This window comes from Camellia sinensis, chromosome 12 (genome assembly GCF_055761805.1).
Source record: "Camellia sinensis isolate YWXY chromosome 12, ASM5576180v1, whole genome shotgun sequence".
NCBI classification, from domain to species: Eukaryota; Viridiplantae; Streptophyta; class Magnoliopsida; order Ericales; family Theaceae; genus Camellia; species Camellia sinensis.
Window position 1 is genome coordinate 125,599,374 of NC_138972.1, and position 72,089 is coordinate 125,671,462.

Here is a 72,089-nt window from a genome sequence, read left to right on the forward strand (position 1 = left end):
GGATTCCACGCTCGAGCGACCATCGTTTGCTCAGAGCCCCGCTCGAGTGAAGGAATGATGGCTCGAGCGTAAATTGCAAGCTCTCAGGTTTTTGGTGCACGCAGACACACGCTTGAGCGAGAGAACCTATGCTCGGGCGAGGACTGTGTCTTACGCTCGAGCAAGCGTCGAGCGGAGATTTTCAACATCCAACACTTTTTACATTTTTACAGACCGCTCGAGCGAGGAAGTCCACGCTCGAGCGACCCCACTGTTTTGACAAGCTCGCTCGAGCGAAGAAAGCTACGCTCGAGCGAGACCCCTGTTTTCTGAAAATTTTGAAAAGTGTTTTAAAGTACGTCTTTGCATCGTCATTTCATCCTAGGCCTAGTTTAAGGCATCTTAATGAGGCTATTGATGTAGAACCACACCGAGTCAAGATAGGGACTAAGTTGTTGATTCCCAAGTGTGTAACTTAGTGTGTGTTCGTTCTGTAATTGTGTAGGGTTGGCATCCGAGGACGCTCTTTAGCTGCTATTAGCCCAGTGCTCTGTGAGTAACAATGTTGTAAAGATATGTTCAATCATGAATATTTTCTGAATGATCTACTGTACTGCTCTCTGAAATGATATTTCTTACTGAATGAATGTTTGTCCTATTTGTAAACTGAATTCGTGGCATCCATAGCAATCTACTATTACTGTACTATTACTGCTACTGTTACAGAGATCTCTGTCGGTTCCCATGTTTGGAACCACTACTGTTTACTGTTATGATGGCCATCAACTGACTGTTCAGTCTGTTAAGACCTACTGTACTGTTTTACTATTGGATGTACCACATATAACTGCTATGGTTTCTAAATGACTGATATGACTGTTTATTTACTGAAAGGACATTCATTCTTAACCTCTTTACACAACTGTTATTCATTGGGCTTTAGCTCACTGTTTATATTTATATGTAGGTGTTCAGGCACCGGATCGATGCTAGGAGCGTCGGGCTAACTCCCTTTTTGTCAAGCCAACCATTGTGCCTCACCTTGAGGTTCCAAGTCTGACCGAGCTAAGGCAGTTTTAGGGTGTCTCAGTTTCGCCCTTCCGTCTCTGTTTCGTAATATTGTTTAAGACTTGTACTGTACTCTGAATGTTTGTACATATGGTGTATATATGTTTTTCTTATGAATGTGAATATGTTCGAAAGTCTTTTTGCATACAGACTGTCACAGCTCATTAGATATCTTCTATTTACTATTTTGGCTTCCGCCAGCCCCTTTACTCTGTATTACTGTCATTACTGTTAAGCAAGCCTTGGGTAATCACAGATTACTGGCCGGCTACGGTGCTAAACCCATAGGGGTGGGTTTGAGTCGTGACAGGCAACCACTTAAAGTGATCTTCAAGAAGACCAAGTGGTCGGCAGGGAGGGAGAGGTGGTCTGCACCAAGAAAGCAAGGTGGTGGCATTGCTGTCGACCACCTTTGGCTTTAGACCACCAAGACTAGTTGGTCGACCAAAAAACTGGCTGGCGGGGAAGAAAAATGGTTTTCAGGGAGAGAAACTAGTCTCCAACCCTCATTCCACCCTCCAAGGAAGGAAAACAAGGTTTGTGCCAAAAACAAACCAAAAAGGATGCAAGACGAGTGTCCGGGGGTCGAGGCGCGCAGTTGGAAGCTTCAAAAACTAGTCTACAGGCACCAAAAGTGGTCAACGAGGGAAAAGTGGTCTATCAACACAAAAAGTGGTCTCCAAGACCTCTGTGTCCCTCTAGACCAAGGCAACAAGGCATGGTTTGAAAACCAAGCCAAGAGGAGAACGGTAAGCGGTCCCGAGACAAGGCGCGCGGCCGAAGGCTCCGGAAACCGGAAACTAGCCTACAAGAGAGAAAAGTGGTCTACAGACCTCTCTCTCCCTCCTGGGAATGGAAAACAAGGTTTAGTTCAAAACCAAGCCAAAAAGGAAGCAAGACAAGGCGCTCGGCCGAAGGCTCTGGAAACCGGAAACTAGCCTACAAAAGGGAAAAGTGGTTTACGACCACAAAAAGGGGTCTACGGACCTCTCTCTCCCTCCAAGCAAGGGAAAACAAGGTTTGGTCCACATACCGAGCCAAAACACAAGGAGTTCAGAGGCTCGAAGGCAAAGTACTCAGCCGAAAACTCCGGAAACCTGAAACGAGCACAAACATGCGCGATCACTGCGTACTCAAACGATGACGTCTGAGTCTTAAGGTCGGTCAAAAATGGGGTGTCTACAGTTAGCAGAGAGTTTCATGGCATGAAATGCAAATTGAAAAAAGATTACTGGGATCCTGTAGAGGCTGAGCAGATCCAGGCTCGTCTATACCATCTCTGTCAAGGAAGCCACTAGCTCAAGGGCCTACCCTGTGTACTCTATGGGTGCCTGCAAGTGCATTGAAGGGATCAGTACTCTATACAGCATAATTAAAATGAAGCAAATATGCAGAATTGAAATGTAAAGTTTGATACATACTAGAGTCGGGCCTCGAACCCCGACAAGTGCACGCCCAGCTAATGCGGGCTCGATGGGGATCGGGCAAGTCTTCCCAGAACGTCTTCGGTAAGTCAATGTAGTAGGTAGCTCTGGCCATCCAGTCTCTTACCTCGTTTCAGGATCTTTCCAGCCACGGGCTCTGGTCGCCCTAGCCCCTCTGCCCCTTTCTCTCGCAGCTGGAGCTCTAACTCCCTCACCTCCGCGAATGCCGGTCAGAGGCGGCATCAGATACGTCTGAATGAAGGTCGCGTAGTCGCCCTCCATGTGAAAAAAGTCTACATCCAGTCCTACCATGAACTAGATCACCTTCTCCTCAGAAAGTTTGTGTGTCTCTCTCATAGATACCGGAGGTGCCATCGGTATAAACTGGGCAGGCAAGCTCAAGGTCTGGCACACGAAGCACTCACCTAGGAACCAAGCGCGGCAGATCGGACCCTCAAGAAGGATGTGGTGGTGAGCAACGACCTTAGCAGTCTCATACTGGGATCTAGCTCCTGACGGTATCACGTCCCACAGCTGCCATGTGATCTGAAAATAAGAAAATGAACAGAAGATCAGTCGTTGCCAATTCACCAATATGTGTATCAAGTTGATTGAAGAGCAGATTGTTTTGTTCTACATTACCTTGCGCGCCGTGACCGTGTCGAAGTACTGACGAAAGAACATGAAGTACTCCTGGGTCCTACGGCGAAGCTGGCCATCGTATACCCGAGAGAATGAGACTGTTGCTGGGGTCTCCTCTATGGGCTCTGGAGCAAGAGTTGAGAAGTACGCGTACACCCACAGCTGTGAAGAAAATGTGATCAATACTGTGTATGAACAAGGTATAGAAAATGCAGAAAGCAGAGCACAGTACAATGCGTAGAAAGTGCAATCTAGAGCAGAGATTAGACTTTATGTGTGCGGTATGTAGTATGTAGTGTGTGGTATGTGCAGTGTGCAGAAAATACAAAGCAGAAAGCATACAATACAATAGCAGATACAGAGAATGCAGAGCATGGTACGTGTGTGAACAAATGCAAAGCAAGAAATGCTAAGCAGGAAATGTGAAGTAAAAAGGAAGAACTAACCTGTGTACCTCCCAGGCTCGCCAGTAGCCGCTGATCAAGGTCCCGCACATCCGAGAGGTCGAGCTCATGTATCCATATAGAGTGGTGAGGCCGGCTCCGCCCCAATCGTAGAACGGGACTCGCTGCAGCACTACCAATGCGCTCAGCAGATACAAACCTACGGTATTCCACCTGTTTGAGAACAAGGTGGTACCAAAGAGGAACATGAGAAAGCCCCTGGCGTACTGCTCAGTCTCCTCAACGGTCTCAGGCTCAACTCCTCTAAACTGCTCCTCAAACCAGCTGTATCGAACCATACCTGACTGAAGTGTCGGTGGCTGTGCCCCAAGTAGTGTGGCCCATGCAGCCTTCCACTCTCCCATGTCAGGATCGAGAGGGATCGGATCACCTCCTACGCCTAAGCCGGTGATCATGGCGAAGTCGTAGGGAGTCATCGTCATCTCCCCTATAGAGGAGAAGTGGAAGGAGTTGGTGGTATCCCACCACCTCTCCACAAGGGCCCCTAAGAGAGGGTGGCTCGCTGTGACCCGTGTCAAACTGGAGCAAAATAGACCGAAGACGGTCCCGTTGATGATGTCATGGACCCCGACTGGAAGCTCGTCGTACCAATCCCGAGCTGTCGTGGTACCGTAGCCTCGGAAGGAGCGGGATCCATCCTGTATTAATGCATGTGATGCAATCAGATCAAGTGATGTATAAAGTACAATTGAAAGTACAGTTGAATGCAGAGCAGTGATGTATGAAGTACAATTGTATGTGAAGCAGCAGTGTATGAAATACAGTCAGATCAAGGCATGTGATGCAATCAGATCAAAACAGTGCAAGAAATGCAATATTTAAAGGTGGTATTGTAAAAAAGTGAAGTTTGTACCTCCACGGAGATGGCTGATAAGTGAGATATGGGCTCTCTCAGTAAGAGGTTGTCTGGCGCGTCCTCAGCAAAATTAGTGAAGGGCTTGATGCCTCCCGCAACAGGTACTACGTGAGTCTTAGGGTGGTACCTCGTCGGATCAAATGGGCGTATGCTCAGAGGTAACGGCTCTGGCTCGACCTCCGGCTCAGTCGCAAAGTCTGCTGCAAACTCCACCAAAGGAAGCACGGGGAAGCCCCCGTCATGTGGGACATCGTCTACCATTTGAAATGGATGCAAAATAAGCAAAAATAGGAAAAACGGTGAACTTTGAATAAAGCAAACCCTAGGAGAGAGGGAAAAGTCAAAGGGAACCAAAACCTGGGAAAAGTGTACTAACCTTGGGTGAAACTTGAGGGGAATCAACCTAGAATGGTGGAAATGATGGAAGAGGCGTCGAAATCAAATTCTGATCAGTTCAAATCAAAGAGAACGAAAGAGTTTTCGCGAAGAAAATGTTCTTAGGGTGTTGGGAAATGCGTAGAATGCGCGGATCTAGAGAGAAGGAATACCTAGATAGCAAAAGAAAGGTATTTCGTACAATGGGTTGTGAGGAAATGAAGTGGCTTTGTGTGTATTTAAAGAGCCACGGCTGAAAAGACAAGTTTGCCCAAATCTATCATCAATGGCCGGCAGTGTGTAATTGTTGGCCGGCAGTGGCCACTGATGGTCGGCAGGGGGGGCCAGCAACCTCCCCTCATGGCTGGCATGCTTCCATAAGCTCCCTATGACCCTTTTTCCTTGATTTATGTCCTTAGGTTCCAATAGATGCAAGTTCTGCTCAAAGTTTGATTCAAAATGCCTCCGCGGAAGCCCAGAATCACATTCGCAGTACGCGAAGATCATCACCCATCAACACAAACAAGGTGTATCCTTTTTAGCATATCGCGACTCTCCGAGAGGTAAATCGGGAGTTGCCTTTGAGTCGTCTTTGTCAACGTGCTTTTGTTGTTGCATAGAATGTACTTTGCTTACATCGTTGCATAGAAACATGTATCGCCATCATTGCATAGAATGTTTGTGCACGTTGTGGTGAACATGCATTCTAAATTGTTGCATTGAGCATGCATTACCATGTTTGTATAAGGCATGCATGCTGCATTGAACATGCATCATTGATCATCTTGCATAGAATATGCTTCGGTTTCATTTCTTGCATGCTGTGCATTGAGCATGCCTTAACATCATGTTATGATCATTCGTCTCGCGTGAGACATGCATTGTATAGCATTGTACCTATCAATTTTTTTTCTTATACATGCACGATATTGTATGTACAGTTCATTCAGAGGAATTCTGGGTAAAATCATTCCTCTCCTTCTCCTCGTTGGTTAGAGACATTCGGGTACGCCCGATGTCTACACCGGTACCTCATTGGTTAGGGACATTCGGGTACACCCGATGTCTACACCGGCACCTCGTTGGTTAGAGACATTCAGGTACGCTCGATGTTTACACCGGCACCTCGTTGGTTAGAGACATTCGGGTACACCCGCTGCCTACACGGACATTCCGTTGGTTAGAAACACCCGGGGATGCCCGGTGTTTACATTAACACCGTGTTGAAAGCATTTGGGTCGTATGCCCGATGTTTGCTGTTTCTCTCTCTCGCGTGTGATACGCTGAAAGGTGTTTCCTTTCCCTCTCTCGCATGTGATACGCTGAGAGGTGTTTCCTTTCCCTCTCTCTCATATGATACGTTGAGAGGTGTTTTCTTCCCTCTCTCGTGTGTGATACATTGAGAGGTGTTTCCTTTCCCTCTCTCGTGTGTGATACACTGAGAGGTGTTGTTTTCCCTCTCTCGCATGTGATACGCTGAGAGGTGTTTCCCTCTCTTGCATGTGATACGTTGAGAGGTGTTGTTTCCCTCTCTTGCGTGTGATATGCTGAGAGGCATTGCCTTTCCTTCTCTTGCGTGTGATACACTGAGAGGTGTTGTCTTTCCCTCTCTCACGTGTGATACGCTGAGAGGTGTTTCCCTTCCCTCTCTCGCATGTGATATGCTAAGAGGTGTTTCCTTTCCCTCTCTCACGTGTGATACGCCGAGAGGTGTTGTCTTTCCCTCTCTCATGTGTGATACACTGAGAGGTGTTGCCTTTCCCTCTCTCGCGTGTAATACGCTGAGAGATGCTGCTTTCCCTCTCTCGCGTGTAATACGCTGAGAGATGCTGCTTTCCCTCTCTCGCGTGTGATACGCTGAGAGGTGTTGCTTGTTTCCCTCTCTCGCGTGTGATACGCTGAGAGGTGCTTCCTTTTCCTCCCTCGCATGTGATACGCTAAGAGGTGTTCTATTTAAGACTTCGGATATTCCCGATAGTCGCTTTTAGCCTTTCCTGCGTGAGGCGCAGTGAAGATTGCATAACTTTCTTACATCCTTTCTACTGGAATGTGTGAGACTATTGTATCTTATTCGTTTGCTTAAAATGTTGCATTTACCATGCCTAGTACTTGCATTCAAATGCTTCATTACAGTTCTCTTTGCATAATCATAAGTTATGCTCTTGCATCATGCATGTCATTTGCATTTTGCCCCAGCCTGTGGGTGCATCTATATTGTTATCTTGTTTGTTTGTCTAAGTCTTCGGCCTTGTCAAAAATGGGTCGTTACTAGGCTTTGACATTCACTCCCGTCATTTCATGACTTCCGACTTCTGTTAAAGAGGGGCAACTGTAGACACCCCATTTTTTACTATCCTCAAGTTTGGATGTGTTTGCAGGTACATCCGGTGACAAATTTGATTGCTCGTTGAGCGCTCGACTTTCGCGACAGAATGCTCCAGTTTTGATCCTTCCAGACCCTATTTCCATTCTGTCTCATATTTGGACCATGTGTTGGTCTTTTCATGGTGATGTTCATCATGGCCTACCGGCCATGTTTAAGGGTAGTCGGCCATAGGCTTTGCCCTGCTGGCCACCAATAGGCCCTGCCGACCATCAATGAGGCACTGCCGACCATCACTAATGGCCGGTCGGCCACCAACGCACTAACATATATTTTTGCAGCTATTTTGATAGCTTTTTGCACAGATGAGCTCATCTGCACCCACGTGGATGGCTGGATTTGTTTGAAGGCTCCTTGTATCTCCTATATATAGAGACCTTCCTCTTGCATGCAAAAGGGTACAAGAATGGAGCTGAGCTATTTCTCTCTCTCTATCTCTCTCTCTCTCTAGAATCCTCTCTCTCTACATTTTAGCCTTGAAAGTGAGCTTTTCTTGCATATTTGCACTAGCATCCTTAGCCAAACACCTTAGCCTTAGACTTGAGGTTCTTGGAGGCCTTGTTTGAGCTCCTTGGAGTGGTTTTGGTTCGGAAGTTTGATTGTTTGCTTGCTGTTTTACTGCTGTCTTCAAGGGAGAGACTTTATTCCCTTTTAAGCTTTGTTTTGTACATTGGTTTGGCCATCCTTGCATGCTATTTTTGGCCTAGCTTTCAACTACAAAAAGCTCTATTTTTAAGTGTTGAAAATGGTAGTTTGAGGCCCTTTTGGGGTTAGGGGTGTTTCACCCTCTTTTGTAGCTTATTTGCTAAGCTTTGAGCTATCTTTTAAAGCCTTTAAAACAATCTTTTCTTGGCGTTTAAACCACTGAATTCCAGAGGAATTTCAATGGTGGAAACTTGGTTCTAAGGTCCCAAATAGGAGGGGATAGTCTCCTCTCCTCTTGTCTTGTCTACATGTGTTGATGGCCTACCAAATGGGCATGTATTTCTCCCTTTTTGAAGCTTAGTCCAAGCATGTTTTTGTGACTTTTTGGACCTACTATAACTCTTTTTTAGGCTAGTTTAGTCATTGCTTGCTTGTTTCTTACACTTGTAGTATAATCATGCTTAATAGCCTTGAATGCCTAATGAGTTAGTCCATCATTCTAGCATGTATTAGCTCTGTCTCAGCAAGTTTTTACTAATGTTTTAGCATACTTTAACTCTGTTTTGAGTGGCCTTAGTCCTTTGAGGCTTGCCTTGTATGGTTGTAGTGTAAAGGGCCTTGACTAGCTTTGTGTTTTGAGGCCCTTAGCATGCTTTGCTTGTGACGTTTGCATGTTATAGCATTATTTAACATGTGATTTCAGAGCATATTTCTCTGTCACACACTCACATATATCACTCTTTAAGTGTTTTTGAGAGTTGAGTTTTGTGCCTTGTTTATGAGCCAATACATGAGCATGATTTTCTTGCTTTTCATGCTACCATCTCAGCTCATTTTGGCCACTATTTTGGCATGTTTGAGGTCTGTCTAGGGCTGGTTTGGTCCTTTGTGATTGATATTGCATGGTTCTAGTGTAAAGCTCTTCACTAGTTTTAATGCTTAAATCTCTTAACATGTTGTACATGAGTTGTTTGTATGTTAGAGCCTTGTGTTGCATATCATTTCAGCACTAAAATTCTGCCACCTCCCTCATTTCTTCAATTTCAATTTGTTTTGAGGGTGGGCTAGTTTTAAAGTTGTGTTTAAGCTTGGGATTGAGGCTTGTGCTTAAATGGCTTTAACTCCTTTTGAGGGTTTCTACTAGTCAAAGGCATGGTTTCTCTCATGTTTTAAGCCATCTTTTGATTGGCCTTCCTCTCATTAGAGGACTTTCACATTGGACAAACCAACTAAAGAATGGCTTGGTAATGTAAATATGTAAATAAGAATTGAATCAAGTAAAACATGCCAAGATAAGCATGTTATGTATGCATTGCATTGTGTTCAATCAGACGTCATATTGAACACAAGGTGAATTGGTCCATTTCATACTCAAAGTGATGAAAATGAGTCAATTCCCTTTGTCTCCATTGCCTTTGATCTTCCATGATAAGGTAGTGGTCCTAGAGTCTTGTTTGTTGTGCATTTATTGAATTTGTGCAAGTTGGATCTTTGGCCATCATGCATTGTGAAAGCTTGATTGATGGTTTTGGATCCAATGGTGCCTCTTCTTTGATGTTTTGAAATGATAAGGAGTGGCACAGTACACACATACCCTTGGGAGACACTCCATTTCTTCTTTTTTGTGCTTTGTTGCAGTTTGGTGTCACAACACACCAGTGGCCGGCACCCTTGCATTGTTGGCCGACACCCTTGCATTGTTGGCTGGCAGAGGCATGCTCTTGGCCTGCAGGTGGCCGGCAGCCACCACTCATGGCCGGTAGGCCACTGGTGCACTCCAGAGCACTGTTTTGGTAAGGTTCAACATAAAATTCTTGAGGACACCTTGCAAATAGAGCCTCTAAAGAGCAAACCAGAGAGCTTTTCAGGGGACAGAAACCGAGCATGCATCTTCTACTTCTTCGAGTAGAGCTGAGGCAGTATAGTTTGGTGCTTGATTTGTTAGTTAGAATCTTAATGTGTATTTAGTTAATTTGTTAATTAATTAAGTGTTGTAATAATTAAGTAGCTTAATTTAACTATTTCTTTATTGGTTTGTAATAATTAGTCTAATTAGTTTAATTAGATTAGTTAGCTTAACTTAGCTTATTTCATTCGGACCCTCCTTCAAGAGGGCGCAATGTTGTAATAAGGGTGCGTGTATGTGTGCATGTCTTCCAACCCCACGTCTTTCTCCCTTTTATTTATCCGCTTTCGATGGTTAGATTAGGGATCATGTTTTGATTAGCATACCTTATGCTTGCATGCATGCATCATTCATTTGTCTTGCATGCACTGAGCTCGGCGCATCATTCAAACTGCATTGTATTTCAATACCTATTTGAATACGCGTTTCAAAGCATGTTATCAAATTGTTGCATTCATATGCCATCTTAGGTAGCCGAGCCTATCTCATTGCATTTTGCATGTGTTGCATTAGGCATTTAACATAGCTAGGATCATGCATTGATTTCTAACTAGTTTCCTGTTTTGGCTCGGAGTACACTGTAAGCGTTTACGCTTTAGCATATTGCATGAGTGTGAGTGTTGCCATGCTAGCATGCTTGCCATGAGGCTATTTGCTTAGATGCTAAATTGCATGAATGCCTGTGGATGAAGGCTTTATTGCTTGAATTGGGACAATTCATCAAATGTGAGCTTTAAGCCCACTTTGCGGAGTGGCAAATCATCATGTTTTAAAGCCCACTTGAGGGTGGCAAATCCGCGCTTTAGCCCACTTGCGAGTGGCACTTTCAAACCATTTTCAAACAAACAAACAAAAATGAATTGTTTTGTTCCAATTCTCGCAATTTAGTCTATACTTGTATGCTGCACGCATCCCATAGTAATGTTAGACTAATAATCAGAATAAGAACACATGTGTTTATAAAAATAACAAATCATGTTTAATAGAGGCCGATCTTTGATCGGGCGAGCGGGGGTGCTCAGCCATCTCACAAGATGGGATTTAAAACATGATTTGCCACTTCGCAAAGTGGGCTTAAAACTCACATTTGACGAATTGTCCCAATTCAAGCAACAAAGCCTTCATCCACAAGCATTCATGCAGTTATAGCAAGTAAGCACATAGCCTCATGGCAAGCATGCTATCGTGGCAATCCTCACACTCGTGCAAGTATGCTAAAGCGTAAACACTTACAGTGTATTTTGAGCCAAAAACAGAAAACTAGTTAGAAAGATGTATGATCCTAACTATGTTAAATGCCTAATGCAACACATGTAATAATACAACTAAATAGGCTCGGCTATCTAAGATGGCATATGAATGCAACAATTTGATATCATGCTTTGAAACACGTATTCAAATAGGTATTGAAATACGATACAGTTTGAATGATGTGCCGAGCCCGGTGCATGCATGACAAATGAATGATGCATGCATGCAAGCATAAGATATGCTAATCAAAATATGAACTAACCATCGAAAGCGGTATAAAAGAGAGAAAAAAGTGAGGTTGGAAGACATGCACACACACGCACCCTTATTACAACATTGTGCCCTCGCGATGGAGGGTCCGAATGAATAAGCTAAGCTAATCTAAGCTAAGCTAATCAAACTAATTTAATTAATCTAATTAGACTAATTATTACAAACTAATCGAATAACTAGTAAACTACTTACTAATTAATCAAATTATAAATTCATGCTAACAAGTAAAGCTTTAAACTATGCAACCTCAGCTCTATTCGAAGAAGTGGAGGATGCATGTACGGTTTTCGTCCCAAAAAACTCTCCGATTTTCTTTTCAGAGGCTTTGTTTGCAGGGTTTCTCCAAGAACTTCTGCTGAACCTTACCAAAACAATACTGGGGAGTGCACCAGTGGCCTGCCGGCCATGAATGGTGGCTGCCGGCCACCTGTCGGCCAAAGATGGGCCTCTGCCAGCCAACAATGAAGGGGTGCCAGCCAGCAATGCAACACTGCCGGCCACTGGTGTGCTAAGACACCAAACTGCAACAGAGCACAAAACAGAGGAAAATTAGGGTTTTTCCAGGGACATGTTCGTACTATGCCACTCCTTATCATCTCAAAACATCAAAGGAGTGGCACCATTGGGTCTCAAGCCACCAATCAAACATTTCCATGCATGATGGCCAAGGATCCAATTTGCACAAATTCAATAAATGCACAAAATGAAGGCACAAGGCCACCCCCTATCATGCATGATCAAGGGTGATGAAGACAAAGGGGGTTGGCTCATTTCATCACTATTGAGTATGAAATGGACCAATCCACCTTGTGTTCAATATAATGTCCGATTGAACACAATGCAATGCAAACAACATGCTTATCTTGGCATATTTTACTTGATTGATTCTTGTTTACACATTTTAGTATTACCAAACCATTCTTTAATTGATTTGGTCCAATGTGAAAGTCCTCTAATGAGAGAAAGGTCAACCAAAAGGGTGGTTTAAGGCATGAGACGGATTATGCCTTTGACTAGAAAGAACCCTCAAAAGAGGGTTAAAGCCATTTAAGTACAAACCCTATCTCATGTTTAAACACAACCTTAAGGCCAAACAACCCTCAATGCAAATTGAAAAATGAAGAAATGAGGGAGATGGCAGATATGGTATGTGCTGAAATCACATGCAAAAATGACCCTAAAACATGCAAGAAACGCATGCACAACATGTTCAAAAGCCAAAACACCAACGCTAGTGAAGAACACTACACTAGAATCATGCAATAACAAGCTCAAATGGCCAAACCAGCCATGGACAGACCTCAAATATGCCAAAATAGTGGCCAAAATATGCTGAGATTGTAGCATGAAAAGCAAGAAAATCATGCTAATGTATTTGCTCGCAAAAAAGACGTAAAGCTCAACTCTCAAACACCATGAAGGAGTGGAATATATGAGAGTGTGACAATGACATATGCTCTGAAATTACATGCAAAATGATGCTATGTCATGCAAACATCACAAGCAAAGCATGCTAGAGGCCCTAAAACTCAAAGCTAGTTAAGGCACTTGCACTATAGCTATACAAAGCATGGCTCATATGACCAAGACCACTCAACATAGAGTTTAAGCATGCTAAATTAGTAGCAAAAACATGCTGGAGTCAAGCTAACACATGCTAGAATGATGGGCTAACTCATTAGGCATGTTAGGCTAGTAAGTAAGATTACACTACAAGTGCAAGAATCAAGCAACAAATGGCCAAACTAGCCAAAAACAAAGTTAAAACATGTTAAATTAGAGCCTAAAACATGCTTGAACTAAGCTACAAAAAGGTAGAAATACATACTCACAAGTTAGGCCATCAACACATACAAACAAAGCACAAGGAGGGGAGGCCAACCCCTCCTATTTTGGATCTCAAAACATGGTTTTTCTCACTGAAAAACCTCAAAGTTTCAGTGGTAAGAAGGCCAAAAAAAGTTGTTTTAGCAAACTTTGAAAGATGGCACAAAAGCTTAACATGCAAAGAGGCAAGAAGGGTGGACCACCCCCAAACTCAAAAGGGGGTTAAACCACCATTTTTAGGACTGAAAAACAGATTTTTTTTCAGTTCAAAGCCAAGCCAAAAACAGTTTGCAAAGGTGGCAAAACAAGTGTGCAAGACAAGCTTAAAGGGTGATAGTTATACCTCTTGAAGCACAACACACTTTTAGGCAACAAAACCAAGCAAAATGACCTTCAAGAGCTCCAATGAGGCTCCAAGAGAGCTTCAAGCAACCTCAGCCCAAAGATGAACCACTCTTGTTTAGGGTTGATAGGTTAAAGATTGAGGTATGTAAGCTTCTAGCACAAAAGCTTTAGAGAGAGAGAAATCTAGAGAGAGGATTGTAGAGAGAGAGGCTCCCAAACTTCTTCCTAAATTGTTCTAACCTTCAAAACCATAGAGAAGCCTCTCTATATATAGAAGAATGCAAGCCTTGGTCTAAAATATCCCAAGAGGGACAGCTGGAACAGTTGGAACAAAAATATCTGTCAAAAACTGTTTTTTTCCATTGATGGCCGGCATTGGATCATTGATGGCCAGCACTTTATCATTGTTGGCCGGCATGGGACACCTTGGACGGTAGGGGGCCGGCATTGGCCATTCATGGCCGGCACATGGCCAGAAAAGCCCATTTATGGCCAGTATCCTCCACCTTTGGTTGGACAGAAAAATCTGCTTTTTGGGCCCAACTTCAAATGGGAATATCTCCTTTGTCTGGACTCCTTTGCAGGTCATTCTTGGTCCTAAATTGAAGCCCTTGAAGTCTTCTTTCCAATGGTGGCAACCTCACTTAAGTGTACAAAAAGTTATGCCTCTTTTAGTGAAGACTGCTTAGTTTCGATCCTACCTGGATTCATGCCAAACTTATTCTCTGACTTGTTTTCTTCTCTTCTCTCCTCTTTTTTTTAACTACAAACCCCTAAATAAGGTGTTTTGAACGATTTTTCAAAGAGTTCACCTCTCTTTCATTTATTTTCACTTTGTCCTTGCTCGGTTTGCCGAAAAGCGTAACATTTAACGATATGCGAGCCTCGGAACATCATAGAAACTTCTTTAAAAAATGTTTTGAAAAAGAGAGTTTTAAGGTCTAAAATCTTTTGCTCAAAATCGTTTTAGTCCAAAAATGGGGTGTAAGGTTGGGATTTGACTCTCTCCTTACCGAAGAAATTGATCGTTTGCACTGCACAACTTTCATCACCAAATAAACAATCAGTAGCACCTAAGTCTTAAGGGCAGTCAAAAATGGGGTGTCTACAGTCATCAATGTACATTTCTACTGTCTTGCCAATCAGATGTCTAAACATCTTGGTTACTAGCCTCTGGTAGGTTGCTCCTACATTTTTCAACCTAAAAGGCATCACTCTGTAGCAGTATAGCCCTTTTGGGGTGATAAATGCAGTCTTCTCCTTATCAGGGGAATACATTGCTATCTAGTGGTATCCCCTGTAAATATCCAGGAGGCTCATCCTTCCATGCCCTGAAGTGGCATCTATTAACTGATCAATCTTGGGGAGTGGAAAACTGTTCTTAGGGAAAGCTTTATTCAGGCTGGTAAAATCGACACAAACCTTCCACTTGTCGTTCTTCTTTTTCACTACCACAGTGGTGGACAGCCAAGTAGGGTAGTTCACCTCACGAATAGCTTTGCTTCCAGCAGTTTGTCCATTTCCTCCTCAACTGCCTCAACATGCATCAACGCAGGCCTTCTCGCTCGCTGGATGACAGGTTTAGCTGACCTATTTACATTGAGCATATGGCATGTGACCTCGGGGTCAATGCATCTTGTATGGCATCTAGGAAAATACTTCTATGTTGGCCTGTAAGAAAGCTTCCAACTCCTTTCCTCATCCTCGACCAAGCTTGAACCAAGAAGGAAGAAGCGCTCTTCATCCCTTTCTTGGACCAGAATTTTCTTCATGGCTTCACCACTCTTCTCGGCTTGTTCTTTGCCGATGTCATCAATAACTTCCATGTCCTCGTCTTTAATTTCTGCTATTTCTGTCTTTCACACATTGCAGGTCGATTTCATTGCTGCCATGGAATAATTTTTTGTCTGCACCTGATTCCCTTTGAGCTCATCGATTCCATGCTCCATTGAGAACCGCAACAGTTGGTGCAATGTTGAGGGAACAACCCTCATTGCGTGCAACCATGGTCTTCCCAAGATAATATTGTAAGGGAAGGGGGTATCAATTACTGTAAACTCTGTGCTTACTTTCCTGGTACCCACCTGCACCTCCAGATTCATTGCCCCCAAAGACCATGTCGGCGTTCCATTGAACCCAACCATTGGACTGTTGGACTACTCCAAATCATCGCAATGAAGGCCAAACTCCTTGTAACACCTGGCATACATGATGTCATAAGAGCTGTCTTGGTCGATCAGAATGCGCCTTACTTGGTATTCTCTAACCTTGAGGGTCACCACCAGACCATGTCCAGGTCTGCCTCAGTAAAGGACACCATCGGTCCCTGGTACTCGTTTGTCCTTGGCTTCTTTTGCTGGACCTAACACACATGTTGTAAGTGTTTTTCCTTATGGGTCTCTCTTTATATATCATTCTCATTAACCCTTGAGTGGATCACATTGATCACTCAAGGTTCTGCATGTTGTGGTTGTGGCGAAGGTGGTGCTGTTGGTGTTTAAGACAGTCTCGCATGTTCTTTCCCCGTTCTAGCCTTATCTACGAGGTCCCTCAAGTGACCCTGTTTGACCAGATATTCCAAATGCACCTTTAGGACTCTGCAACCCTGAGTCAGGTGCCCATCTTCATTGTGGTAAGCACAATGCTTCCTTAGACTTCTCTTCATAAATTCGCCAGGAATCCTCTCTGGCGCTCTATAATACGGCTGGTTCCTGATCCTTTCTAGAACTTTGTAAACTGGGATCTGGAACACAGTGGTGACTGCCTGTGCAACCCTCAGCCCTGTTTCTTGCCTATTAAATCCAGTATTACCTCGGCCTTCTTTCGGCGAGCCGTTTCTCTTTTCTTGCTTTGGTGCCTTTGTTCCCAGCGTATCCTCTCTTGCTCTGGCATATTTCTCGATCCTTGCCATGAGCTCCTCCATTCTTTTTGGCAAGGTATTTGCTAGTGACTTCTGAAGCATGCAATTATCCTCCAGGCCGTTCTTAAAAGACACAACTGCCAACTCTTGGTTGCATCCCGGTATTTGATTGAACACCTCATAATATCTTTTGGAATATGCCCTGAGGCTTTCACCCTCGCCAATTTTTAGACCATCAGGGAGTCTACCCTTAGTGGCTGTAACTTGTTTGTAACAAACCTAGCCACAAACATCTCGGCCAGGCCTTTCCAACTCTTCACAGTCCCTTTCGGTAACTTGTGAAACCAATCTGAAGCGATTTCCCCAAAGGATGAGGAGAACACCTTGCACAGCAACGGTTCGTTCCCGGTATACAAGACCATTGAATTCAAATATAAGCTGACGTGAAAGTTCGGATCGGATTTACCATCATAAATCTGGAACCTCGGCATATGGAACCTTTTTGGGGCCTCAAACCTATCCAACTCCACTGAGAACGGCGTTCTCAACCTCACGGGGGATGTAACCTCGGCATTCTGGCACTCCTCTGGAGGTAGTCCCTCAAATCCTCCTTAGTCCGACTAGGAGCTCGGCTATCAACGGATTTCAGCCTTTTTGGTGCGCTGCTCCCGATGTCGTTATGTGTCCTCTTGGACTTCTCTTCATTTACAGTGTCAAAACAAAGTTCCCTCCCTTGAACATGTCGATATTCCTTGACATAAGTTTCCTTGGTACGAGGCGTCCTCTAAGACTCTCCTCTCATCGACTCTGCTCAACCGACATCCCGTGAAAGCCGATGTGAGCGTTCCTTTACCTTGTCATGCTGAGGGACTGTTGGGATTGCTTTCTGCCCCCCCTTTCTCGGCGTCATTCTTGGCCACTAGAATCGACATGTCCTTTAATGGAAACGGTGGCTGTATGACATTGTTCTGCATCATGAAGTTGACAACCGATTCCAGGTCTGTCAATTTGTTTGCCATTCCCTTCATCTTGCCATCCCTCCTCATGTATCTATCTTTCCATACCTAAAGGTTGCTTTCGATGTAATACTTATCTCGGCCTGATTTCTTCGGTGCATCTCCCTCTTGGCCAACGTCTTTCTCCTCAGGATTCTGATCCCGTGTTCCTTCGTTATGGTTTTCTTCCTCTATGTTTGGATTGGCATGCTTACTACTCCCACTATGGATGTCGTCCCCGATCTTTTCTTTCTGCCCGTCGTGGGCCATCTATTCTCCTTACGTTCCCACAGACAGTGCCAAATTGTGGGTGTTGATTTTTGACCACACAACCAAAGGGAGAACTCAGTTGGAGAACACCGGCAGAATAGATTAAGCCCAAACAACCTGTCACAGAAAGATAAGAATCCGGCGGTAGTTCGTCTACCCGAGGGCACTCTGATGATCAAGTTAGTAATTTATATCTCTCAAAGATAGCAAATTGTGCTTAAACTCACAAGAAAGAACCTACTTCTCACAGTGTATCATACATACCTAAGACCCACGGGGGTGCTCTACTTGTATAGCTAGCACTGACCTGATCCCTGTAGAAGTCTCATTTCAGTGCGCTCAGACTCAATGCTCATCCTGGACTCTCAGCTAGATAGGGATAAACTCCCTAAGAGTTTCATCTTTATCCAAATTAAGATCCTTCCCTGTTCCAGGACTCTTGTCCCTTATCCGCTCATCTCGGATTCTGGTATCTCCGCAGATAACCTCCGCATCAAGACCAGGCCACGTGGCACCTCGGCTGACACTTCGGCGTCACCTTGGCCACGTGCTGTCGTTCACAAAATATGTCCCCACAAGAACAATATACAATCTTTATGAATTCATAAAAATTATTTTAAAATAAAATATGTTGATCAAATGCATTTTCAAATGTGACTCAATTCTCACTAAATTTGAATTCATATCACTTATTCTTTTCTTTTTTTTTCTTTTTTTTATGGGTCTAAAAAGTGAATTCATATCATTTATTTCATTTTCTAACAACTTTTTCAATAGTTTTTTTTTTTTTCAAGTCTAATGGGTTTAGGTTGTTATTGTCATCCCTAATGAGGATGATTATTATTTTAACCTAAGGTCATTTTCAAAATTAAAAAAATCAGTTAGATATGTGGATGATGTATCATAGACTTTTTATTTTTATTTTTTTTCAAATGTTAAAAACACGATCAAGAGCCACCCATTAAAAAACGACGTGTAAGAAGAACAAGATGTTTATTGAAGGGATTGTTTCCATGACTTAAATCCATGTCACTAATAACAAATTGTATCAATAGACAAAGCAACCTTTCCTTTTCTTCTCACTTAATTTTTAACAAATTTCTCCACAATATTAAAATATATACAATGTTTAATTTTGATATAGCTATTGTTCAAAAGTGAATGGCTGTTTGGAATTGGATTTTTTATGGAGTAATAGTAATAAAAACATTTTAAAAATTGATGCATTTAAAAAATTGTTAAAAGAGTTTTTTTCTTAGTGAAATAGCTGAGTGACTTTTTTTACTTTTTAACTTATGGCAAATAAATTTTTAATTTTTTAATTTATGTAACCAAATAAGTATAAAGAAAACTTACTTATTTGACTCAGTCTAAACCCGCCTAATCAACTTGATCATATGCACTATCAAATATACATGGTTAAACTAATTCAAGGTAGTTAAGTTGTTCAAAATTACCGCACCTTATTAAAAGGGTAAATATTTAAGTTTTATACCATATAAATTTTCACAAATGAGAGGGTAATTTGTGTAGCCAAATTGGGCCGAGCTAGGTTGGAGTGGCGGTCAAAGATGTTTTTAGGACCTAGCTACGAGACCTAGCTATGGGAACTAGCTATAGGACCTAGCTACGGGACCTAGCTATGGGACCTAGCTATAGGACCTAGCTACAGAACCAAGTTATTGGACCTAGCTACAAGACCGAGCTACAAGACCTAGCTACGGGACCAAGTTATTGGACCTAGCTACGCGGCCTAGCTATGAGAACTAGCCACGGGACCTAGTTACGGGGCTTAGCTACTTCCTAGTGGCGGTCAACACTATAGCCGAGCTACCAAGCAAGGTAGTCAAACGGAGAGAAGAGCCGAAGTAACTTGGTTGACCGCAATGTTAGCCAAGATAAAGATATCAGCCGAGGTAAAGGTGTCAGCCGAGGTAAAAAGAGCTTAGCAAGTGGATCACAAGTGTTAGCTCGGTCCAAGTGTAATAACGGTCACCGCGGTCGTAGCGCGCCATAGTTAGCTTGGTCGTAGTATTTGGAGCCAAGGTATGATGGCTTCTCATGGTGGACCTCGCTTTGGTTAGTGCGGTCTTAACGCGCCATAGTTAGTTCGGTCCAAGAATGAAAAGGGATTGGCAAGTGTTACCACGGTCCAAGTGCGATTAAAGTCACCAGACGGAGTAAAGGTAGTTATCTCGGTCATGGTATTCAGAACCAAGGTATTTGGGCTTCTTGCGGTGGACCTAGCTATTGTTAGCTTGGTCGGGGGTTTACTACGGTTAGCACGATAGTAGGTAAACACCACAGTTGGAGTATGTCAAACCGAAGTACACGCAGTGAAAGAAAGAACAGAGCTAGCTGGAGCTCGGTCTAGTCTGCGGCTTTAGCATGGTCATGTTAGCTCGGTCGTATTGGAATCCAACCATGGTAAAACCATCTCACATGGTTTAAGCAGTGAGGGGGGTGTTGAAGGATAAGCATTATCTTTCAGGAATGTGATTCCTATGAGGACTCTACATGGAGGAGTAAGAGTCCTACTAAGAATGTGCCACGCGAAACCTATAAAAGCTTATAACATCACCTATGGAGAGGTAACACAACTTTGATTCCCGAACACACAGAGCTTTTTGTCTATTTGTCTATTTTGCTGACTTAGGCATCGGAGAGGTATCCGGCACACACCCGCCGGCTAGCTCACGTTTGTGTTTTCAGGGAGTAAAGCCACAACGTACGGAGGAACGTAGACTTGATCAATAGGATTATACAAGAAGGTTTATTTCTTTCCTGTACAATTGGCACCGTCTGTGGGAAATATCAGACAAGAACAAAACCTCTTGATCCAGCTAAACTTGCTAATCAAAAGCAATGGCGCACAATGAAGATTTGCCATAGTCCGCCATCGACGGACAAACCCCAGAGGGGGGTGGAAGGCACGAAGGTTTGCCCACCATCCCTCCCATGGCAGATTTGGACCCACAGCGACAGAACCCCCGGGGGAATGCAAGGGGGAGGAGGCGGACTAACAGCCCCCGCCGCTCTCGCTCACCAAGTCCTGACAGACAAAGGCAGAGGATCGACCCTCAAGCTCTAGAGGATCGCGTCAAGGAGCAGGACGAGTTGATACGAAGGATGGCGGCGGACATGGAATCAATGAAGCGCCAGATGAAAGGAAAAGGGGTGGCAACAAGAGAGGGGTGCAAAAGCAAGACGCCGCCTCGCCACTCGGAAGATCGTGGTAGGCATACCACGCCATCGCAAGCAGTGAGTAGGAGCCTTAGAACAGACGATACCCAAACAAGGACTTCCAGGACTCGTTACTCCAGGTCTGAGAGAACGAGAACTGAGAGGTCATATACTGAGGGAAGCCCCTATCAACCCTCGCGCACGCACCAGACGGCATCCAAGCAGACGGAGTTGCCCAGGTCATCTGACTTGCAGACTGTGCTTGAGGAAAGGGCGCGATAGAAAGAGGATACCAGGGCGCGCAGAGTCTCAGCCCTTCAACGGTTGGCTCCTCGGACGCATGGAAGCGTCGAGGTAGGAATGCCAATACCGCGTCCTGCTTACGAACCAACGGACAAAGCATTAGCGAAGCTGCAGACCTCGCCGTTCATTCCAGCAATTGAGAATGCGCCCCTACCTTCTGGCTTCCTTCAGCCCAAATTCACTACTTATGAAGGGAAGACGGACCCCTACTCACACTTGAGCCACTTGAGCCAGGTTATGGCGGTATACCGGCGAAACAAAGCTTTAATGTGCATCCTATTCCCATCTAACCTTGGCGACCTAGGTTTAACCTGGTTCGAAAGGCTACCAGAAAGCATCATCGCCTCTTGGGCATAATTGGCAGAGGCGTTCGTAATAAGGTTTAGAACAAACACCAAAACGCCATTGGAGATCGACCAGATTCTCTCAATTGACATGGGCGACAAGGAGACGTTAAGATCCTACAATAGTCGTTACTGGGAGACCTTCAACCAGATTGGGGATTGCCCCACCAATCTCACCATCGCACAATACAAAAGAGGTCTTCCAGTCGGAAACAGGTTGAGGGACTCAATCACCATGACGCCACCCCATACGATGGAAGCCTTGATGGAGAGAGTACACCAACATATTCGTGTGGAGGAAGATGGCAACCACGCTAAAGCAAAATCTGGCACAACTGCAATACCAGATAAAAAAACTACGGCAAAAGTCAACGCGGTAGAACGTCCAAGCAAAAACGGGCGAGGTAGGCGGGACAACGGAGAGGACCAAGACAAAAAGAGGTTGAGAGTCCGCACTGCCATTACCACGGTGTTCAAAAAACCGATCTATCGAATTCTTAGCGAGATTTGCAATGAACCTTTCATTCAATGGCCTGCTAAACTGGGAGAAGCGCAAAGAGACTATGACGAGAGGTCGTGGTGCACCTTCCATGATGAAAAGGGGCACCACGCTAAAAATTGCACACCATTAAGGCAGCATTTGGAGGAGTTAGTGGTAGCTGGGCACCTGGACCAATACATAGAAGGAAGGACATAGCCAGCCCCCCAGAACCACAACAACCCAAACGGGATGCCGGTCGACGCTCCACCTCAAGGCATAATAAACGTAATACATGGAGTATTCGAACCTGAGTGAGTATGTGAGCTCAAGGGGATGATCAAAAAGGCTGAGCACTTAAGGGAGGTACTAAGTGCATAACCTACCATCAAAAATGGGAGAACAGAACCCACAAATATCATATCTTTTTCAGAAAAAGACTTAGCAAGGATATACTGCCCTCACAATGATGCACTGGTCGTCACTCTACGCATCAAGAATTTTGACATCAAACGGATTTTGATTGACCAAGGAAGCTCATGTGAGATAATGTATTACGAAACCTTCAACCAATTGAAACTAGAGGGCAAAGACTTGGCACCTGCAGCATCTCCCCTGATCGGATTCAACTCAATGCCAGAGTGGCCAGTGGGCAAGATAATCCTCCCAGTCAAGGCAGGAACCATGACAAAACAAGTGGAATTCTGGGTATTGAAAGTCTCTTCCTCTTACAACATAATACTGGGAAGGATATGGTTGCACACCATGCGATCGGTAGCTTCAACCTACCATCAAGTATTGCGGTTCCCCAACGAAGCCGGGGTAATTGAAGAGCTCTTTGGAGGCCAAATTATGTCCAAACAATGCTTCGTCACAGCAAATGGCAGCTGCGCTGCCAAAGGATATGTACAGTTGGTGGAAGAACTCGAGAGCAAAGAGCTGTTCACAGATGTTGGCAATTTAAGATTGGAGATTGGGTGCTACGCAAAGTAATGGGAAACACTTTGGCACCCGGAGATGGCAAGACTAGGGCCCAAATGGGAAGGACCATACGAAGTGGTTGATTAGCAGGAAAAGGGGCATACCACTTGGAAGATGAAGATAGCAAGGTTATCCCCAGGCCGTGGAACACTACCAATCTCAAGTTATTTTATTTTTAGCTTTCCTATAAAGTACTTGTAATTTTTCTTTTCCTCAATAAAACAAGTAGTTTCCTTTTCAGCATAGATTATTTTCTTTTGTAAAAGTTGTTTTAGCGAGCTAGGGGCATTAAAAGCAGAGTTGGCTGGAAAAACTAACACTTACCTCTCCTAAGCCGAGATAAGGATATCTAGGCTGCAGGAAGTTGGCAGGTTTGACCAACAAGTCTTTGCCCGACTTAGGGGGCAACCAAGAAGTTTGGCAGGAATAACCAAATGCTTAGCTCTATGTTGGCCGGAATAACCAACATTTAGCTTTACTAAGCCGAGATAAGGATATCTAGGCTGCAGGAAGTTGGCAGGTTTGACCAACAAGTCTTTTCCCGACTTAGGGGGCAACCAAGAAGTTTGGCAGGAATAACCAAACGCTTAGCTCTATGTTGGCCGGAATAACCAACATTTAGCTCTCCTAAGCCGAGATAAGGATCTAGGCTGAAGAGTAGTTGGCTAGAATAACCAACTTTTGGTACTCTTCAGCCGAGATAAGGATCTAAGCTAAAGAGTGGTTGGCAGATATAAGTAGATTGCAAGGTTGAGATCGCGATTGGTATCTCGGAAAGAAATTGTTATACTTCATACAAGTTATAGTTGAATAATGGATGCAGGTATAAACTGAACAGAAAGATGAGAAAATTGAAGATTTCATTCCAAAAGTGCATTACAAAAGGAGGGGCCATAGCCCGGTTACAAAAGCTTCCAAAGTTAGCATCCAAAGAAAAGAAAGTACATGGTCATGCAAAAAGGTCATCTAAATCAACGTCCAATTCAACCCTGGCTTCACCTAAAGGTAGCTCGGTTATGGCAAGCACACTTTGGTTGAGCTCGGTCGAAGGCACCGCATCAGACACAACAGGCAATGGTGGGATGGAGACCACTGGAGTTGGAGAGATGGACTGGCGATCGAGCTGGGTGTTGTTATCAGGCTCTTGGGATGTATCATCTTCCTCCTCAGCTTGAAATTTTTTTTTGCTGAATGGCATTTGCATAATCCACCATGGAGCTCGGTATCAAATATGAAGGAGGGTTTAGGAAGACCTCGGTCTCTTGGCTATGACCGAGTTGCGCCACAGTTGCTTTCCACCCACACTTGAAGAAGAGGTCTTTGGCAGCCTCACATTGCAAGATATAGTATCACGGTTGAGCGTACAAGGGTGTGCCTGGCCAACCTAGTCAGTCTGCAAAGTGAAAAGGAAAAATATTAAGCACGGATCGTTGGACCGTGCTAAAAAAAATAGAGGTGAAATAAATGAAGTCCTCGCTCGGCTAAGTGGAACGAGGGATTCGTAGCCCGGTTGATGCTTATGGTGCGGCATTCTTAGTTCGGTTTTGACTAAGTTAGGGAGTTGGTTTCGCCCCAAGTTATTGCTCGGTTGAAAGGCTGAAGTTTTTAGCTCGGTTGTTAACAGGTAATCCCCAATCATGCTACGCAGATGGAATTAAGGGGCAATTAAGAGGGTAATTTGTGTAGCCAAATTGGGCCGAGCTAGGTTGGAGTGTTGGTCAAAGATGTTTTTAGGACCTAGCTGTGAGACCTAGCTATGGGACCTAGCTATAGGACCTAGCTACGGGACCTAGCTATGGGACCTAGCTATAGGACCTAGCTACAGAACCAAGTTATTGGACCTAGCTACAGGACCTAGCTACAAGACCGAGCTACAAGACCTAGCTACGGGACCAAGTTATTGGACCTAGCTACGCGGCCTAGCTATGAAAACTAGCCACGGGACCTAGCTACAGGACTTAGCTACTTCCTAGTGGCGGTCAACACTGTGGCCGAGCTACCAAGCAAGGTAGTCAAATGGAGAGAAGAGCCGAAGTAACTTGGTTGACCGCAATGTTAGCCGAGATAAAGATATCAGCCGAGGTAAAGGGGTCAGCCGAGGTAAAGGTGTCAGTCGCGGTAAAAAGAGCTTAGCAAGTGGATCACAAGTGTTAGCTCGGTCCAAGTGTAATAACGGTCACCACGATCGTAGCGCACCATAGTTAGCTTGGTCGTAGTATTTAGAGCCAAGGTATGATGGCTTTTCATGGTGGACCTCGCTTTGGTTAGTGCGGTCTTAACGCGCCATAGTTAGTTCGGTCCAAGTATGAAAAGGGATTGGCAAGTGTTACCACAGTCCAAGTGTGATTAAAGTCACCAGACGGAGTAAAGGTAGTTATCTCGGTCATGGTATTCAGAACCAAGGTATTTGGACTTCTTGCGGTGGACCTAGCTATCGTTAGCTTGGTCGGGGGTTTACTACGGTTAGCATGGTAGTAAGTAAACACCACAGTTGGAGTATGTCAAACCGAGGTACACGCAGTGAAAGGAAGAACCGAGCTAGCTGGAGCTCGGTCTAGTCTGCGGCTTTAGCATGGTCATGTTAGCTCGGTCGTATTGGAATCCAATCATGGTAAAGCCATCTCACTTGGTTTAAGCAGTGAGGGGGGTGTTGAAGGATAAGCATTATCTTTCAGGAATGTGATTCCTATGAGGACTCTACATGGAGGAGTAAGAGTCCTACTAAGATTGTGCCACGCGGAACCTATAAAAGCTCATAACATCACCTATGGAGAGGTAACACAACTTTGATTCCCGAACACACAGAGCTTTTTGTCTATTTGTCTATTTTGCTGACTTAGGCATTGGAGAGGTATTCGGCACACACCCGCCGGCTAGCTCACGTTTGTGTTTTCAGGGAGTAAAGTAACGACGTACGGAGGAGCGCAGACTTGATCAACTGGATTATACGAGAAGGTTTATTTCTTTCCCGTACAACAGACATCGAGAAACTACTTTATATAATAGGTACATCATGTAATCGAATTGATGTAATATAACTTTTGACTCCTTATCTATTATGTGATAAAATGTAGTGTTAGAGTTTGATGTGACCAAACTTTCACTACAAGAATCTGTACTTTTAGCGATCATTTTTGGCGACGAATATAAAAGTTGGTAGTTAAATGTTATCTTTTGCCGATCAAATATTAATTAGTCGCGAATGATCAGTATTTTTGACGACCAAATATGAGCTGGTCGCAGAAGGTCATATTTTGGTGACCAAAAAATGAGTTGGTCGCAGAAAGTGGTATGCTTTTTGCGACCAACTACAAATTTGGTCGCAGAAGGTCACATTTTGGCGACCATAAAATAAGTTGGTCGCGGAAGATCAAAAATAAGTTGGTTGTGGAATTGGCGACCAAAATTTTAGTCGCCAAAAACTTATTTTCCCCAACCAAAAATATTTTAGTTGTCGTATATTGAGTTTTGGCTACTAAACCTATTTAGACACCAAATGAAAAATTAAAAAAAAATAAAAAATTCTTTGGCGACCAAAAATTTGGTCGCCAAAAACTTATTTTAAGCAACTAAAAAAAATTAGTCGCCAAATTAGTACTTTTAGCGACTAATATTTTAGTCACCGTTGATTGAGATTTGGCAATTAAAAAGATTGTCGGCGAAGGTACCTTTTCTGCGACTAATCTGGTCTTTTGATCGCCAAAAGTTTGTGAGGGAAATTTGAAACGTGGAGGTGGGAATTAAAATATCTTTTAGTCGTTGTACAATTATTTTTTGCTACTAAAATTACTTAGTCACTAAATGAAAAATAAAAATTTACTTTTCAATCTTTGGCGACCAAAAGTTTGGTAGCCCCAAAATTTATTTTCAGCAACAAATAAATATTTTAGTAGCTGTATAGTTAATTTTGGTTACTAAAATTATTTTGTCGCCAAATGAAACATAAATTTTTTTTTTTTATCTTTGGCGACCAAAAATGTGGTCACCAAACATTTATTTTTAGCGACTAAATAGTTTTGGTCGTCAAAAGAACTAAAATATTTGACATTTCAAATTTAGCGCCCTGTTTAATATTGGCGCCCTGTTTAAGTTTACACCTCCTTTTGTTCTCTCTCTCATACACAGTCTGTGACCACCGCGTGTGTGAGGTAGGTAAAAGCTGGAGACCAATTTATTTGGTTGCTAAAGGTTGAACGGACCAAATAAAATCATCCTCTTGCGTGTGTCAATTGATCTCAGCTTTGTCTTCAACTTCAATCGATCTTCTGCTTCTTATCAGAATCATCTTCAGCTTCAATCATCTTTACCTCATAACAAAATTAGCTTCGATCGATGTTCATCTTCAATCCGGATCAGCAGCGTCTGAGCTCATACTCCGTAGATCTGTCTTTCTAATTTATTATTTAATTATAATATGTTTGATTTTCGTTGCTTTTTCATCGATCTGCTCGTAAAAGTGTTGATCGCCAATTGCCTTTGCTGATTTTATGAATTGTTGAGATTTTGATTAGATCCGAGTGCTTAGCTATTGAAAGCTGTAATGATTCTATGAAGCCTTTTTTGATGATTGGCTTTGGGATTTTCCTTATTGAATCATGAGATGTGAGATTTGATTTTTTTGGCCGATTAGAGCCGGTTCAGAGTGTTTGATTTTCACTTACATTGTTATTCAATTTGCAATTCTATGAGTTTGATTTGTTTTACCTTGGGAAGATCTCAGAATGGATCTCATTTTTTCCTTCATTTTGAGGTTTTACTTTTTATTCCATTTGATGAGCACTCGTGTTACTTATACACCTGATAGTAGGTACATCCAACCCATCTTAGACTCGTATCTTTTCATGTTATGCATGACATGGCAACATCTTTTTGAAGTGTTTGTCAACATTGCTATTGCATGTTTTTGGAAAATACTCAAAAAAACGTTTTTAGATATCTGCACTGTATATACTGAATGCTATGTGCAAATTTGTATATGTGTGGAATTAAGAAAAATAGATGGATTAAATCATTTGGTATGTCATTTTCATTGTGATAGCAGAAGTTATCTTAAGTTGGAGAGTCCTTTTGTGTCCTACAGGCTACAACCTTGTCAAGTTTAGATACAAATGGGGTCCAATGGCCATACGAGTAGACATAAATTTTTATTTTCTATATGCAACGTAGCTGTGAAATGAAACCAAAGTTACAGATTGGTTTTTGCTCTCCATTTTATTTTCTTTTGAAGTAATATGTTTTTGTGTGCAAGTAATTGTGTATGTAAGACTAAATGTGGATCAATTAGTATTTTCCTGTGCATGACATATTGTGTCCCATTACAATCACCATCAATAGATATATACGAATTTGCTTTAGGTATATGTATATCCTTTATCCGTTTTTAACTTTGGTTATATATCATCCTAATGCTTGTTATTGCCCACATCCAGATATTTTCAAGGCGGATGCACAGTTCTTAGAGAATGAGAAGCACTATGAAGAAGTGAAAAAGACCATACTTGGTGAGGAGTCCGAGGATGATGCTGATGCAGATTCAGATGCAGGCTCAGGTGATGAGGATGATGAAGAATTTGATGAAGAGGATGAAGAGAAGATGGAAATAAAAGATGAGACAGAGACAAATCTTGTAAACCTTCGGAGGACAATTTATCTAACAATTATGTCTAGCATTGATTTTGAGGAAGCTAGCCACAAACTATTGAAAATTAAACTAGAGCCAGGTCAGGAGGTAAGTAATATAAGTGATCCCTCAAAGTTTTTATCATATAATTAAAGCAATGCTAGATTCATATTTTAAGCATAGATTCATGCGTGTTCCTGGTGCTGAAAATACCAAGTTGATAGTCTTGTTGGTTGCCTAGGTGTGCATTGATGACCATGTGATATAATCTCTTACATGATTTAAGTCAATTGTATGGTGGTAAATATTTCCTTTTGATGGGTCGACTGGACTAAAATGTTTGTTTTTTTTAAATGCACTAAACTAGTTACTGTAGGACAATCTTTACTGTATTTAAATTAATTAAATTTTGTTGTGTACTAAACAACAACCAGAATAAAAAGAAATAAAGGAAATGAGAGAATTTGTTTGATTACAAAAATCAAACTCGAAATAAAAATAAAAATAAATAAATAAAAACAGGTTTTATTTTGTTACAAAAATAAAATTAAAATCTGATTTAAATAAATAATAAAACACTGAAAATAAATTAAATAACTTACTTGATTTAATTTCTTCGAATTATAATCTGATCAAGTCCAGTGTTTGACACTGTGTCCTTAAGACAGATTCATTCTCTCCACGGTGCTTTCAGAAATTGGACGTCTATCTCCCAGGATGAAATGATCTACTACAAACAATAGCAACACTACAAATTGTTTGCCTTACGAACACACTAAATGTTTACACTCTTTCTTTCAGAAAATAAATGCAGCAAAATGCAGAGATTTATATCAGAGGATGGAGTACGAAAATTGGAGTAAAATCCAAATGGGAGGCTAGTCTATTTATAGATGTAAAGGTGTCTATTGGTTTTGAATTGAACAGGTATGAAACTTGTTGGTTTTGAATTCAAACAGATTTGAATCTGTTGGGTTATATTTCAAACAGATAACAAAACAGGAAGGGCCCTGTTTGGGTGTGCAATAATACCAGACTGGTTTATTTCGGGAAGGGCTCTGTTTGGATGTACAGTAAAACCAAACTAGTTTAATTTTGAATTATGGATTTTATTTTACCAAAAAATAAAATTAAATTTAAATGTTTTTGGCCCAAAAAGATTAGTATTAGGCCGAACAAGCCCAACCCAACCTCACACCACGCACCCGCGCCTAAGCCTAGCCCAGCCCGCCCGACCGGACGGACGGCGGCGGCAGCACGCGCACGCGTGTGTGGTGATTTTTGGGTCCAATGGGTCTAGCCCATAACCTCTCCCTCTAAAACACTTGGGTACCCCTTGGGGCACACCCTAAGTACCAAACCCAAGCCTTATAAACCCATTCAAAACCTCTCACCAAATCAATGTGGGACAAGCCATTTTACAACCTTAAGGAATTTCCACCAAAACTCCATTTCCATGGAGCACACTTTGGCTTCAATTTCCTATTCACTCGGTAATGGTTTTGAGCAACCAAATATACCACATGAATCACAACGCGGCATAGAACGCGTTACCACTTTGGCCCGTGAAAATCGACGCACGGGGCCCACCTAAAAAATAGATTGAACTTAGGAAAAAATTCTGGTTTTACCCAGAATTTATAACCATTTCCAACAATCCCCCACATGAATGGAATTTGATGACAACGGAAATGCAACAATATGCAGTTTTATCGAAAGAGTATAAGTCGAACATATCTTGCATCAGGATAGGTAGTTTTCTGCCTTGAACCTTCCCTAGTGATAACCTATCGGACTTACTGGCTAACCAATGGACGCGATGCCTTGAATTGTTCAGCCGTTTGTGTAAGCCAAGACAATAGATTTCACACAAAATATCTTCTAACACATCGTGGATCTCACTGTTGTGTTCATTTTGGCCTTGAACGCGCCTGGTTTTCATAAGTGTTTCTAGAGAATTTAGCCTCTTCATTCTCATAGAACCGGCCCCAGTTCAACACTCATATAGGTGATTCTTATTGTGAGTATCTCCTTATACTCGTCTTGATTTATGTCTCAATCAAGATATAAGTAATCATTAAAAGCAAAGCTTATCCTTATACCCCTGCATACAACATATGTTGCAGATATTACTCTCACCATAGGAATGGGTAGGGAATTTTTAATCCCTTGGTGATTTCTGGTGAGCCATACATAACTTAGTTATCCCTTTGAACTTAGTTCATGGGATCTCCAGTCATATAAGTAGGGTTACCATTATGACGATTCTTATGTAATAGGCTTTAATCTCATCCCCTTCGATAAACTATACACTAGCTCTTTTGTCAAACCTTTTGTTAACGGATCCGCAATATTCTCTTTAGATTTTATATAATCTATTGAGATTATTCCGTTTGACAACAATTGCCTTACGGTATTATGTCGATGACGAATATGTCGTGACTTACCGTTATACATATGATTCTGTGCCCTGCCTATTACAGATTAACTATCACAATGAATGCAAATAGCTGGCACAGGTTTTGGCCACATTGGAATGTCTTCTAAGAAGTGACGAAGCCATTCTGCTTCTTCTCCTGCTTTGTCCAAAGTAATGAACTTGGATTCCATTGTGGATCATGCGATGCAAGTTTGTTTCGTGGATTTCCAAGAAACAGCAGCGCCTCCTAGAGTAAAGACATATCCACTTGTGGATTTTGAATCTTTAGTATCCGATATCCAATTTGCATCACAATAACCTTCAAGTACTGCTGGATATCGAGTAAAGTTCAAACCAAGATCACAGGTGAATCTTAGATATCTAAGAACCCGAATGATCGCTTTCCAATGGTCTTCTCCGGGGTTACTAGTGTACCTACTCAATTTACTAATAGCATAAGCTATATCAGGACGAGTACAATTCATTAGGTACATTAGGCTTCCAATGATTTGGGAGTATTTTAACTGAGACAATGCATTACCTTTATTTTTCGATAAATAAAGACCGATGTCTACAGGTGTTCTAGCTAAATTCAAATCATCCTTGATATATTTATCAAGAATTTTCTCAATATAATGAGATTGAGATAATGCATATCCGTCAGATGTTTTAGTAATTTTCATTCCTAATATTACATCTGCGACCCCCATATCTTTCATATCAAATCTTTTGTTAAGCATTTGCTTAGTTGATTTGATCATGTTTTGACTGCTTCCAATGATAAGCATGTCATACACATAAAGACAAACTATGACATATCCTTGGTCAGTGTTTTTAACATAGACGCATTTGTCACATTCGTTTATCTTAAACCCATTAGTAAGCATTGCATGATCAAATTTTTCATACCATTGCTTAGGTGCTTGTTTTAATCCATAAAGGGATTTTACAAGTCGACAAACTTTCTTTTCTTGTCCTGATACCACAAACCCTTCGGGTTGCTCCATATAGATCTCTTCATTCAAATCACCATTTAAGAAAGCTGTCTTAACATCCATTTGATGTATTTCTAAATTAAACAACGCTGCTATGGATGTTATTCTTGTCACAGGGGAATATATGTCAAAATAGTCCAGACTTTCCTTTTGTCTGTAACCTTTAACTACAAGTCTTGCTTTATACTTGTCAATTGAACCATCTGCTTTCATTTTTCTCTTGAATATCCATTTATATCCAAGAGGTTTAGAACCTGGTGGAAGATCCACCAATTCCCAAGTATGATTTTGCATAATGGATTCAATTTCATTATTAACAGCCTCTTTCCACAAAGGTGCTTCAGGACCTGTCATTGTTGCCTTAAAGCTTTGAGGTTCATTTTCTACCAGGTATGTCAGAAAATCTGGACCAAAGGATTTTGATGTTCTCGCTCTCTTACTTCGTCTTGGTTCATCATCAGTTAAATCCTATTGATCAAGACTATTACTAGTCTCTTGTGTTTGATTGTCATTAGCCTCTTGACTTTGTGTATAATCATAAGTTCTTTTCTGTGAACTTAATTCCTGTCCTTTCTTGTAAGGAAAGACATGTTCAAAAAACACAGCATTCCTTGACTCTATAATAGTGTTCACATTTATATCAGGTATTTCTGATTTATAAATCAGAAACCGATATGCACTACTATTCTGAGCATAACCAATAAACACATAGTCTACTGCTTTTGGTCCAATCTTAGTCTTTTTAGGAACAGAAACTTCAACTTTTGCCAAACACCCCCACACTTTTAAGTATTTGTAGGAAGGCGGTCGACCTTTCCACAATTCATAAGGAGTGTTGCTGGTTTTCTTGTGGGGTATTCTATTAAGAACATAATTAGCAGACAATATTGCTTCCCCCCACAAGTTCTGTGGTAAGCCTGAACTTAGTAACATGGCATTCATCATTTCTTTAAGGGTTCTATTTTTCCGTTCAGCAATTCCATTTTGTTGTGGAGAATAAGGGGCTGTAGTTTGGTGAATAATGCCATGTTGTGCACAAAATTCATTTAATGGTGCATCATATTCACCACCCCTATCACTTCTAACCATTTTAATGGTTTTACCAAGTTGATTTTCAACTTCTGTTTTGTAGAGTTTAAACATTTCTAAGGCTTCATCTTTACTTCTAAGTAAATAAACATAACAATATCTTGTGCAATCATCAATAAATGTTATGAAATACTTTTTGCCTCCTCTAGATTGAATAAATTTTAGATCACATACATCAGTATGAATTAATTCTAGAGGTTCGATTTTTCTTTCAACCGATTTAAATGGAGCCTTAGTTAGTTTCGCTTATACACAAATTTCACATTTATGATTAGGATTAATTTCAAACTTTGGTATATAATCTAAACCAATTAATCTACGCAAAGCATCAAAACTCACATGTCCTAATCTACCATGCCATAAATTTGACTCAAGAATATTAACAAAAGATGTGTTATTCTTATTCATAGTAACTTTCGGTACAACTGTCATTACATTCAATTTAAAGAGACCATCACTCATGTATCCCTTACCAACATACATACCACTCTTTGTTAATACAAATTTATCAGACTCAAATACAAGCCTAAAACCATTTTTACTTAACAAAGAACCTGAAACTAAATTCTTCTGGATGTCAGGTACATGCAGTACGTTGTTGAGGGTCAGTTTTTTTCCTGATGTCATCTTCAAGATTACTTTTCCTTGTCCAGCCACAGTAGAAGTAGAAGAATTTCCCATGAAAAGTTGTTCACCATTTGCAGCCTCATTGTAGGTAGTGAACATCTTCTTGTCCGCACATATGTGACGAGTTGCTCCAGTGTCAACCCACCACTCTTTGGGATTTCCAACCAAGTTAGCCTCAGACACCACAGCAGAGAGGTTGATGTCATTCACTCCGTCAAAGATGTAATCCAATTCTGTTACATTGGCTTGATTGATGGTCTTCTTACTTGTACTTCCATGATCCTTCTTAGGGCGGCGGCAGTCAGAAGCTCGATGTTCAGTCTTGCCACAGTTATAAAATTTTCCTTTGAACTTCTTGTTGCCATTGTTGTCATCTTGTTTAGGACCATCTCCAGTAAACTTCCTCTTTTTGTTATGTGGTTTATGAACTTGTTCAACCACATTAGCTTTGGACTCAATGAAATTTTTCCCATTCCTCTTTTCAGCCTTTCGGTTATCTTCCTCAATTCTTAATCTTACAATCAACTCATCCATGGTCATCTCTTTGCGTTTATGTTTTAAATAATTTTTGAAATCTTTCCAAGCCGGCGGTCACTTTTCCACTAAAGCAGCGACTTGGAATGACTCGCTAAGAGACATACCTTCTTAATGAATATCATGCAAAATTATTTGAAAACTTTGAACTTGAGAAATTACCGTTTGGGAGTCTACCATAACAAAGTCCAGAAATTTACCGACGACAAATTTCTTCGTGCCGGCATCCTCCGTCTTGTATTTCTTCTCCAAAGAATCCCACAATTCTTTTGCTGACTTCAAAGGATTGTATACATTATACAACATGTTGTCAAGGCCATTGAGGATGTAGTTTCTGCATAGAAAATCTGAATGTTTCCAAGCATCTACAGCGGCAACAACTTGCCGATCACTTTTACCCTCTTTAAGTGCTGGAGCCTCTTCATGGAGAAACCGGGCCAAATTAAGAGTTGTAAGATAGAACAACATCTTCTAATGCCATCTCTTAAACTCGGTACCGTTAAATTTTTCTGGTTTTTCTCCATGATTGATTGGTACATAAACATGGTTCTGGATCGATGTTGGTGTAACAATAGGAGTACCACTACCAAATGCAGTTTCAGTTGCAGTAGCCATAATCTCTGATTACAAAAATCTGAAAAAATTAAAACACAAATTAATTTTCTAGTTACTAAAACCGGAAAATAAATTATAACACAAAATAATTTTATTTTCCTTGTTACTAAAACTAGAAAAATAAAATATTACAATAATTTTCTGTAACACAAATTAATATTCTGCAACTGTTAATGACACCAGTATATTACTACTAGTTGTTAAAGAAAAGAGACAGTATATTACTACTATCTGTCAAATAGCATAAACACTATTTGTTTTTCCAACCAGAATATGTCTTTATGAAATTACAGAAAATTAAATACAATGAAGATTCCAAAAACGGTTCTGTCTTAAGATTGTATGACAATCTTCACTGTATTTAAATTAATTAAATTCTGTTGTGTACTAAACAACAACCAGAATAAAAAGAAATAAAGGAAATGAGAAAATTTGTTTGATTACAAAAATCAAACTCGAAATAAAAATAAAAATAAATAAATAAAAACAGATTTTATTTTGTTACAAAAACAAAATTAAAATCTGATTTAAATAAATAATAAAACACTGAAAATAAATTAAATAACTTACTTGATTTAATTTCTTCGAATTATAATCTGATCAAGTCCAGCGTTTGACGCTGTGTTCTTAAGACAGATTCGTCCTCTCCACGGTACTTTCAGAAATTGGACGTCTATCTCCCAAGATGAAATGATCTACTACAAACAATAGCAGCACTACAAATTGTTTGCCTTACGAACACACTAAGTGTTTACACTCTTTCTTTCAGAAAATAAATGCAGCAAAATGCAGAGATTTATATCAGAGGATGGAGTACGAAAATTAGACTAAAATCCAAATGGGAGGCTAGTCTATTTATAGATGTAAAGGTGGCTATTGGTTTTGAATTGAACAGGTATGAAACCTGTTGGTTTTGAATTCAAACAGATTTGAATCTATTGGGTTATATTTCAAACAGATAACAAAACGGGAAGGGCCCTGTTTGGGTGTGCAATAATACCAGACTGGTTTATTTTGGGAAGAGTCCTGTTTGGATGTACAGTAAAACCAAACTAGCCCGACCGGACGGACGGCCAGCGGCGCGCGCGCGCGTGTGTGGTGATTTTTGGGTCCAATGGGTCTAGCCCATTTTGCCCATAACCTCTCCCTCTAAAACACTTGGGTACCCCTTGGGGCACACCCCAAGTACCAAACCCAAGCCTTATAAAGCCATTCAAAACCTCCCACCAAATCAATGTGGGACAAGCCATTTTACAACCTTAAGGAATTTTCACCAAAACTCCATTTCCATGGAGCACACTTTGGCTTCAATTTCCATTCACTCGGTAATGGTTTTGAGCAACCAAATAGACCACGTGAATCACAACGCGGCATAGAACACGTTACCACTTTGACCCATGAAAATCGACGCACGGGGCCCACCTAAAAAGTAGACCGAACTTAGGAAAAAATTCTGGTTTTACCCAGAATTTATAACCATTTCCAACAGTTACTATTGTGTGATATTTATGCATTGACCTGGGGAGCGTTTGAATATGTTTAGTTGCTTTGAGGTAAATAATGTGCTTCTTCTTGTTACATACAAAATGCATACTAGGAAAATAACTATCTCATTATTCGCATTCTCTTCTATTTCTTTCTTTATCCTCTTTGTTGTCCTTTGTATATGACCATACATTTTGTTTATGTACATGGAAATAAGCAACATGAAGAACTAATTAAGATGACACAATCTTGCATAATTAGCTGATCATTTTGTTAACCTTCAACAAGTTTTAATTGTATGGACACTTACTGAGGTCTTAATCTGGCTTATGCAGATGGAACTTTGCATCATGCTGTTGGAACGCTGCAGCCAAGAGAGAACTTATCTGTGGTATTATGGCCTTTTGGGGCAGCGGTTCTGCATGATCAACAAGATCCACCAGGAAAATTTTGAGAAATGCTTTGTGCAGCAATATGCTATGATCCATCGCCTTGGCTAGACAGTTTTGCAAAATTTTGAGAAATGCTTTGTGCAGCAGTTTTGCACAATTTTTTTAGAAAGCCAATGGCTAGACAATTGGGAAATTAAATGTCAAAACATTAGTGTTTATGTTTTGCACAATTTATACATTAACTTTGTTAAATCATTAAAGGTGAAAGGCTTCAAGTTTTGTGTCATGTTGGACTTCCAAGAGGATATAGCTTTTGAGAAGACATGTTTACTAAATTCAATTTGACTTGAATATGCCCTATGCTGCACTACGGTTACATATTTTCATCTTTATTTAAATGGAATTCAATTATTGTTTGATGATTTAGTGGAGTTACAAAAAAGGAAATTTGTTAATTGTTGTTCCTAAGCTTTTTCTTTTTAAAATGTTACTGTTCCTTAATTGTGGTTGGGTTGAATGAATTTTGTTTGATATTGGATTGAATGTTTATAAATAAAAATTGATTGTTCCCCAAAAAAAAAAAAAAAAAGAAGAAAGAGATTTGGCGACTAAAAAATTGGTCGGCAAATTCTACACTTTTGCGACTAAAATCATTGGTAAACAATTCCTTACTTTTTGGCAACTAATCTGTTTGGTCGTGGAATGTAACAATTGGCGACTAAGATATTTGGCCGGGAAAATATCACTTTTGGCGACGAAAGTGTTTTAGTGAAAAAATGGATTAGTCACAGTAATGATATATTTAGTGACCAAAAATTTAGGCCACAAATCCAACTTTTCCTGACCAACAAAAAATTTTAGTCGCGAATTATTTTTGCCGACCTTCAATTGGCGACCAAAGTAGTGACTAAAAAAATTGGTCGCAGATAACTTTTGCTGACTAAAAATGCTCTTTTAGTAGGGGTGAAATCGGTTCGGTTCGGTCGGTTTTTTCACCATTTTTGCACCGAACCGATCATTTCGTTTTTTATATTTGTAAACCGAACCGCCCAGAAAAATGACATAAACCGGCGCGGTTCGGTTTATTACGGTGCGGTGCGATTTTTCGATTTTTTAGCCTTTTTTTTTCCCTAGTTGGGCCTCACATTTTGGGCCTATATTTCAATCCATTTTGCATAAAATTTGGGCTCAGGCCATGTAATTCCTACATATGTTTGGGGCCTCACATTTTGGGCTTATTAATATTATATAAGTTGGTTCGATTCCGTGCGGTTCGGTTAAAAAAATCAAAAACCGAAAACCAAACCGAATGTGCAGAAAAAAAAAACCAAACCGAACCGAACACTTGAAAACTTAAAACACCAACCGAAAACCGTTCGGTTCGGTCGGTTCGGTCGGTTTGGTCGGTCCTTCCGATTATTCTTTCACCCCTAGCTTTTAGCGACTAATTTTTTGGTCGGTAAATGTGTTATTTCTTGTAGTGTTTCAGCATTTATAGTGAGTTCCATTTTTACCAAATGATGGACAATTAATAAAAAAAAATACACCATGTTAACTTAGCTACATAACCTTATCTGTTATATAAAATATTTTATCTACAAGTCACATCCTCTAACTATGAACTCCATTGGCCCCGTTTAGAAATTTGACTATTTTAATAAGTTATTTTAGTTTTTGACTATTTTAATAAGTTAAAATAATTATATTTAGGAAGAGAGTTTGATTTTTTTTTTTTTATAATTATATGTGATATTTATGAGAGAAAAAGTGAAATAATTATGGATTTGATATGTCATTTTATCTTATTAGTTATTTTAGCATATTTTGTCTAGTGTTATTTTAACCCTAAAAGCCAAAAAAACTTCTTCCCAAATACTCCCATTATAATAATATATATTTGTTGGTTATATATTTTGTATAGGCCAATGACAGCTTCACACGTGGCACGTAAAGGGTAATTTGAGGAGTTAATGCAAATCTTCAATCAGCAACAGACATGTGGCAGTTCATATTGGTAATGGTGGGTCTGTGTTGCATGGAAGCAGTTAAAAGGTGCGAGGTGACGTGACTCAGCAGTTGCTCACAATTCAAATTTAAATTCAAGAGGGAAGCCTAACTACAAGGAAGGCATAGTGAGAGCAAATTGTTCAGGACTATAACCAATGATCGTAGAAGAGCATTTCGACGGTTGGAAGTCCACTTCGACGGTTACCATTAGAAAGTATAAATAGCAGAGAAAGCCAACAATAGAGAGACCTCAGACTCAGATCCAGAAATCAGTTGTTAACTTCATATTTTTCTTTCTAGTCGTTACATTTCCAGTTCTTAAATTCCTGAACTACACTTCATTTCCTAATTAAGAGTAGTTTCAAGTAGTCATTACTGTAAACCTTTTCAAAACTGGGTCATTTCATTATAAGTTCCTATTTACTTAATGAAATTCAGTTTTTGAACTATTTTGTACTTGTGATCATTTGTAAGTTTTTCCTAAACAAGCCGCCAGTAAAAATCCTGTCCATTGAGACTGAAAGAATTTCAACATAATCGCTGAAAGAATCCCAGACTCAAATCCAGAAATTAGTTGTTAACTTCATATTTTTCTTTTCAGTCATTACATTTCCACTTCTTTAATTCCTGTATTGCACTTCATTTTCTAATTAAGAGTAATTTCAAGTAGTCACTGCTGTAAACCTTTTCGAAACTGGGTTATCTCATTGTAAGTTTTTATTTACTTAATGAAATTCAGTTTTTGAACTATTTTGTACTTGTGATTATTTGTAAGTTTTTCCTAAACAAGCTACCAGTAAAAGTCCTATTCATTGAGAGTGAAAGAACTTCAACATAATCGTCTAGTAATTAGTTGGCAATTAAAAATTCTGTAAGGACTTATTGATTCTTATTAGCACGCTTTAAATTACATAATTAACTTTTGAAAACTAAAAAAACTAACAATATTTGTTAAGAATATAATATAAATAATATATATTTTAATAACGGTGGTGAATTTGACTGCCTATAATTAATATATGATACGAAATTCATAGATGCAAAATATAACAGTACTTTTAAAATCATTAATGAATCAACCGAAAATCAGGGATTATTGTATAGAATAAAATATAATTACAAAGTGGTGGTATCAAGAAAAAATTGATTCCCTTTTTCTATACACACAAACACAATGAACTCATCCTAAGTTAAAAGTCATCAATGCAAATCACACCCCATTTTCTATTCAACTTTTCCCCCAAAGCTATTTGACTCACTATTTCTTTCACTAGCCAACCATAATGTTGGCTTATATAAACAACCAATAAAACTGAAAAAACCACCAACCTAATCTTCTCTTTTCTAAAAGAGTATATTAACACACCTATCAGATATAATCATCTCATATAAAGGAGATCACATTTTTGTGAAATTTACATTCTCCTATATAAGAGAGTTGTATCTGATTATATAATTAACTCTTAACTTTTGTACAAGTATGAGGTATGTTTTTTTCTTCACAAATCTATTCTTATTCATAACCTTTCTCCTTTCTTCTTCTACCTTTCAATGTTCATAGTAGCATAGGATTTTCACAAGTGAACAAAGCTCTTCGACTCGCCAAGTTTGCTTTTCTTCTGAGCCTCAACATCTTCATCTTCATCTTCCTCAAGATCTCGTTCTTCGTACTTCAATAGAGAGTTGTATTCAACTTTGTGGCCATAAATTTTGATCAAGAACAAGTACAAGCACATGGCACAAACAGTCACAAGAATCAAGAACCAGCTAAATTGAAGGTTGACTAGTGATTTGGCACGCTCTAGTGCTTCATGACTGTGGCACCGGACAACTTTGTGACCTTCTTCCAAGTTCAAGTAACAACCTTTGGGCATGAACGCTGGGGTCCAAAGCATGAAGCCCATGAACATGAGCCAAACACCTTGGAATAGTATGCTAAGAGACCTAACAAAGCTAATTAAGAAACTCTTAGGATTTCCAATACCCATGAGAGTGGTGACGAGGGATACAAGTATGACAGATTGAAGGAGCAAGTGGTATTGGCCTTCGACACCCGTGTGGTCGGCCGAGTGGAGGTGGAAGAGGAGGAGTTGTTGGGCGAAGGCGATGGCACCGAGCAATTGGGTGAGGCCATATTGGGCTTTGGGCCCCATTCGGTCAAGGATGATAGCAAAAGAGGCATAAACAAAGAAGGTCATGGATATGGAGGAGTGTTCAAAGTTGTGGAGATGGTTGGAGGGGATGGTGCCATCTTGGTCCAAAGGTTGGTGGTCGGCCGGCCCAATGAATAGCTCCATGGCTATGGACATGGAGCAACCTCCCATGATCAAGAAGAGCTCTAAGTACCTTAACTTTGAGGTGGGGAACCATGGTAAGGATGTGTAGTTGGGGTTGACAGCATGGAGCTTGATATGATTAAGGAGGTGCCATAATCCAATGACAAAGAAGCCAAAGCCAGGTGCTACATGTCCCACCAAAGAGCCCATTTTATGTGTGGACTTTTGTTCTTTCTTTTGCCCTTGGAGAGAGAGAGAGGGGACAAGGCCAGGAGGAGAGAGGAGGGAGTTGAGAGAGAGGATTGAGATGAACAAGGATAGATGGGGCAACAAAGGGTGTGTCTTTAATTATGAAAGCAAAGGTCTAGAGGCTTCTATGTTGGGGGGGGGGGGGGGTTGAAATTTGAACTTTTGAGGTTATCAGTGAGGTGGCTTGCAAAATAGGATAATAATATTTGACGAAAGACCCCCCCAACTAGAAGAAGATGATTTGTATTTGTACAACGAAGAGGGCCCAATTAGACTGTTCAAATGGGAAAAAAATTGCCCTATTTTAGTTTGGGCATTCATAAAATTCACTTCTTTTTTTTTCTTTTTTTTTTCTTTTATATACAACATAAAAAACTTATTTGATACAATGTTATTTGTTTGTTTCATGAAGGTTATTTCAAGGAGCCCAAAATCTACATGACCCACGAAAGAGTCCAAAATCTATCATTTTTATGAAGGTTATTTCAAGGATAAATTTCCAAATGATTCTTCTTCATGATTATGCTTATCTATCCATCTAATACTTCAAGTGTTTTTTTTTTTTTTAGCCGGGCCAATCTTGGTTGGGGTTTTCACAAATTGTATTATTTTTGAATAAAAAAAAAAAAATTGGATTATTTGAATGGTAGATTCTTCCAACCATGTGTTTGTGACAAAAAAATGATAAACTTAATGCACAAACAAAGTTTGATCTATTGACCCTAAGCTATGAGTTTACATCAGTAGCCCAATTAATTTCTGTTCACTTCAAGTCATCAACCCATCTATAAAAATAAAAATAAAAAGTCATCAAAAAATTTGTATGCAAAATGTCAGTTTCTATTAACTTGGCCAACAAGTTGATAGATGCCAAGAACATGAGCATTTTGTGTGTATAAATTAATGAAGGGGCATCATCACTTTCCAGTAGTTAATTAAGATTGAACAATTCATTATAATGATACATTTGTTTGGATTAATTAAAATTATTAAGCAATAGAAATTATCTAGTCTTCTCACAATACTATGTTTTCGTTTGGGATGTGGGTTGACTTTTCAATTTTTTGATTATTAAGCCTCGTTTGGTAACATCACTAGTCACTAAAAAAATCAAAAAATCAAATATCACTTTTCTCTCTACTTTTTTACGCATATTTTTTGTAAAAAATCAAAAATTCATCCCAAACATACTAGTTTTTTTACATCATATTTTAGCAAAAAAATCAAAAAATTACTAAAAAAATCTATTTCCAAACGAGGCCTAGTATGGGGTTAAAAAGTCTTATTTGGAATGACTTATTTAGTTTTTTTAACTTTTGTCAGAAAAAAAATATTAATTATGATTTAGATGTGATATTTTATTTTATTAATTTTTTAATCTATTTTATCTTTTTATAATTAAAATAGACAAAAAAAAATCTTATTCCAAACGAAATCATATGTAACTATGTGCCCGACGAATAATGTTTCATGATTTTTTCTAGAATTTTTTTTTTTTGGTGTGCGTTACATATATTGTGATGTTCTGGAAAGGCTGAATTCTTATTCAGTATGGTTTTGTATACGTCCAGTATTCAATCCGGACGGGTCAATTTTTGTACGATCACATGTGTCATATGTTCATATGACTGTTCATGGTATTGGAACATCTTGAACCTTCCAATTTGAATTCTAAAATTAAGGATTTTGAAATGATCCATTCCTTTTTTTAATGCATCATTTTGTTCTTAATTTTTTTATATTTGTTAAATAGATATTATTAATTGAATTAAATTGATACAATATAAAAAAATTAAAAGACAAAGTTGTTTTGAAAAGTTAGTTAAAAGTTAATTTTTTGATTTTTTTTTAAAAAAATGTAAAAAAAATAGAGAGAATGATATAACTTAAAATAGATTAAAAATTGATTTTTAGCTTTTTATGTTCTTCCCAAAAGAGACCAAAATTAATATAATTGGAACCATAAGAACCATAAAATTAATACAAGTAATAAATTAAAAGACACGAATTTAATTTGACCTAAATAATGTTGCTTGAAAATGGGCATGATGACATTACTGGAAAGAAATTATGCTGTGGATTTTAATTATTATTCTAATTGATTAAAAATAATGCTATATATACTTGTTAGTTTATTAACTGATGCTTCAATTGATGATGTGGCAAATTTAAAAGGTTTTTGATATTTGCAAATTGTATAACAGTGATATTATATGTACCAATTAGTATACTAACTAGTGTACCAACACTAGTTATGATATTATTATTGATCTTACTCATTAATAACATTACAAATACCAAAAATCTCTTAAATTATGTCAAATCATCAATTGGTACATTAATTAATAAACTAATTATTCTTTGTATAATGAGTGGGATAAATAATAATGTCAGAACTAATGTTGGTACATTAGTTAGTACATTAAGGCACTACTAAAAATATAATTTTTTGCGTCTATTTTTTTGCGACTGATTATTTAACCGTCGCAAAAAATCACTTTTTACATTAAAAAAAAATCACAAAATCATTTAACCCGTGTTCTTAACTTAAAAAATAAAATAAAATAAAAAATCATCTAAAACTTGAACTATCTCTCCCTTTCACTCTTATTTCCCAAATTTGTCTCCAACGGTGGTGTAGCTCATTTCCTGTTGTTGCCTAATCTCTTTCTCTCTCTCAAAGTCTCTCTCTCGTTCGACTCTCTCTCGCTTGAATCTCACTGTCCAAATCTCTCTCGCTCGACTAAATTTGAATCTCGATTGAATCTCACTCTTACGTGATGAAGATTTGAATCTCGCTTGAATCTCACTCACTTGATGAAGATTTCAATTAGACGTGATGAAGATTTGAATCTCGCTTGAATCTCACTCTCACGTGATGAAGATTTCGATCGGCTGTTGATGAAGATTTCGATCGGCTGTTGATGAAGATTTCGATTGATTCATAATCGAGATTCCTAATCAGTAAGCTACTTTCTATGTATGAATCCAACTCTCTGTCTTTCTCGGTAATCTAGCGTATTTGTTTCATGCCTAGTTGCTGAATTTCTGTGTTGATTTATTCTGAATTTTTGTGTTGATTTTGATCATTCTTTAATCTGTGTTGTTGATTTATTAGGTGATTCATCTTGTTTTTGCTAATTTAAAGTTATACAGATAGATAGAGACATGATTTCGGTGATTGATCTTGTTTTTGCCAATTTGTTGGCTTATTTCTGGTGTTTTACCAGATTCTATGAATGAATATTAATCATAGAATATTAATCAAAAATTGATAAATAAATAAAAATGAATATGATAATAGGACTAGCATCATTTAAAACTAGAATTTAGTGTATATTGCTCCCACAAGGACCAGTCCTCTATAAATTCTACCAAGAAAGCTTTAGATTCGTTCACATTCTCTCTCTATGAGAAATTAGTATTTGGACAAAGCTCAAGCCTCTCAAGTGGCCAAAGGCTTTAAAATTAGGAGTACCTACTACAACTTTCAAAGTTTTCAAATGCCAATCTTCATTCTATTTGATCTCTCTGTTCTATCATCATCATCATCATCATCATCATCATCAGTGCCAGCAATTGCAAATGAAGAAGGAAACTAATTAAGCCTTGTCGTAGAATGTAGTAATTTATACTAATATTATTTCATATGATTATGTATATCATAAGCTATTTTGAAGAGTAATGCTAATGCATCATCATCTATCCATGGCAAATCTAACTTAAAATCTACCAGTCTACAGTCACATTTCTGTATCAGATTTAACAATGAAAATTCCACTGCAAATGCAGACAAGTCTTTTAAGCTGTAAAAGAAGAGGGATTAAAAAAAGATTGTCAAGTCTCTAATGTGAAGTTTTAATTCACAAATTTATATACACGTTCATCAAACGTGCAGTTTCATAAATCAAAACAGATAACATAAAACAAAATTCATATGGTCACTAACAGTGTCTTGTTTGAAATTCATATGCAAAAGGTAACCATGCAGATATCCTGTAAAAGAAATTGCCCCATAAATTGGCAATTTGTGAAACCCAAAACAAGAACCTAATTTGTAATTGATTAGTAAAACAAGCAACCTTCACCAAGAACATATACAATTTCATTTCATGATATCCAAAACAATATTCCTCCTCAAGTCAATATATCTAGATGATGCAATAAGTAAGAGAAAAGTGAACATGAAAAGAAGGCAAAGTTCAGTGAGCTCCTTTTTTAATTTGCAATGCCAAAAGGATTAGTAATTTCTTTCCTTCACAACATTTGAGAGAGGCAAAACACTTTTTATAGAGCATTAAAGTCTACAGCCAAGGGTGATGTGGCTACCTTGAAATCTCTTCCCTAGTTGTGAATTTCCCTGATTAATGTTGGAATTCCTATGATGAAATTAGCTATAATTTGTGGATATGAACTCAAGTACTATGTTTTGACTTTGGACATGTGTGCCAGATAAGGATGCTATCCAAAATCTAGGGCCGGGAACATGGATAAGTTTATGCTTATGAATTTACTTTATTGACTGAGAACAATGATCTATATGCATGCAGAAGAGCAATGCAGAGCAAAAAAATGATGAAAAATAATAGTCACGGTATAGTCTCCTTCGCCAGGAGCCACATATAGCTCACATATATGTATTTTTAAGATTACTGTAGATAAAGAACCTGTTTTTTGTGCAAATTAGTTTGAACATGTGTGGCAGTCTCAAGTTGTTGACACTGGCAACAAGTCTCAACTCTCAAGATGCAAATCTTTCTCAAAGGATGGGGAGAAAATGTCATACATGTCATAACAAAGTAGTGGGTAAAGGTGTTTGTTCCACCGAACTTGAGAAGCTTTGTTATCATAAAGAGGCAATTAGAAACACCAATGGGGATGCAAAGATACGGTGAATCCAGGAGATCTGGGAGAAACATGTCCATGCTGGACTGGCTTATCTCTCTTTCTCTATCTTTTTGTTTTTTTTAAACCTTTTCTTACATTGCATTATTGCTGTTAACTCTAGAAAAAAATACACATTCTGAACTTCACTTTTTGTGTTAATGTTCTTTGAGAATTTCAGCTTATATTATATAGATTTGGGATTTGGGATATTTAATGCATCTGAACTAGAGGTCATATGCTGTAAGTTTAAGAAGTTCCTCTTTTTGGTGGTAACAATCAAAATAATTTAGAACTCCACTTTATGTTGAATATTTTCTCCACATAATCACTTTAGAACTCTTGTCATGGTGTTTTTGTCCATTTTTGTGAATCCTTTTACCCTTTGAACTTCATATTGAAATGTTAATATGCTTTTGCTAACTGTGGTTAAAAAATAAAAAATAAAAATAGAGTTGTGCATTTACTTATTCCATGTCATACAATGGTATGTGTTAATTTGCTGCTGAAATTATTTAAAAACTTGTAGGCAAATGAGTGAATCGGATCTGTTTTAAATTAGTTATCTTTTGTTAGTTCAAGCTGGCCTACCTCTTGTTATTTTGCATTTATTTTCACTTTTTATTCATTTCCTGTGAACATTTTGCTAATGTGAAATATTTGGGCAATATTTGGAAGGCTTGGAACTTTCAAATATATATATATATATTTCAAAGGCCTTGAATTCATTCAATTTAGTGCAAAACAGAATTTAGCCCTTTATCTGGAGGTATATGTGTATGTATGTATTCATTGAGAGATAGAAAGAAAAGAGAAGTGATATAAAAAAAACTAGTTAAAAGCTGGCTTTCCTTAGACCTTTTTATTTCTACAGCTTGTTTAAGGATGCCCTTTTCTTTTTGCAGTTTCATTTGGTGAAATTTCATGGTCTTTGACCTTTTTTATCATACTAAACTGTGCGCATTCCTTAAATTTCATTCATGAATTACGAGTTAAACAACAAGTGATTTCAGGTGAAGCAAATGGTGATTGCAATTATGATGGAATCTGACGTGAAGCTAACTGATGAACTTATTGAGGCTATTATCGACAAGGTGAGAGTTTCTCCAATTTAAAGTGTTTTCCCTTCGAATTATTGTATCCCAGATTGAAATCTGGATTGTGACATGTTACCTTTTTTCAATCTAATTGCACTATACCCATAGAAGTGATTAAAATTGATAATTTTTATTTTGGCAGTATATAATTTTTATCATTAATGCCTGAAATTTTTGTTGCATAGGTGCAATGTGGTGATGTGGAACTTGAAAAGAAAATTGATGAGAAGATTGGCCAGTTCATCGATAGAGTGGAGAAACACCCGAGCAAGAAAATTAATGAGAAGATTGGCCAGTTCTGGATTTTATTTTTTTCATAAAAGAACTTTTCTCAAGTTTTTAGTTGTAATAACTTTCACATATGGCTCAAATTTTGAGACTCAAATGGAATATTCAATTAAACTACAATGTTATACTGTCTGGATTCTTGTCATTGCTATTCCTAAAGTGCTTAATGCTACAATTTTTTCTTCTTCTTCTTCTCTTTTTTTTTTTTTTTTTTTTTTTTTTTTTGCGACGGTAACAAGATGGTCGCCAAAAATCATGTTAGCGTTTTTCTTTGTTTTTTGCGACGGCAGAATAGCGGTCGCCATAAATAGTTTAGGCGGTCGCAAATAATTTGCGACCGTTGCTTTGCCGTCGCAAAAAGTATTTGCCACCCCCACATTCGCGACCCCCATTTGCCGTCGCATGGGCCGTCGCAAAAAGTCTTTTGCGACTGTTATTTATTATTTGCGACGGTTTATAGCGGTCGCAAAAAGTGTTTTTTTTAGTAGTGAGGCCATGTTTGATTCACAACACTAATAGTGAGGTATTAATAATCCTATTAAATTAGTGTGGTATTAGTTATCCCACCCCTACCCCATTACTAATAATCCTACAAATTTGTTGGATTAATTATCCATTGGATTAATAATCCTAAACCAAAATGTCAAAACAAACATAGGATGATTGGGCCCACGGATTAATAATCCCAATCCTATGCTTTAATCCTTCCAATCAAACATGCCCTAAGTAGTTGTTTAAAATGTGCTATATAAGTGCACTTTTTGATTTTTTTGATTAAAAAAGTAGAGAAAAAAAGATGTGTAATAAAATATTGTAGTAAAATCAAAATGATAATTTTATCCTTCTGACTTTTTGACTTTTAATTTTTTAACTTTTTGAGTAGTTGAATTTAAAAGATAAAATAATAGTATAAACTTTTTTTATACACAAGTTACCCTCGAGTAATATAACTTTTTTAATAATATTTTGACCTTTTAATTTTTTTAATTTATTTTAAATAAAATCTAATTAATACATATAATACCACCGATTAAGACCATCTCCAACGGTGAACCAAACCCAGCATCAAATTCAAATTTTGATGAAAAATCTACTTTTTCAAGCTCCAACCGTTGCACCAGATTGATATCAAAATGAGATTTCAGCAAAAAAAGCATCAAACTGAGAACGAGACACTGATTTTACCAAATCACTGTTACTGACCGTTGAAAGAGGTACACCGGTCAACCAGCCGGTTGCCCGGCCGGTTGACCAACCGGTCAACCAGTAAAAGATTCAAACAGTTCAGGAAAAAAAAGTTCAAACCGTTAAAAAAAAATAATAAAAAAAAATTTGCCTAACCGGTCAACTGGTCGGTCGACCACCCCTGTCGTCCCGAAAAAGTTCAGAAAGTTCAAAAAAAAGTTCAGACAATTCGGCAAAAAAAAAAAATTTGCCTAACCGGTCAATTGGCCGGTCGACCACCTGGTTGTCCCGAGATAGATTTGGTGAAAGGTGAACTGTTAGAGCGAGTGGTATCAAATTTAGTAAAATGGGTATTTTTGACTCAAATTTAACAAAAAATTTGAGTAACCGTTGGAGATGCTCTAATTAATGATGGGCAATGAAACACTTTGATCAGTGTCGGCCCATAAAAAGGTTTATATCCTTTATTGTCCATGGGCTTTCTTATTTGGGGCACAGTAAACAAAGGCTTCATGGGTTTGAAAAGGCATCTCAATGGCCATTGGTGTTGATAGCCTTCAAATGGGTAATTATTCGGTAATTTTAAAATACAGGCCTGTTGTATTTTATAGTCCATGTTTAGGAAGTGAGTTTTGGGACTCTTTTGGTTAAAATAGTTACAAAAAATAAAATAGACTTTTTAGGTTAATAAGATAAAATATCACATTCAACCCATAATCATTACATTATTTCTCTCACAAAAAAAATAAAAAAAGCCAAAAAAATCAAAAGTCCTTTCCAAATCAGTCTTTTTAGCCCTAGGTTAAAATAGTCAAAAAAGTCAAAAAGTCAACCCACTCTCCAAACGAAGCCAAAGTTTTGTGATTGGTAGAAAAAATGGATAGGTAGGATATTGTGTTGAGTGATTGCAAAATATGAAGAGACATATTAGATATCGATTGATTAAGGAGTACGGACACGTAATGCTCCGAAAACATTTTATAATTTCCTCTTCAAATGTTGGCCTCTTTTAAAACTAGTATAAAAAAATAACTATTTAAAAATTTATTTTAAAGTTAAATAAAAATAATTTATATAAAAAAAAAAATTGATATCCGACTCATGGCCACCTTGACTCAGGCCAGCCTTGAGGCAGCACAGCACCTATAAAAAACAGGAAAAATGATAAACAAATTTACATTTTAAATATATTTTTTAAATTTAATGATGTGTAAGTGATATAATTAATTGATAATTAGAAAATATATGAGAAATATTGTTAACTTTAATATCATAATTGATTGTTATATCACTGAATTTGAAAATTAAACCTAATTTCTAATCTTAAATATCAATACTGTATAAAAAAAGTAAAAAAAAAATAAAAACTCAATTTTTTGGTCGGCTTGGGCATAAAGATTTAGGAAAATGAGTTGGACCCCCTTAAGGAAGCACCCCCTTTGACCCCTTCTCTCTCTAATTGGCCAGTTTTTCTTTTTTCTTTTTCTTTTTTTCCTTCTCCTCCAATCACCACCCGCCACGTGTGTGTGGGGGTGGTGGGGGTGGTGATTTGAGGGGTCTCAATCACTTCCCAAAGATTTATTAACTTCATAGGTATGTATATATGTAATGTGTTGTTGAGCATGTGTTTGCATGTCTATGGCCTGCACCCATTTGATGAATCAGGATCCCCTCCTGACATTTATTACTTGCAGGGTTATTAGGCTTACTTTTAGGCCCAATTTTGATAATTCGAACCGTTTCATATTTTAAAATTTATTCAATATATTATACTTGCAAAAAATCAAGTTGATCGAATATCAGAAAGCATGTGTTCGTAAAACTCGAACTAAAAACTATTTTTTTAAAGAATTTAATAAACAGTTTTCCGAACACATGCTTTCTGTTATCCGATCAACTTAATTTTTTACAGATATGATATAATGAACAAATGTTAAAATAGAATGGTTCAGATTATCAAAATTGAGCCTAAAAGTGGGCCCAATGGCCCTGTAAGTAGGAAATGCAAGGAGGGGATCTTGATTTCCCATTTGATACCCTTACCCTACTGTGACATCATTGACTTATAAATTAATAAATTATAAATACATCATTGAAATTTGATTAAAATATAATTTTTTTGGTTTTAAAAATTACATTTCATCTCCAAAAGTTTTTAATTTCATAACAAATCGTTTCTTTTATTAATAAATTATCAAGTCAATTAACAATTTTTAATGATATTAAAAACATGTTTCAATTAATAATTTAAGTAATTTTATTATTGTATAAGAGACCAATTATGAATTTTATTTTTTTAATGAATTTTATTAAATAAAAAATTTTGACGAATGAGTATTTATAATTTTTCAAATCACAAAAGATAATCTATACTTTAAGCAAATCTAAAAAAGTATATTTATAATTTACCATATAAATTATGACATTTGTGAGACTGATAATTACAAATGTTACAAATCAATTTTATATGATTCATAATTAAAAAAATATATATATATAATTAAATAACACAAAAAAAAAATTTTGTTATAATCAACATTAATCATTATAAAACACTTCAAAAATCGTGATTTTTTCAAATATTATTTTCTTTATTTATATGTATCATTACGAGTCCGAATCCTCAGCCGGTGTTTCTTGTGATGGTTTCTGCGGTGGGTCAAAAACGACGTCATTTTGAGTTTTTTTATTTTATTTTTTTATTTTTTTTGGGTCTCCTCTCACCTAATCGAGCCTAATAGAGACGAACTGAGAGACGAAGAAGAAAGCGGAGGGACGCGACGGCAAAGGAGAAATACAGAGGATTCTAGAAGACGGTTGGCGAATGAGGGATTTTCATCTAATGAAAACAAAATGGTGAATTGATTTGATAAATTTTTGCGAATGAGAGACTTTGATTTGATAATAAATTTTGTAGACAGATTCATGGAAGAATCCATGGCGATGATGGTGATGAGGAGCAAAACAAATAGTGAATTGATCGAGAATTTAGTCGGTGTGATAAGTGAGGTCTCTGACTCGATGAACCCAAGTTTGGAGCTCTGGATCAGTGTCTTCAATTGCATCAGCAACTCTCAAGAAGGCACTCATGCCTTGAAGCTTGTCTATAATGAACACAATTTCTGCCTGAACTCCACCCAATGATTTCAACTCTTCTTTAACCAAGCTTGAAAGCTTTTTGAGCAAGAAGGTCACTACACTTTCTGTCATTGTTAATGGAGAGAGAGAGAGAGAGAGAGGAGTAGAGGAGAGAGAAGCTTCACAGCTTGTTTGCCTACCCAGATCATCTGCCGTTTGAAAGTGAAGAAACCATTTCCAAAACCATGGTAGAAAATAAATGACAGAGAAGAGAAAATAGGGGATGTCATGACCCGAATCCGCCCCCGTGGGTTGAGGACATAACCGGCCAGTAATCATGAGATTACCTACGGCCTCAAACCAAACCAAAAGTATGTTGACAGAGTTAATGGGGGCCAAACGAAAGCAGTTTAATACTTTGTCCATAGAGCTATGCTTACATGGCACATCATAACAAACCATACATATGTATATTAATAACTCACAACAAAATATGTACTACACAAAGTTCTATACATACTGGATCATATAAGTCTAAGTCAACCCAAGAAAACTATATACAACATATTCAAAGACTTCGCCCACATGACAAAATAAAACAAAATAACAAAAGGCGAAGACGGGTCTCGTGCATGAGACGCAAGGCCTGACCCTTCAAAACCTTTGTTGTTCCACACAGACATCACTGGGGCTGGGTCTGGACTTCTCTTGGCTCACCTACAAACACATGAATGAACGTAAGCGATAGCCCAGTGAATGAGATCAATTAAAGAAGTTATACAAACGATATGTAGAACAACATACTTCAAACAGCCTTGAGCCCAATTCATATTTTCATTTATGTCAACTAGCCTTTGGGCCATTCATTTATTAGTATCAAACTGGCCTTTGGCCCATTCATTTATTCATGTCGAAACGACCTTTGGCCCATTCATTCATTCATGTTAAAACGGCCTTTGGCTCATTCATTCATTCTTGTCAAAACGGTCTCTGGCCCATTCATTCATGTCAAAACAGCCTCTGGCCCATTCATTCATGTCAAAATGGCCTCCGGTCCATTCATTCATTCTTGTCAAAACGACCTCTGGCCCATTCACTCTATCATTTAGATCAAACTGGCCTCTGGCCCATTCATTTGGCATAGCAACATTGTCCAGTAATCGAATTAACGAACTTATAAAACTTACATAGAAGTAAGTAATTTGGACAACAACATATTTCAGATATCTTTGTTAAGATATTACTCACAGTGATCGGTTGGTTGGTTTGCCCTAGAGTTTGACCCTACACATCACATAGCAAATACGGGTCACAAACGATTCAATCTGTTCCTTAATTCACATATTCCTCTTTAGGCTTCATTCTTATCTCTTTAACTCATTTACAATGCTCAATGCATGCCTAAGAGTGCTTATAAGTGAAAGAGAACGGAAAACGAAACACAGAACGCATAAACAAAATTTTAGAAAACAGGGTCCCTGCTCGAGCGTGGACTTCCCCGCTCGAGCGGACCCAAGAGGCCTGCAAAAGTACTGGATACATCAAAATTATGCTCGAGCGTGAAGTCTGGAGCTCGAGCTGAAGGTCTGTCTACATAGCTCCCCGCTCGAGCGTGAACTTCCCTGCTTGAGCGGACATCCAAGTCTGCAAAAAATACTAGGAGCACGAAATTCATGCTCGAGCGGTGGTTTCCCTGCTTGAGCGGACATCAAATTTTCTGGGTTTTCCAAAACATGTTCTTGAGCTCGAATTCAACATTCAATGGTTCTAGATGCATGTTTTTGGCTCAAGCTTCACATAATCATATACTAACATGGTACCAACACCAAATTACAACACAATGGAGCTCAATTTCACAAATTAACCACATGCATGTCCCAATCTACACCAAATTCACTTTCAACATAACAATTTCATGCATTCAAGCTCATACGTCTTACGAATGGTACATGCATGTGAGATATAACTTCCATTTCAACTCAAATTGTACAAATGGTGGTCACAAGCATGGATTCTAGCCACAATTCTATATGGATCATACTTTTCATGCTCAACTATACAAATTCATGGCTATTATGCACATGTATGCATTCCATGACTTTAAATACAACCAAAATCAACTCGATTTCATGTCAAACTTACTCTTGATTACCCAACTAGCTTGAATACACAAAATTACAAACTAGAATCTGTGAAATACTCACCTAGGAGCTTTAATTCTCACAATCTATAGCAAATTCTTGAGAAATCTTCAAGGTTTCCAAGCTTTGAGCCAAACTTGCACAATTTCTCTCCCTTTCTCTCTCTATAGCCGGCCCCCTCTCTTTCTAAGGCACAAAATCTGATTTTGAGCTCAAGTGTATGAATTGAGTGTATAGTGCCTCTCTTTACAAGTCCCACTGACCATAATTATTTAATATTAAATAATTTAAGCACTATGCCATTAATTAAATCAATTTAATCTGATCCAAATCAATTTCCAATTAAACTTCACCGTCGGCTCTAAAAATTATACCAATCACAATGGCGCGACCAATTTCGGTTTTGGTGGCCGATTTGGCCGATAGGGCCTTCAATTAAATTTCCATGCAGATAATCAAACAGATATTCCTACGGTGAATAGATAGAAATTCAAAACCACATATTTTCACATAATGGCACACAAAATCATATGAAACACATAATCACATTCATGTTAAGGACCAATTAACATATTACGGAACAGGGATATCACAATCTTCCCCCCTTTAGGAAGTTTGGTCCTCCAAACTTATTTTACCTTCATTGGGAAACAAATGTGGATAGCATAGTCGCATTTCCTCCTCTTTTTCCCACGTGACATCCGTCTCATAGTGTTCTTTCCATTCAACTTTCACCATTGGGATGGACTTGCTTCTCAGTTGTTTCACTTGCCGGTCAACAATTCGTTCCGGCCATTCAGCGTACTCCATATTTTCATCCAAAGCTACCCGGTGATAATCAATCACATGGAACGGGTCTCGGAGATAACCCCTCAACATCGACACATGAAACACATTATGGATTTGCTTGAATCCCGGTGGTAAAGCAACTCTAGAGGCCACTTGGCCAAGCCTTTCCAGAATCTGAAACGGTCCAATGTAACGGGGCGACAGCTTGCCCTTCTTTCCAAACCTGACTTGGCGTTTCATCGAAGAAACACGGATGAACACATGGTCACCAACCTCATACTCAAGAGGTCTTCTCCGAACATCTGCATAGTTTTTTTATCGATCCTGAGCTGTTTTGAGCCTTTGCCGAATAGTTTTGATTTTCTCAGAAGTATCTTGCACAATTTCAGGCCCAAGTAAAGCTCTATCCCCGACCTCTGTCCAACAATTTGGTGATCTACACCTTCTACCATACAAAGCCTCGTATGGTGCCATACCGATGCTGGAGTGGAAGCTGTTATTATAAGCAAATTCCGCAAGTGGCAAATAGTATTTCCAACTCCCCTAAAAATCCAAAGCACACATCCGAAGCATATCTTCCAAAGTCTGTATTGTTCATTCTGATTACCCATCTGTCTGTGGGTGGAATGCAGTACTGAACCTTAGTTCCATCCCCATAGCTTCCTGCAAACTCTTCCACAATCTAGATACAAATTTCGGATCTCTATCCGACACAATAGATATTGGAACTCCGTGTAAACGAACGATCTCATCAACACAAATAGTAGCCAATCTATAAGCATTAATTGTAGTTTTGACAGGCAAAAAATGTGCAGATTTAGTCAGTCTATCAACTAAAACCCAAACAGAATCCATACCTTGAGAAGTCCGAGGTAGGCCAACAACAAAATCCATAGTCACATGCTCCCACTTCCATTCAGGAATAGAGAGACGTTGTAGTAGACTGCCTGGTTTCTGATGTTCAGTTTTAACTTGCTGACACTGAAGACATTTGGACACATATTCTGCAATCTCTTTCTTCATCTTAGGCCACCAATAGGTCTATTTCAAATCCCGATACATTTTATTGTTATCCGGAAGCATAGCAAACGCTGATTTGTGGGCTTTATCTAAAACCCTCTCCTTTAATTCCGGAATGTCTGGGACACACATTCGGTTTCGAAATCTCAACACTTCATTTACAACGCCAAACTCTGCTTTCGGACTTGTCTCAAATTCATCTATCACCTTCTTGAGGAATTCATCCTCTTTCTGTTTCTATTTGATTTCATCAATGATTGCCGGCTCGACTGTAATAGCGGCTAGCAATCCGCCCTGTTCACACATTACCACCTCAATTTCAAACTTCTCAAAAGCTTGCAAGATCTCTTTCTGTTCAGTAAGCAAACAAGCCATACTCCCCGTTGATTTTCTGCTCAAGGCATCAGCAATTGTGTTAGCTTTCCCGGGGTGATACTGAATCTCTAAATCATAATCCTTTATCAGTTCCGGCCATCTCCTCTGTCGCATATTCAACTCCTTCTGTGTGAAGAAGTATTTCAGACTTTTGTGATCCGTGTAGACTTCACACTTTGCTCCATACAGATAATGCCACTAGATTTTCAAAGCAAAAACAACTACGGCCAATTCTAGGTCATGTGTCGGATAATTCTTCTCGTGTGGCCTCAGCTATCGGGAGGCGTAAGCAATAACCTTTCCGTTCTGCATTAACACACAACCCAAACCTTTATAAGACGCATCACTGAAAATTACAAAATTCTCCGTACCTGAAGGTAGTGTCAAAATTGGTGCAGTGGTCAATCTTGTTTTCAGTTCATGAAAGGCAGCTTCTCTTTCGTCATTCCATTCAAATGATTTCCCCTTGCGAGTCAACTGGGTAAGAGGTACAGCTATCTTGGAAAAGTTTTTCACAAACCTCCTGTAGTACCCGGTCAAGCCCATGAAACTACGAACTTCTGTTACATTCGTCGGTGTGGGCCAATTCACAATTGCTTCTATTTTCTGTGGGTCCACTGAAATCCCTTCTTTGTTGATAACATGCCCTAAGAAAACAATTTCATCCAACCAAAACTCATATTTCTTTAGCTTAGCAAATAATTTCCTTTCCCGAAGTATTTGTAGGACAGTTCTCAAATGATGTTCATGTTCAAGTCTATCTTTAGAATATATCAAAATGTCATCAATAAAAACCACAACAAATTCGTCAAGGTAGGTTTTAAAAATTCGGTTCATTAAGTCCATAAATGCTGTTGGAGCATTAGTCACTCCAAATGGCATAACAAGAAACTCAAAATGTCCATACCTCGTTCTGAATGCGGTTTTCTCAACATCTTCTGCCTTTACTTTCAATTAATGATACCCGGATCTCAAATCAATCTTGGAAAACACTTGTGATCCCTGCAACTGGTCAAATAAGTCATCAATACGGGGTAGGGGATATTTGTTCTTTATTGTTACCTTGTTCAATTCCCGATAATCGATACACGGGCGTAGGGTTCCATTCTTCTTTTTCACAAACAGTACTGGTGCACCCCAAGATGAAGTGCTAGGTCGGATAAACCCCTTGTCAAGCAAGTCTTGTAATTGTTCTTTCAGTTCTTTCATTTCAGCAGTAGCCATTCTGTAGGGAGTTTTAGAAATGGGCTCGGTGCCTGGCACAGTTTCAATAGTAAACTTTATCTCTCTGTCTACCAATTCCCCTGGTAATTCATTTGGAAACACATCTGGAAATTCTCTAACAATAGGGATATCATTCAATTCAACATTCACAGATTGTTCAGACAACATATAGCACAAATAACCCTGACACCCTTTCCAGATCAGTTTGCATACTTTCATTGCAGATATCAAATAAGGTGGAGGCACTGCCCCATTACCCACAAGCACAATCTCTTTATGTTCTGGTGGTTTAAACACAACCCGTTTTGTCACACAATCAATGGTGGCACAATATTTGGTCAACCAATTCATGCCCAAAATTACATCGAAATGCCTGAAGTTTAAGGGCAGCAAATCTACATATAGGATAGCATCCTCAACACGCATATCACAAAATCGGTATATAGATTCACACAATACAGATTCCCCAGATGGAGCAGACACACATAGCAGATATGGCAGTAATTCTAAAGGTCTATTCAGTCTAGATACAAATGCACATGTCACAAAAGAGTGTGGATCCGGAGTCAATTAACACAAAAGCATCCTGATTACATATAGAAATAGTACCTGAGACAACTGCGTTGGCATTCCATGTATCGCCCGGAGCAAGCGCAAAAACTCTTCCTTGTCTCACCCTATCCCCGATGATGGCAAGTCTCATAGTATTTCCCGACTTCAGGATTGATGCAGTTGAGCTAGCAACTAGTTTTCCACTGTTCTGATTACAATCTCGAGCCATATGCCCTTGTTTCCCACATTTGAAACAGGCTCCTGACACACGGTAACAAACTCCACGGTGCTTTCTGCTACAAATATTACACATGGGAGCTGTGTCTCAGGAAGAATTTAAAGTATTTAAGGAGCCCGTATTTTGCTTTTTCGAAAATTTCTTCTTTGAGAAGAAGCCTTGCCTTTTGTTACTTTTCCAGTCAGTTATTGACTTAGTCTGTCTAGCTATGTTAGCCTCTGATATGATGGCCCTGTCTAGCACCCCAATGTAGGTCTCCAGCTTCAAGACATTCACTCTTTCTAAAATGTCACTTCGGAGCCCACCTTCAAAATGTCTCGCTTTCTTATAGTTAGTGTCAATCACGTGTGGTGCAAACCTAGCCAATTCAGTGAATTTGGCCTCATACTTAGCTACAGTCATGCTGTCTTGCCTAAGTTCCATGAACTCTGCTACTTTCCTATCCCGAACACATTGTCAAAAGTACTTGTCGTAGAAAATCCCCAGAAATTTCACCCAGTCAACATCCTTATGATTTTCTCGCATTAACATCCACTATCTTCTTGCCTTGTCTTCTAGCATAAAAGTGGCTAGTAGGGCTGAGCAAGGAATCCGTAAAATCCGTAATCCGATCCAGTCCAGTCCAACCCGATAGGTTTGGATTGATTTTTTGAATCCGTGGTTCGGTTCCGGATTGAAGAATTAAAAATCCGTAATCCACGAATTGGTTCCGGATTGAACCCCATGGTTCCGGATTGGAACCGATCCGGACCGTATACAAATAGTCTATATTTTTATTATACGTCCTCCCCCATAGTATCTTCTCTTATTCTATATAAAACCTAAATTCAAATCTAAACCTCCTATTATATCTTCTTTTATTACTTTTGTTTGTTAGTTTTTAGTTTTAATTTGTAATGATCTAAATACTTATGGTGAAACCAGTTTTCTTATGATTGTTTAATTTCTAGAATATTATGTCACTATTATCGAAAAACATGTTGTTATTATGGAACAAATATAGCGTTATGTTTATATTTTTATGAAATTAAAGTGTTATATATATATATATATATATATTTATTATTTAATTATGTGAATCTGTGGTCTTAAATCGATCCAATCCGTGTTTAAACGGATTGGTTCGGATTGGTTCCATGATTTAAACGGATTGGATTGGTTCCAATTTTTCAAGAACCGTAGATAACAGATTGGTCCTGGTTTTATCCCAGTCCGATCCAATCCGGACCATGCTCACCCCTAGTGGCTAGAAGTACTTTCTGTGTCTCAGAACACGGGAACACTTCAAACAGTTTCTTAATGCCGAGGACCCATGCTTCGGCTTTCAACGGATCTAGTCCCCCGTAGAACTGTGGTGGTTTCATTTTCTTGAATTCTTTGGTGAGTGCTATTATTCGATCGTCATTCTGATTATCTGGCACAGGAGGTGCTGGGGGTGAAGGTGGAGGGTGTGGTTGTTGCCACTGTTGTTGCCACTCCGGTTGTTGCCTCAACGTTTCTGCCATTTTCTGTATTAGTCTTTCCATTCTTTCTATTCTGGCAGTAGAGGACTCCTCTATCTCATCACATTTTGTTCTCACCATCTGATTAAACTTACATTATACTTTATACAAAAGGTACAAAAGTATGCCTATACTAGGAAGCACACATATTCAAACAATTGTAATGCAAGCAATTCACAAACTTATCGTACATAATCGTTCATATCAAAATAGTTAGGCATATTCTCGATGCTTCCAAATTCATACTTATCACATGAATGCATCCTAGATCTTTTCTAGATGCTTATTGCTCTTTTGGACAAGTGTGTGAGCTATTAACTTGTGCCCTGATACCACTTTGTCAGGACCCGAACCCGCCCCCGTGGGTTGAGGACATAACCGGCCAGTTATCATGAGATTACCTACGGCCTCAAACCAAACCAAAAGTATGTTGACAGAGTTAATGGGGGCCAAACAGAACCAGTTTAAAACTTTATCCATAGAGCTGTGCTTACATGGCACATCATAACAAACCATACATATGTATATTAATAACTCACAACAAAATATGTACTACACAAAGTTCTATACATACTGGATCATATAAGTCTAAGTCAACCCAAGAAAACTATATACAACATATTCAAAGACTTCGCCCACATGACAAAATAAAACAGAATGACAAAAGGCGAAGACGGGTCTCGTGCGTGAGACGCAAGGGCTAACTCTTCAAAACCTTTGTTGTTCCACACAGACATCACTGGGGCTAGGTCTGGACTTCTCTTGGCTCACCTACAAACACATAAATAAGCGTGAGCGATAGCCCAGTGAATGATATCAAATAAAGAAGTTATACAAATGATATGTAGAACAACATACTTCAAATGGCCTTGGGCCCAATTCATATTTTCATTTATGTCAACTGGCCTTTGGCCCATTCATTTATTCGTATCAAACTGGCCTTTGGCCCATTCATTTATTCATGTCGAAACAGCCTCTAGCCCATTCATTCATTCGTGTCGAAACGGCCTTTGGCCCATTCATTCATTCGTGTCAAAACGGCCTCTGGCCCATTCATTCGTGTCAAAACAGCCTACGGCCCATTCATTCATGTCAAAACGGCCTCCGGCCCATTCATTCATTCTTGTCAAAACGGCCTCTGGCCCATTCACTATATCATTCAGATCAAACTAGCCTCTGGCCCATTCATTTGGCATAGCAACATTGTCCACTAATCGAATCAACGAACTTATAAAACTTACATAGAAGTAAGTAATTTGGACAACAACATATTTCAGATATCTTTGTTAAGATATTACTCACACTGATCGGTTAGTTGGTTTGCCCTGGAACTTGGCCCTACACATCACATAGCACATACGGGTCACAAACAATTCAATCCGTTCCTTAATTCACATATTCCTCTTTAGGCTTCATTCTTATCTCTTTAACTTATTTACAATGCTCAATGCATGCCTAAGGGTGCTTACAAGTGAAAGAGGACGGAAAACGAAACACAGAACGCATAAACAAAATTTCAGAAAATAGGGTCCCTGCTCGAGCGTGGACTTCCCCGCTCGAGCGGACCTAAGAGGCCTACAAAAGTACTGGATGCATCAAAATTATGCTTGAGCGTGAAGTCTGGCGCTCGAGCTGAAGGTCTGTCTACATAGCTCCCCGCTCGAGCGTGAACTTCCCCGCTCGAGCGGACATCCAAGTCTGCAAAAAATACTGGGAGCACGAAATTCACGCTCGAGCGGCAGTTTCCCCGCTCGAGCGAACATCAAATTTTCTGAGTTTTCCAGAACATGTTCTTGAGCTCCAATTCGACATTCAATGGTTCTAGATGCATGTTTTTGGCTCAAGCTTCACATAATCATATACTAACATGGTACCAACACCAAATTACAACACAATGGAGCTCAATTTCACAAATTAACCACATGCATGTCCCAATCTACACCAAATTCACTTTCAACATAATAATTTCATGCATTCAAGCTCATACTTCTTATGAACGGTACATGCATGTGAGATATAACTTCCATTTCAACTCAAATTGTACAAATGGTGGTCACAAGCATGGATTCTAGCCACAATTCTATATGGATCATACTTTTCATGCTCAACTATACAAATTCATGGCTATTATGCACATGTATGCATTCCATGACTTTAAATACAACCAAAATCAACTCGATTTCATGTCAAATTTACTCTTGATTACCCAACTAGCTTGAATACACAAAATTACAAACTAGAATCTGTGAAATACTCACCTAGGAGCTTTAATTCTCACAATCTATAGCAAATTCTTGAGAAATCTTCAAGGTTTCCAAGCTTTGAGCCAAACTTGCACAATTTCTCTCCCTTTCTCTCTCTATAGCCGGCCCCCTCTCTTTCTAAGGCACAAAATCTGATTTTGAACTCAAGTGTATGAATTGAGTGTATAGTGCCTCTCTTTACAAGTCCCACTAACCATAATTATTTAATATTAAATAATTTAAGCACTATGCCATGAATTAAATCAATTTAATCTGATCCAAATCAATTTCCAATTAAACTTCACCGTAGGCTCTAAAAATTATATCAATCACAATGGCACGACCAATTTTGGTTTTGGTGGCCGATAGGGCCTTCAATTTAATTTCCAAAGCAGATAATCAAACAGATATTCATGCGGTGAATAGATAGAAATTCAAAACCACATATTTTCACATAATGGCACACAAAATCATATGAAACACATAATCACATTCATGTTAAGAACCAATTAACATATTACAGAACAAGGATATCACAGGGGAGATCAAAAAATTTTCCAAAAAAAAAAAAATACACAAAACGTCGTTGTTTTGACTCACTGTAGGAACCGCCGCAGAAAACAGCGGCCGATGATTCGGACTCGTATCATCACTGCTCCACTGGTATGTACTTACATGGACTTTTGGTTGTTTTGTGTTCCGCCATCAATAAGCTTTTGAAATGGCCAGTCAGTCTTGGTCTAGTTTTTCAGTTGCTCACCATCTTTGTTCTTATCTTCTTTTTCTTAGCCATCACATCTCCGTCCTCCATGGCCGCCAGAGAAGAAGAATATGAACATGGATTCGTGAGGAGGATAGATCATAATAAGTTAATGGGTCTAAAAAAAAAAGAGAAACTAAGTCACTTCCGATTCTTCTGGCACGACATTGTTAGTGGCAGCAACCCCACTGCCATGCAAGTAGTTCCACCGGCGTCGAACACCTCCGCCACATTTTTTGGATTAATTAGAATGATCGACAACCCATTAACATTTGGTCCCAAAATGAGATCATGGAAAATGGTGGGTAGGGCTCAGGGGTTTTATGCTTCGGCGTCGCAACAAGATTTAGGATTGTTGATGGTGATGAATTTTGCATCGAGTGAGGCCAAATACAATGGAAGCACCAGCACTGTGCTTGGTTAGAACTCCGTCTATGCTCTAGTGAGGGAGATTCCGGTGATCGGAGGGAGCGGTATTTTCGGATTTGCGAGGGGATATGTTAAAGCCAAGACTCATAAGTTGTATATCCAGAATGGAGACGCCACTGTTGAGTATAATGTTTATGTAATGCATTATTGGGTTTTTTTTTATTATTATTTGTGACTACAATAATGGGCTATTTTGGGAAGATGGTTATAATCAGTTTTTTGGTTAAAAATTGCTTATAAGCAGCTTTTTTGTGGGAGGGGAAGTGGGTTATAATCTGGGAAGTGAATTATAGTCCACTTCCCAAAAGGGGCCAATATGACCTCAAATTTCACAGTCTTTTCTTTCAACATATTTATAAGTTAATTTTTTTTCCCTTTCTTTTTAAATTTATGATCTAAACATATTTTAAAGTAATAATTTCAAGACATAACTTAGATGGTTTTTGATAAAACTGAATGCTAAATTTTTGAAGTTGAAAAGCTGTTTGATAAAAATTTAAGTGATAAACTAAGGCCAAGTTTGGGAAGTTTCAAAAAAGTCAAAAAGTTAAAAAGTTGTCACTATTCATCAAAAGTTAACAATTACGAGTGCACAACTCCCAATACTAATTTTACCATACACATTAATTTATACAATTTTTTAATACACATTTTTCCATAAAAAGTCAAAAAGTTAACCCAAACACTCATATTTTCAACCTCAACTTTTTAGTCTAAAAAGACAAAAAAGTGCACTTATTTAGGACACCCCAAACAACCCTTAAAAATAAGTGGATAATTATATAGTAATCCTGGAATATGAACACGTGGCATTCCATAGTATTATGATTGGCAGAGAAGGTAAATATGTAGGGTATTGTGTTGTGTGATTGGGGAACATGATGGAATATATTGAATGATGATTGATTAGGGAGTATAAACACGTGATATTCTGGAAATATTTAATAATTTTCCAAAATAAGTTGTTTGATGTGTGTAAGATAAAATTTGAAATTTATTATTTTTAAATTGTGGTGATGGTGGTAGCGATGATAGTAATATTAAAATAATAGTGGCTGTGGCATGATGGTTGTTGTTGTTGTGGTGGTGGTGGTGGTAGTGGTGGTGGTGGTGAGTTTATAATAGTGTATATCGATATTTATGTTTAACATTTATAAATTCAGTTAGAATTAAGTAAATTTTATATGATTTAAAATTTTCTTAAGTTTTAACATACATTTTAAGAGACACTTCAAATTTTAAGTGATTTCAATTATGGTTATCAAGCGGACTTAATTGATTATCACTTAATCAATTCAGTTTTAAATGCTGAATCATATTATCAAACACCCCTTTAGATATAGTATAAAGAGAGACGAAGAGATTGTAGGAAATGTAAATTTGCTCACCTAAATTGATAGAAGGGTAATTATAAATATTAGAAGTCATCATTTGAGATGAGCTAATTTAGTTTTATTTTTTTTGTTTGATTAAAAAAGTTGTGTATGAGATAAATTTTGACTTTTTTTGTAGTTAATTTGATGGTTATAAAAGAAAAATTAATTGATTATGAATTAAATGTGACATTTTATTTTATTTACTAAATTAATATATTTTGTCTTTATTAACTAATTTAACCAAAATAGTTCATACCAAACAAAGCCTAAATATTACATTAAACAAGATGGAATAAACATCATAAATAATTCAAGCTCGTCTCTATGAAGGTTGAACTTGCAACCTTATATGATAAAGTAATGTTACACAACCACTAAATAAGAATATGCAGTTTTGAAAATTTAAAATAAATCACATTTTTTATTAATATTTAAAAAAAAAATCTTTTTAAGTTTTGAATCCGTAAATTTATTATTATTTTTTAAAAAAAAAAAACTCTAAAAAATTTAGAAACCCGAAACAAGCACAAAATATCTTTTGTGCACTTTTTTTTTCATTTTTTTAAATTAAGTTTTTGGTTCATCTCATTGAGTAAAATTTAAAAGTCTTTTTTGTTTTTTGTTTTTTAAATATTTGAAACCTCTTGGGTGCAAATAATTTATTGAGGCCAATCCATATTGGGCTATGACCCTTCTTTAATTGGGTTTCCTATTAATGGACAGTGGAATTGATCTTCTAAATTAATCGATTGAGTTAACTAAATACCGAATTATTAAAAAAAAGGATAAAAATAAATCAACACAAAAAGTCATAAAAAAATAATATAATTAAAACTATAAAAATCAAACCAAATTAATACAAAATATAAATTACGTTTTTATTATTCCAATTGATTAATGGTCATCATGAAACACTTTGATAGGGATTCTATTTACACCCAAAAAATGTTTAAGTGAATCTAATTTTTCAATGCACCTTATTAAATTATTTAGGATTATAATTTATTCTTAGTACACCCTATTTTTTTCCCAAATTATCCTTTTGAAGTACACCAAAATAAAACAAATTAAAAAATTTAAATTACTTTTGAAAAACTTTTACTTTGCTCACGTGCATATATGGAACACAATTAGGAAGTTTGGTACCAGCGAAGGAGGATGGCAAAAAAGGAGGAGGACGATAAATATTGAGCCTATTTTTCATCATTATTATTTGTACGGGAAAGAAATAAACCTTATCGTATAATCCTGTTGATCAAGTCTGCGCTCCTCCGTACGATGTCGCTTTACTCCCTGAAAACACAAATGTGAGCTAGCCGGCGGGTGTGTGCCGGATACCTCTCCGATGCCTAAGTCAGCAAAATAAACAAATAGACAAAAAGCTCTGTGTATTCAGGAATCAAAGTTGTGTTACCTCTCCATAGGTGATGTTATGAGCTTTTATAGATTCCGCGTGGCATAATCCTAATAGGACTCTTACTCCTTCATGTAGAGTCCTCCTAGGAATCACATTCCTGAAAGATAATGCTTATCTTTCAACACCCCCCTCACTATTTAAACCAAGTGAGATGGTTTTACCTAGGTCGGATGTCAATACGACCCGGCTAACATGGCCATGCTAAAGCCGCAGACTAGACCGAGCTCCACCTAGCTCGGTTCTTCCTTTCACTGCGTGTACCTCGGTTCGACATACTCCAACCAGGCTGTTGAGATCATGCTAACCATACTGAGCTAGGACCGAACTAACCCATAGCATGGTTCTGAGGAAGGCTCAACATACTTTGGCTCAATATGGTATGACTGGGCTAAATGTTGCCGCGCCGACCGTGGTGACCGAGCTAACCACCAAGCTCTTTCAGACCGGACTAACTGCAAGGCTCCTCTGGACCGAGCTAACACTTGCGATCCACTTGCTAAGCTCTTTTTACCGCGGTTGACACCTTTACCTCGACTGACACCTTTACCTCGGCTAATATTGCGGTCAACCAAGTTACTTCGGCTCTTCTCTCCGTTTGACTACCTTTCTTGGTAGCTCAGCCATAACGTTGACCGCCACTAGGAAGTAGCTAAGTCTCGTAGCTAGGTCCCGTGGCTAGGTCTCATAGCTAGGCCGCGTAGCCAGGTCCAATAACTTGGTCTCGTAGCTAGGTCTTGCAGCTCGGTCTCGTAGCTAGGTCCTGTAGCTACGTCCAACAGCTTGGTTTTGCAACTAGGTCCTATAGCTAGGTCCCGTAGCTAGGTCCCGTAATTAGGTCCCATAGCTAGGTCTTAAAAACATCTTTGACCGCCACTCCAACCTAGCTCGGCCCAATTTGGCTACACAAATTACCCTCTCAATTGCCCCTTAATTCCATCTGCGTAGCATGATTTGGGATTACCTGTTAACAGCCGAGCTAAAAACTTCAACCCTTCAACCGAGCAATAACTTGGGGCGAAACCAACTCCCTAACTTAGTCAAAACCAAACTAAGAATGCCGCACCATAAGCTTCAACCAGGCTACGAATCCCTCATTCCATTTAGCCGAGCGAGGACTCTATTTATTTCACCTTTGTTTCTTTTAGCACAGTCTAACGATCTGTGCTTAATATTTTTCCTTTTCACTTTGCACACTGACTAGGTTGGCCAGGCACACCTTTGCACGCTTAACCATGATACTATATCTTGCAATGTGAGGCTGCCAGACACCTCTTCTTCAAGTGTGGGTGGAAAGCAACTGTGGCGCAACTCAGTCATAGCCAAGAGACGGAGGTCTTCCTAAACCCTCCTCCATATTTTATACCGAGCTCCATGGTGGATTATGCAAATGCCATTCAGCAAAAATTTCTTCAAGTTGAGGAGGAAGATGATGCATCCGAAGAGCCTGATAACAACGCCCAGCTCGGTCGCCAGTCCATCTCTTCAACTCCAGTGGTCTCCATCCCACATTTTCCTGTTGTGTCTGATGCGGTGCCTTCGACTGAGCTCAACCAAACTGTGCTTGCCATAATCGAGCTACGTTTAGGTGAAGCTAGGGTTGAATTGGACGCCAATTTAGATGACCTCTTTGCATGACCATGTACTTTCTTTTCTTTGGATGCTAACTTTGGAAGCTTTTGTGACCGGGCTATGGCCCCTCCTTTTGTAATGCACTTTTGGAATGAAATCTTCAATTTTCTTATCTTTCTGTTCGGTTTATACATACATCCATTATTCAACTATAACTTGTATGAAGTATAACAATTTCTTTCCGAGATACCAATCTCGATCTAAACCTTGCAATCTACTTATCCCTGCCAACCACTCTTTAGCCTAAATCCTTATCTCGGCTGAAGAGTGCCAAAAGTTGGTTATTCCAACCAACTACTCTTCAGCCTAGATCTTTATCTCGGCTGAAGCGGACTAAAAGTTGATTTTTTCAGCCAACCTTTTCAGCCTAGATCCTTATCTCGACTGAAGAACAATGAATGTTGGTTTTTCCAGCCAACCTTTTCAGCCTAGATTCTGATCTCGGCTGAAAAGAGCTCAAAGTTGGCTATTCCGGCCAACCTTGAGTGAAGTGTTTGGTTATTCCGGCCAAACTTTTTGATTGCCCCCCAGTCAGGCAAAGACTTGTTGGTCAAACCTGCCAACTTCCTGCAGCCTAGATATTCTTATCTCGGCTTAGGAGAGCTAAATGTTGGTTATTCCGACCAACATAGAGCTAAGTGTTTGGTTATTCCTGCCAAACTTCTTGATTGCCTCCCAAGTCGGGCAAAGACTTGTTGGTCAAACCTGCCAACTTCCTGCAGCCTAGATATCCTTATCTTGGCTTAGGAGAGCTAAATGTTAGTTATTCCGGCCAACATAGAGCTAAGCGTTTGGTTATTCCTGCCAAACTTCTTGGTTGCCCCCTAAGTCGGGCAAAGACTTGTTGTTCAAACCTGCCAACTTCCTGCAGCCTAGATATCCTTATCTCGGCTTAGGAGAGCTAAATGTTGGTTATTCCAGCCAACATAGAGCTAAGCGTTTGGTTATTCCTACCAAACTTCTTGGTTGCCCCCTAAGTCGGGCAAAGACTTGTTGGTCAAACCTGCCAACTCTGCTTTTAATGCCCCTAACTCGCTAAAACAACTTTTACAAAAGAAAACAATCTATGCTGAAAAAGAAACTACTTGTTTTATTGAGGAAAAGAAAAATTACAAGTACTCTATAGGAAACTAAAAATAAAATAACTTGAGATTGGCAATGTTCCACGGCTTGGGGATGACCTTGCTATCTCCATCTTCCAAGTGGTATGCCCCTTTTCCTGCTAATCAACCACTTCGTATGGCCCTTCCCATTTGGGCCCTAGTCTTGCCATCTCTGGGTGCCAAAGTGTTTCCCATTACTTTGCGCAGCACCCAATCTCCAATCTTAAATTGCCTTTTATTCAGCTGCCTTGCCAATATCTGTGAACAACTCCTTGCTCTCGAGTTCTTCCACCAGCTGTACATATCCTTTGGCAGCGCGGCTGCCATTTGCTGTGACGAAGCATTGTTTGGACATAATTTGGTCTCCAAAGACCTCTTCAACTACCCCGGCTTCGTTAGGGAACCGCAATACTTGATGGTAGGTTGAAGCTACCGATCGTATGGCGTGCAACCATGTCCTTCCCAATATTATGTTGTAAGAGGAAGGGACTTTCAATACCCAGAATTTCACTTGTTTTGTCATGGTTCCTGCCTTGACTAGGAGGATTATCTTGCCCACTGGCCACTCTGGCATCGAGTTGAATCCGATCAGGGGAGATGTTGCAGGTGCCTAGTCTTTGTCCTCTAGTTTCAATTGTTTGAAGGTTTCGTAATACATTATCTCACATGAGCTTCCTTGGTCGATCAAAATCCGTTTGATGTCGAAATTCTTGACGCGTAAAGTGACGACCAGTGCATCATTGTGAGGGCAGTATATCTTTGCTAAGTCTTTGTCCGAAAAAGATATGACATTTGTGGGTTCTGTTCTCCCATTTTTGATGGTAGGTTGTGCACTTAGTACCTCCCTTAAGTGCTCAGCCTTTTTGATCATCCCCCTGAGCTCACATACTCGCTCAGGTTCGAATACTCCATGTATTACATTTATTACGCCTTGAGGTGGAGCGTCAACCGGCATCCCGTTTGGGTTGTTGTGGTTCTGGGGGGTTGGCTGTGTCCCTCCTTCTATGTATTGGTCCAGGTGCCCAACTGCCACTAACTCCTCCAAGTGCTGCCTTAATGGTGTGCAATTTTCAGTGTAGTGCCCTTTTTCATTATGGAAGGTGCACCATGACCTCTCGTCATAGTCTCTTTGCGCTTCTCCCAGTTTAGCCGGCCATCAGACGATAGGTTCATTGCGAATCTCGTTGATAATTTGATTAGATCGATTTTTTGAACACCGTGGTAATGGCAGTGTGGACTCTCAACCTTCTTTTGTCTTGGTCCTCTCCGTTGTCCCGCCTGCCGCGCCCGTTTCTGCTTGGACGTTCCACCGCGTTGACTTTTGCCATAGTCTTTTTATCTGGTATTGCAGTTGTGCCAGATTTTGCTTTAGCGCAGTTGTCATCTTCCTCCACGCGAATATGTTGGTATACTCTCTCCATCAAGGCTTCCATCGTTTGGGGTGGTGTCATGGTGATTGAGTCCCTCAACCTGTTTCCGACTGGAAGACCTCTTTTGTATTGTGCGATAGCGAGATTGGTGGGGCAATCCCCAATCTGGTTGAAGGTCTCCCAGTAGCGACTGTTGTAAGATCTTATCGTCTCCTTGTCACCCATGTCAATAGAGAAAAGCTGGTCGATCTCCACTGGCGTTTTGGTGTTTGTTTTGAACCTTGTTACGAACGCCTCTTCCAACTGTGCCCAGGAGGCGATGCTGCCTTCTGGTAGCCTTTCAAATCAGGTTAAACCTAGGTCGCCAAGGCTAGATGGGAATTGGATGCACATTAAAGCTTCGTTTCGCCGGTATACAGCCATAACCTGGCGAAAGTGGCGAAAGTGTGAGTAGGGGTCCATCTTCCCTTCATAAGTGGTGAATTTAGGCTGAAGGAAGCCAGAAGGTAGGGGCGCGTTCCCAATTGCTGGAATGAACGACGAGGTCTGCAGCCTCGCTAACGCTTTGTCCGTCGGTTCGTAAGTAGGGCACGGTATTGGCATTCTTACCTCGACGCTTCCATGCGTCCGAGGAGCCAACCACTGAAGGGCTGAGACTCTGCGCGCGCTGGTATCCTCCTTCCATCACGCCCTTTCCTCAAGTACAGTTCGCAAGTCAGATGACCTGGGCAACTCCGTCTGCCTGGATGCTGTCTGGTGCATGCACGAGGGCCGATAGATGCTTCCCTCAGTATATGACCTCTCAGTTCTCGTTCTCTCAGACCTGGAGTAACAAGTCCTGGAAGTCCTTGTTTGGGTATCACCTGTTCTAAGGCTCCTACCCTCTGCTTGCGCTGGTGTGGTATGCCTACCACGATCTTCCGAGCGGCGAGGGGGCGTCTTGCTTTTGCACCCCTCTCCTGTCGTCACACCTTTTCCTTTCATCTGGTGCTTCATTGATTCCATGTCTGCCGCCATCCTTCGTATCAACTCGTCCTGCTCCTTGACGCGATCCTCTAGAGCTTGAGGGTTGATCCTCCGCCTTTGTCTGTCAGGACTTGGTGAGCGAGAGCGGCGGGGGCTGTTAGTCCGCCTCCTCCCCCTTGCATGCCTCCGGGGGTTCTGTCGCTGTGGCTCCAAATCCGCCATGGGAGGGATGGTGGGCAAACCTTCGCGCCTTCCACCCCCCTCTGGGGTTTGTCCGTCGATAGCGGACTGTGGCAAATCTTCATTGTGCGCTATTGCTTTTGATCAGCGAGTTTAATTGGATCAAGAGGTTTTGTTCTTGTCTAATATTTCTCACAGAGGGCGCCAATTGTACGAGCATGAAATAATTATTCTCGTATGATCCTGTTGATCAAGTTTGCGCTCCTCCAAATAATGTTGCTTTGCCATTTGAAAACACAAACGTGAGCTAACCGGCGGGTGTGTGCCGGAAACCCCTCCGATGCCAAAGTCAGTAACTAGACAATAGATAATAAGCTTTCTGTATTCTAGAGTAAGAATTGGTATACCTGTCCATAGGTTTGGTCATGAGCTTTTATAGACTTTACTTTGGCACAATCCTGGTAGGATTCCAACTCTCCCTATGAGAGTCCTCCTAGGAATCACACACCCTACTCACTACCAACCATGATCTTCCGAGTGGCGAGGGGGCGTCTTGCTTTTTCGCCCCTCTCCTGTCGCCACCCCTTTTCCTTTGATCTGGCGTTTCATAGACTCCATGTCCACTGCCATTCTTCGTATCAACTCGTCCTGCTCCTTCACGCGGTCCTCCAGAACTTAAGGGTCAATCCTCCGCCTTTGTCACTTAGGACTTGTGAACGAGAGCGACGGGGGTTGTTAGTCCGCCTCCCCCTTGCATCCCTCATGGGATTCTGTCATTTGGGCTCCAAGTCCGCCATGGGAGGGATAGGGGGCAAACCTTCGCACCTCCTGCCTCCTTCTGGGGTTTGTCCGTCAATGGCAGACTGCGGCAACTCTTCATTGTGCGCCATTACTTTTGATTAGCGAGGTTAACTTGATCAAGAGGTTTTGTTCTTGTCTGATATTCCCATAGACGGCGCCAATTGTACGAGCACGAAATAATTCTTCTCATATGATCCTGTTGATCAAGTTTGCGCTCCTCCACACAATGTTGCTTTGCCACCTGAAAACACAAACGTGAGCTAACCGGCGAGTGTGTGCCGG

At 39.4% G+C, this 72,089-nt stretch overlaps 2 protein-coding genes, 1 long non-coding RNA gene and 1 pseudogene across 4 annotated transcripts; 3 read left to right on the forward strand and 1 right to left on the reverse strand.

Annotated features, from left to right (window-relative positions):
• The first annotated feature begins 27,211 nt into the window (after positions 1–27,211).
• On the forward strand, positions 27,212–37,130 carry LOC145804764 (pre-mRNA-splicing factor CWC22-like). Its single transcript, XM_082899812.1, has 2 exons — positions 27,212–28,580; positions 36,572–37,130. Exons 1-2 carry the CDS (start codon positions 28,212–28,214, stop codon positions 36,734–36,736), a joined length of 534 nt encoding a protein of 177 aa, XP_082755938.1. The 5' UTR covers positions 27,212–28,211; the 3' UTR covers positions 36,737–37,130.
• A 2,576-nt stretch (positions 37,131–39,706) lies between these two features.
• On the reverse strand, positions 39,707–41,564 carry LOC114317007 (uncharacterized). Its single transcript, XM_028263701.2, has one exon. It carries the CDS (start codon positions 41,119–41,121, stop codon positions 40,210–40,212), a length of 912 nt encoding a protein of 303 aa, XP_028119502.1. The 5' UTR covers positions 41,122–41,564; the 3' UTR covers positions 39,707–40,209.
• A 2,499-nt stretch (positions 41,565–44,063) lies between these two features.
• LOC145804271 (uncharacterized) lies at positions 44,064–47,597 on the forward strand. 2 transcript variants are annotated; one of them, XR_014345900.1, is made up of 3 exons: positions 44,064–44,140; positions 47,058–47,138; positions 47,327–47,597. It is a non-coding gene; the product is annotated as an uncharacterized LOC145804271 (long non-coding RNA). The 2 variants fall into 2 exon arrangements; XR_014345899.1 differs by having other exon boundaries at positions 44,064–44,124.
• A 14,988-nt stretch (positions 47,598–62,585) lies between these two features.
• Positions 62,586–67,393, forward strand: LOC114317022 (dirigent protein 20 pseudogene; annotated as a pseudogene).
• Positions 67,394–72,089: the final 4,696 nt, after the last annotated feature.

Excerpts from the sequence above, each read along its gene's own strand:
- LOC145804764 (XM_082899812.1), top strand. The coding sequence starts at position 28,212 with ATGTATATCCTTTATCCGTTTTTAACTTTGGTTATATATCATCCTAAT. Across the intron at positions 28,581-36,571 it reads AACTAGAGCCAGGTCAGGAG|ATGGAACTTTGCATCATGCT; the intron begins GTAAGTAATATA and ends TGGCTTATGCAG.
- LOC114317007 (XM_028263701.2), bottom strand. The coding sequence starts at position 41,121 with ATGGGCTCTTTGGTGGGACATGTAGCACCTGGCTTTGGCTTCTTTGTC.